Below are 70,432 nucleotides of genomic sequence, written 5' to 3' on the forward strand. Positions count from 1 at the left end.
CTGTTTTAAGGCAAGAGAACATATCTTGTGACCAGTCCAGGCCCTCTGTCACACATCATATTTGAGAATCCTCATACCTTTTTGCATCTAATTTAAGATTAAGAGGTTTTTTTGTTACTGGCTGTTTATTAGAAAGATTTTTTAAATACTATATAGACTTTTGAGAATGAACTAAAAGAGGGAAAAAGAGTATGTAACAGTGGTCCCCAAAAGTCCCCACAGCCCATGGTTTTGGGGATGGGAGAAGGAGATAACACAGCTTTTAAGGTACTTTGCCTATCTATGACAGGCGGGTAGCTAGTGCAGGTAAAAGGGCAGATGATACTGTTTCAAATAATTTGTATATCAATGACAAAGGGATAGCCAAGCCTTTCCTGAGGGAAAGAGCCATAGGGAAAGGAGACAGGCAGAAGGAAAGGAGTGACCCAGAATGAAAGGAGCTGGCCTTAAGGAAGGGAGCATGCTGTTTGAAAGGATGAAGGACCCTGCCATCCACCATGAAGGCTGATGTGATAAAAGGACCATGTTGTTTGAAAGGATATAGAAGGGTGCCATCCACAATGAGAAGAAGCATGATGGAAAGAGCATGTTAGAGAAGCATGATGGAGCAGCAGGTTGTAGCAGCCACGTGAGAAGAAATAGCTATGCAGTTTCGTGTTAGGATCCAGCCATGTGACCTGGGCTAGTAAGAAAGCAGGTATGCTGTTGCTTTGATCATGCCTGCTCCAGCTGACTCCAAAGCCACCAAGGACTCTGTCTTGCAGACCCAGACTATCTGGACTCTTGGAACTCAGGACATAAGGAGAGGACACTCTCTTAGGACTTATTATTTTCCTGAATCTCTCCATGATCCAGTGTAACATGGCACATGCTTTTCTGGACTATTATATGGAGGCTGATGACAACGTACCTCAGATCCTGAAGAAGAGAGCTGACAGATAAGGAATGGGGAACTATTGGGCTTGGTTTTGGCCTACAGCCTTTCAGGGAGCAATGGAAATGCTGCATGTTGTGGGAAAACAGGGCTCTGAGCAGGAGTGCTCATAGTACCCCCAAGGTTGGAATATTATAAATAAAGACCTGTTTTTCTCAACACTAACTGTTGGGTCATACACCAAGGTGCCACATGAATGAACCCCTCTTTGTTCAGTAACAGGTATAACTTAGAAATACATTTTATGTAGATTTGAGCTCTTCACACCTTGCTGTATTCACATCCTTGCCAGGGCCTCATCAGTCATGAATTCACTTCCCCAGCCCTTGACTTTATGCTGTGTCATGTGATTTTCCTTGGCCAACTGGAAAGGACAGAAGTGAGAGTGTGTCATTTCTAAATCTAGGCTTCCAGAAGCCTTGCATATTTTTCTGTTACTTCTTGGATCAGGAGAAGAACCTGCCCTAACTGGGTTTCTGGTCCAAGAAGGATGGAGACATATGGAACAGAACCAGCACAGAAATGCAGTGAGAAGCAGACCTGTCCCAGCCACCTCAGTCTGGATCAGCCAACTCCCAGCCCACCCAACCCACAGATCTTTGAGAATAAATGGTTGTTCATTAGAGCCACTGAGTTTTGTAGTAGTTTATTGTGCTGAATTATTGTAGCAATAATTGCTTGATACACCTTAAAATTCAGTTTTAAAATATATGTTGGATAAATGATGACAGAAATGTGTTGGTCACATTATCTTTCACTGTTAATTAGCTGTAAAGTGTCATCTGCACTGATTTAGTCCTTATAATACCTTTACCAATTATAGTTAGAACACTGAACAGAATTATACTTCTCTACACAGATTTGCTTCCCAAAGTTTTTCCCAAGAATTAGCTTTATTTCAATTATATTAAATAACCAGAAAGATTAATTTGGACTTGAGTAACAAAAGATTTGATAAGAAAATTGTAAACTGACATAGTGATAGATAAAGGCCAGGTATATTATTCCACTCAGAGAAGGAAAACTCTGACTCCAAAAAACCTCCGCTGCCTTGCGGCATACCTCTTCAGGGGAAAGGCTAAGGGAGTAAACCCCGACAGAAAATCCGGAGCCGGAGTCCCTAAGGCGGTTTGACGTTGTAGTCAACACCGGCAACTCCTGCGGCGCACCTGAAGCCAAGCTGTATTGACTCTGTCTTTCCCTTGGATCCTTCAGCTGCGAAGAGAGGGGGGGGGTCTGCTGCATGGGCAACAGTAGACCCTCCATATCACCCTGCCCAGGCTCTGTAGCTTCAGCTTCACTGGAGAGGACACTCCAGCGTCATCGCAAGATGTCGATTCAACACGGGAGGAGACAGATACCGTGTCACTCCCGAGTCGGACTGCACAGCCATTCTCGGCGGTGCAGATAGACTCTTAAGAAGCTACACCATCGTCTCTCGAGACGGACGGCTGCCGACGACGATATTATTCCACTATTAATATTTTGAGTTAATTTAGAAGGATAAAAGCTTTAATGCAAGGCTATTGATGAAATATAAATTTTGGCAGAAGTTCTAAAATTATATATTTTGAATTTGAGTAGGAAAGTTTGTTATAATTCAGGTATACCAGATAACTCTTAAGAGATGTTACTGGCAAAATCTTGGCAGGACTGGGTTGAAGGGAAAGAAGAAAGCTGGTGAATGATGATACTTCTGAAACGTTTGCTAACATTTTTTTCTGGATGTCCCTGGAGGCCTCCCCTGCTGCACCTATCCCCAAGCCTAGGGGAGGATTGTTACAGCAGAAAAGTAGAAATAAGGCTTTTCTTTATTCCAAACAAAGCAAAACAAAACATGGTTCTGAGGGAATTCAGGGCATAAAAAAATTGTTGGGTGATGTATGAGCAAGGTTTCCTGCCTAGGGGAGAAGAGATTGGCAAAATAAAGTAATTTTTGAGATACCTGTGTCCTTATCACGGGCCAAGATAAGTTAGGGAGATCTAAGAACAGAGGTATGTGTGCCTCCTGCTCTAGGACTTTCTCTGTACCAGGGCATGGCATTTGTTCTGCTTTCTACATCATGCTCATGTGGAAGGCTCCATGATGCTGTGTTCTGCCTCAGATTCCTCAGACTTGCAGAGCTCTAAGAGAAGGACAGAAGTAGAAAAAGTATCTCTAGCCTTAAGAGTCATGTGAAATAAGCATGGAGGACATTGTAGCAATGTCTTGAATGGGCCAATGACCGAGGACAGACAGAATGATGTACCTATCAGCACTACCAAAAAACAGCCTCTCTTCCACAGACCCACCTTGAGATTTCTTGGTAATTCAGAAGCCTCTGGAATGTAGATGCAATCTCAACAAAATGGAAGAAACTAGGAATTGACTGGGATGAAAGTTCTGCCACTTAAAGGAATGGGAGGTTGTAAAAGAAATTAAGTTCAGTTACAGAAAAAGAGGAAGTTACATCTTACAAGGGATTTCAATAGTATCTATAATGTTTGCCACTTAAAAAAATCTGAAGCAAATAAAGTAAATTATTATTTGATCAGGCTTGATGGTGGGTATTCATTATACTATGTGCTATATCTTAGATGGTGATCTACTTTATAATAAAAATACTTTAAAGTAAAATACATTTGTTCTAATTTTGAATCTGTGGACTGAAATTTGTACCCTTAAGCCTTACCTGTTATGAGCTAGGCAGTATCTTCAGTGCTTTAAATGTATCACCTCATTAAATGTTCACAGCAGCCCTATTGGGTAGATGTAAATTATGTTTTTCATTTTACAAATTTAAAAAGCAGAGATAATTTAAAGAAACAGCATGAAAAGAATACTTTCTTAGCTACCTTAGTCAGAAAAAAGCTTTTTAAATATAGAAATAATTGTTTATTTGTTAAGAAAATAATTTTTTTAATCATTCAAAATGTCAAAATGGGAAGGCTCCAACCAAGGAAGATTCCAGTGGGGCCTTCAAGCCAGAACAGAAATAAGAAGGGATCAGGTGATAAACAAGTCTTATTCTATAAGACAGTATCTTTTCATGTATAAAATGGAAATTGTGGAAGAAGTATGGTAGGTATAGGAATAAGGCTGGAATGGAAGTTGGTGAATAGGGGTGACTAGGAGAAGGTGTATGAGGTGCTGATGGTCATAATTATGGTAAATATTCAGCTGAGCACACAGATTGTAAAAATAATGACATTTGTGTACTTGCATGTAAATAGTCTCTGTAGTGCACCCTACCTCCTCCCTTCTCACCCTTCCCCTAAGGGCACCCTCTCTCCCAAAAAGCCAGCAGCTAACCAGCAAGACTATAAGGCACAGCTCCAGAGCCAGGACCCAAGTCTGGAATGACTGCTGGGTGCCTCTACCATACTGGTTATTACTTTTTTTACATCACACACAGTGATAACTCTATTTATAATCCAAGCTATATTCCCTTTTATGAACTCATTAACAAAGGCACTTTTGGGCAGCCTCAGGCTTCCAAGTGTTGAGAAATGGAAAGATTCCTCCTTCTTAAAACCTTGATATCATTGTTAGTGATCAAACCTTAGATTCCTAATCCTAAAGTGGGAATTAGATGAAACCACCTGAAAGTAGGAAGAGGACCTAGGATGATGGGAACTGGAAGAGGAAGTTGTGGCATTGGGTAAGGCGGGCTTGAGAAGATGAGAGAACACAAACAGCAACTAGCATCACAATTTTGCTCTGAGTAGGCCCTTACTAGGCTAGGTAAGAATCCCATGTCCTGTAAGTTCTTAACAAATGCTAGTTATTTATCAACTTGAAAACATTCCATCACCCCCCCCCCAAAACTCCTTAAGAACAAATCATGTATTTAAACTTCAGTTTTTTCATCTCTATGATAGCTGGTTTGCAAAACCTGTGTCCTTTTTAGCTCTATATCTTTAGTTGCATATAATACATGAGCTGACCTTTAAGACTGTTTCTTTAAAAAAAAAAGTGCAAATGAGTCACCATTTACTCATATTTTAGTAAATGATTTGGAGAAAGTTATTAACTTGCCCCTAAGCCTAAAGTTATCTATGTGAGTATCAAAGAAAAATATTTTGTGTTTTTACATCATCTATTCATTTCAATTTTTGTATTATGCTAACAATATTTTTCTTCATCTTCTCTTTATTTCTCATAAAATTGGAGCTAATTCTCCAACTTGGCTATTATAACCACAATCGGATCTATTTCTCCTTTGTGCCAGCTTCTTGTTGAGGCAGGTTAGTGAAGATTTGTGGTTTTTCTTCTCATTAGGAATTCATATTGGCATTGACAATGCTTCACTGATTATTATCATTTTATGTGCTGCTGTTGATTCCACTTAGACATAAACTTTTTTAGCCAGGCAGTTTTCCTTCCTTTCAGTGCTAGTTAAGCATTCACTCACAGGCCTCCGCAGAAAGGCTGTTCCTTGCTGGAATGCAGCACATGCTCTCTCCCTGTTCCTGTTGACTTTTTTCACAGTCAAGATTACTCATCACAGCTGAAGATTGAAGAACAATAAATGGAAACTGGTTTCCACATTTTTCCATAGAACATAACCCCAAATGCTTTGCAGTCAACTTTTCTGAAGGAAGACTTAGATGAACAGTAATCTGTTAGCAATCATTAGAGGTAGACTAGGCACTACCTGACATGACCTTTTTCTAGCATATCATATTTGTTAACACACCATTTGTTCAAAGAATTTAGAAATGCAATTTGGCAGAAATAACGTTTAAAAAACAACTTTGGGAAGTTCTTCAGTATTCTAATGATGATTAGCCAGCATAATTAAAGCCATGCCAACATTTGTGACATTTTCCCTGCTATGTAGTGGCCTTTTTTGTACCCCCCCCCCATATGCCCTTTTCTAGATTGTCAGTGTTTTTGATGTAATATGTACCCTTTGGGGTACATTACCAACTTTTTTTTAATTTCAAGTCATAATTTGACTTTTGATTGCATATAGAAACTTAGAGAAAAAAATCCTTTACATTTTTGGATAGTAAATTTCCTTATTATAGCCCTAAAGTAAAAATGGTTGATTAATAAAATTATAGAAGATTTTAATATTTCATTTCTTAATTCAAATTTCTTAGGAGACATTTCAGAAGCGGTTGGGAAACATTAAATTATTCTGCATGCCTGCTTCCCCAAGTTTCCATCCATACAGACTAGATGCAAACCAGTGTCACACACGCACCCACGCAGATTCCTTCCTTGTGTTTAGATGTGAAATACAACTAAAGGTTCCGATCCATTTTTTTAAATCCTTCCTCTGTGAAACAGGGAGATAGCTGTGTTTTAGGTGGAGATGTAACGTGGGCCATGGAAAGAAATGGCTTAGAACAGGGCAGGATTCTTTCTAAAGCTCGGGCGCCCTTACTGGGCATCTATTTCTGCAGGCATGTCGGATCATTCCACTCCCCACGCCTGCTGGGATGATGCACTGAGAAAACATTCGCTTTCCTCAGGACGCCTCTCAGTGGTTCCTAGCTGAGAAAATGTTGCCCAAGCAGCCCAATGTGGGTGAAACGTTGTCTTATTGCTCTTTGCTCCCTGCAGGCACTCCCCGCCCCCTGCTGCCAGAGCTTTGGGGATGTGCCTAGACCCAGCACAGCGCACGTCCTGACCAACCCTGAACAGAACAAACCCTTGGCAGGTTGCCAGGAGGCTCCCTCCCAGCCACCGCCTCCCGCCAGCGCCTTTTTCCCCCTCCATACAATACAAGATCTTTCTTCCTCAGTTCACTTAAATCACAGCCCAGGGAAATCACACAACCTCCATCCAGCCACGGGCCAGCATGTCTGGCGGCAAATACGTAGACTCCGAGGTAGGCCTGGGTGAGTGCGAGCCGCCTCCGGGGTGTGCAGGGAATGCAGCTTCGCTATCTCCCTCTCCAAACGTTCCTACTGCCCTTCCTTACCCCAGCCCTCTTTCAGCTTTGGAGTACTCCTCCCGGCTGGCACTGCTGAGGAATGGGCCTGGGTGGGGAGGTGAAGAAGATACAAAAGTATTTTTTTTTTTTAAATTTTATTTGTTTTCCTATTGGGAAGGGACCCGGGAGGCCTTAAACTAGAGCGACACAGAAAAGCTGGTAGGGGTTATGAAGTTAGGTCTCCCTGACCGAGGACGCGGTTCCAGATGGGTTCACCAGGTGCTGCATTATTGCAGGACCTCCACAGTCCGGCCCTCGCCAGCTGGGAGGCGGGGAGCTGGATTGCTGGGTGGAAGGTCCTTCACCCGCTGTCCTAAGGACAGTCCCAGCGACCCCCCAAGCGGCGCCTGAAGCGGCTGGAGCGGGAGGCAGCGTGCGCAGTGTTTGCACTTTCCAAACCTCTTAGGCCACCTCAAGAACTCTTCCTGCATCTTGGCGCCTGGCAGGGGTGGTTGTAGAGGCACAGACCTCTCTTCACCTCCAGCTACTACCACCCCTTCCAACCACCCTCCCGCTCGAGTGTGGAAACCTCGTTTTCCCCAACGCAGGCGCCGTTCTGCCGGCCACAGGCCCGCAGCCTGGGAGTGACCTGAGGCTGGGTCGGGTAGTTCTGCAGGTGGGATATCATTCTAGGGAGTTAAGGGGATCTGACACTGGCTCTGCCCAGAGATGGGGGGCATGCCGGATTGTAACCACCAAGGGGTTGGGGGAACTGTGCAGGAACAAAAATGACAGACAGTGGAGGACGCGGGCAGGTGCCAGGGAGACACAGACCGGAGGCAACGAAATGGGGACATTACTTGTGTCGGAGGGCTCGAGTTGAATTTTGAGGATGAACCAGGAAGGATTATGGAGAGAGCTGGAATAGGGGCCGCGGATGAGAAGATAGAGCAGGCAGCACTCGGGGTGAGATTGGGGCTGGAGGAAAGTCAGAAGTCGGGTCCCATAGCTGCCGGGGTCTCGGCAGAGTACCGAGATCGAGGACGGCGCAGGGCGGGGACGGGGTTGGACTACACCAAGGAGTTTGCCCCGACCCCTGGCGGCGGGCTCTGGAGGCAGGACGTCCCTGCCTGGTAAGGAGGGGTGTGGTGTCTTCTCCCCGATCCTCTTAAAAAGCTTAAGGCGCCAAGGAGTTTACTGCGCGAGGAACCACTGCTGCTGAAGCAGTTAGTTCGATTTTGAGCCTGGAGGTTTGTTCCGCCTCCAGACTGACTTCTAATCACTTGTTTTTATTTTTGAAAATTTCTTCTGACCGCCGGTGCCACTCACCCTCTCCTGGCTGCCCGCCCTCTGCAGGGACACCTCTATACTGTTCCCATCCGGGAACAGGGCAACATCTACAAGCCCAACAACAAAGCTATGGCTGACGAGATGAACGAGAAGCAAGTGTACGATGAGCATACCAAGGAGATCGACCTGGTCAACCGCGACCCCAAGCATCTCAACGACGACATAGTCAAGGTAAGGTAAGGCGGCCATAGAGTAAGGGATGTCCCCAGAAGGGATGCTGTCAGGGCTGGGACAGCTCTCCTCTGGCGAACAGCCTGTGCATCTTTCTCTACCTTTCACGCGCACACACGCACACACACACACACAAACACACACACGCACACGCACACACATTTTCTGGGCTTGATGTGTGGGAGCTCCTGCCGTTGTCAGAAATGTCTCAAATCCCCTCCCCCCTGAGACTGGTTAGTACAGCTGGAATTTAGCTAACTTGAGTTATGTAGGCATTCATATATTTGCACTCTTCTGACAAATGAACCTCCTGATCGCAGCAACAGACAGACCCTCCCTCGGAAGGGTGAAATGGTTATGCTACAGGTCACCCTCTCTCCATTCCCAGGTTGAAAGTCTAGAGAAGGGTGGTGCCCACTGCCCAAAGAATTAAAGCAACAGTAAGGTCATTTCATAAGGTCTTGTGCCAAAGGTGAAAGCTGAAATACAGAGTGAGCATGTCCCCTTAGCTAAAATTAATTTGAAGTGATTTTCTTAAAAATAATAAAGTGAGTAGAAATGCTTTCAACTGAAGATTAAGATTATACAAATATATATACATATATAACCATGTATGTCCATATATATGAAGGGTATTTTAACTGGAAAAACATGGCACTTGTGCACAGTTAAGCAAAATTACAAAATCAAAACTAATGTGCACCTCTTGATTTCTCCTACAGATATCTCTAGCTAGATGTGGGAAGTTGTTTCTTTAGTTACTACCTGGGTCAGCTTTCCCTGAGCTAATGGGACATTCTTGTTGGAATTCCTTTTAATACTTTCAGGATATACTTGGTGAGATTAAAAACAGATTAATTGAACAGGTTTGGGGTCAAACTTAGATCTGACTTGATGGCCAGTTTTTAAAAAATTTTATTATGTTATTCAACTTTGATCCTTTTAACAAATCAAGTCAGAGGAATTAATTGTATAAACTCACCTAGATTGTGAAGTCATGGGCGGGTGTGAGCCATTTCTTTGAGGGGCCAGGAGAGCCAAGGCAAGTTCTGGTCTGGAAGATAGAGTGTGAAGGCCCAGTTCTGACAACCTCAGAGCAGTCAACAGAGTGGATGAACAATTTCCACCTACCAAGCCTCCTATCCATCGATGGAAGAAGTTATAGTTCAGAGACTGTTCACATTTATAAATAATATGTTCATAAGGAGAGCAATTTAACCTGTAACTGGAAGGAAAATGTAATTGTCAGGATTGACTCTTTTGGCTTGCTGGTGAAGGAAAAAGGAAAACTGGAACACTAGCAAGTTTTTCTACTAGCCATATTATGGAATATTTAAAAACAGCAGCGATAACAAAAGTAGTTTATAAACTGAAAATTAGAATTGCTGAAAACTATTTACTAAAAACATTACCTTAAAAGGGATAAGAACATTTTTGGTTTTTTCCCTTCTGTAGCTTTGGACAAGGAGAGATGCCAGGAAAAGAGGCAGACTTCAGAAAGGGCTGGCTCTGCTGGAGTCTCGTTGTTGTTCCACCACAGTGTGAGTGGAGTTCCTGGAGCAAGCAAACCTTCCAGATGAGTCAGAGAAGCTGGTAGTGTTGATGTGGGTCTCCACACATAGCATGACTAAGTTGAGAAAGAAAGGCCTCCTGGGAAAAGGAACTTCAACACAGATGGAAAAAAGGCATAATGGGCTTAGAGGAAATGGCAGTTTACAAAATAGCATTTCAAAGAGCAATTAAAGAAATTAAAAGGAAGAATTAACACAATCTTCTGCTGGCATAGAGAAAGCAAACCCTGCCCACTTGCACATAGAACTGTGAGGAAACCAAGACAGTCAGAGAAATCCACCTTGAGAAGAATTTGGTAGGGCCACTTATTCAGATGCCTCTCTTAGAGAGGGCTTCAGAATTCGTTGCAGAGAGACCCAGAGTTCTGTCTGCCTCTAGGCCTGATGAAGGGAGCCTATACCCTACAGAAACTCCTAGTATATAAAATATTTCTGAGTCTAAGCACAAACATAATGACAGAAACAGGGATATCCTTCCCATGTTACCATGACAGTAAATAACAAATTTTACTTTGATGGCATAAGCTTCTTAAAATAGTAAAACATCCAAAGCTTTGCAGTTAATGCATGGCAGCTTAAAACTTCATGTGATAATAAAGAAACAGTGATCAATTTAATCTACTATTAAAGGTACCAAATCAGGTAAGTTCTGTTCTAAAGGCAAGCAGCTCTGTAAAAGCAGCTCTGTCCAATCCTGTAATCACTAGTCACTTTAAATTTTAATTTAAAGTAAGTTATGAAACATAAAATTTTAAATTCATTTCCTCAGTCACATCAGCTACATTTAGAGTTCTCAACAGCTGAGGCTAGTGGGTACCATACCAGATAACACAGATACAGAGTATTTCCATCCTTATGGAAATCGCTATTGGACAATGCCAGACTAGAGTATTCCCTGCATTTTATATAGGCTCCTATACCAAGTTTAGAAAAATAACTCTAGATAAAGAAGAAATTGAACTCTGATATACAATGTGAGGAACAGCGTAGTGTTATCTGCACAGTATCCTTTCAGTTCCATAAAATAGCTATTTAGGGAGGGAAAGAACTCACAAGCTGGTGTATAATGAATCTGTATTTCAGAAAGGTGGAGTTTTATCATCCATTCCACTGATGACAATGACATAAATTAGTCTGTACCATTTAGTTCCCTGAATTTGTTTCTTATCTTACTAAAGGCGTGCTGCTTCATATTGTGAGATATCTGTATAGACATTTATCAAAAAATGGTGGGCTGTGAGTGCTTTTTAAAATTTCTTCCAATTAAAATGCTCACAACTTCAGATCTTTCATTCTCCCTCCAAAATTTCTGTCTTCTTACATTCATATTTTCATTCATATGTTTATTATGAATGTATTTGGAATGTCTACATAAATAAAATGGCTTCAGATTTATTATTCTGATATCACATTAGCTATCAATCAATTCACTTATTAAATAGTTATATACTAAACTAAAAACTGTGTTACCTACTACAAAGAGTAATTACTAAAATAAAATAAGTCCTAGAAATCACAATGATTAAAGTTATGAGACAAGAGGCATACAGATGAAAAGTTTAAAAAAAAATACACAAACACAATATTACAACAGTAAGTTACTGCCAGATGATAACTTGGTAACTAATGGAGTGTTTTCCTTTTTTTCTTTTCTTTTCTTTCTTTCTTTTTTTTTTTGCCTTGATTGCAAGGAAACATATAACTAGATTTTAAGTTTCATTAGAGTATGTTACTTATTCTCTCCCACATATGGATTTGAATTTTCACTTTATTTTTCAACTGGCACACTATTTTATGTGGTTACTATCTTAAGCTCTCTTATCATAATTTTGGAAATAGACCAAATATATACTACAATAAATCATAAGTAAGTAGTATTGAATATTGCATAATAAAAAAGTTTTTTAAAAAGTGAAAGTGTTAATTATCCTGATCTTGGTAGTCCTTCTACAATGTAGATATATATCACATTTTCACATTATATTGGTATTAAGTGTTAGGGAGACCCAACTATAGATAGGACAGTAGGGAGTAAGAAGAAGGATGCATTAGAGATAACTTAATGAAGAAAAGCAGGAAGGAGATGCAATCTTGAGTGTGTCATAAAGGACAGATGGAACATAAATAGCTGAGAAAAGCAGAGGAGAACATTCTAAATGAGCAAAGCATGGAAATGGGAATACCTCCCTCAGAACATTAGCCTGGAATGTTTAATAGCACATTTTGATTGAAATTAGAGTTCATGTGACAGATAGTAGGTCATAAAGCTGAAAAGATTCCTTGTGGCCAGATGGTAGAACCCTGAATCCAGTGTACCTGACAAGTTTAGACTTGATCAGGTCAGCAGTGAGAAGCCAAGAAGACCTCAAGCATGAGGATGGCATGCTGAAGGTGGGCATTTTGGAAAATGACTGGTTAAGGTACATGATGTAATAAAACATAGCCAGTCTGGATGAGTAGAGAACAGTTACAATGTGATTGCATAAAATGAAGACAGTATGTAGTGACATTGGGGATATAAAACCACATAAGCATCAAGTGACAGAATTTTAGAATTAGAAAGGAACATAATGATTATACCAGGCTAACTTCCAATTCTTCTTTTTTAACATTAGAAGAAATTTAAGGGCTAAAGAAGTTTAAATTTTTTATCCATGTTTTCACATAGTTACTGTTCAAAAAGATATTTTGAAATGTATCACAACAAAAGAATAGACAAGATTGTGTGATTCTCATGAACCATTGTTATGAGGGGAGAAATGAGTTGAGATGATTTTGATATCCTCTCTGAGACAAATCAAACATCTGAGGGAAGATCTTTGTTGGAAAATAAAAATATGCATTTGTAACTACCCATAAAGCTTGAAGGTAACTATTCTAAATATACACAAAATGTTTTTAGCAGTCAAGAAAAGGCATGCACATGGTAGTCAGATCTGTTCTGTTTTCAAAATAACAGCCTCTGTGATGCTTTTCAACTGGAGAGCATTCTACAGTGATTGATGGTTAATATCAATATAATGCAAATTTTTAAGTTTATTTGATATACTTATAATAAAATCATAAGATTTAAAAGATCAAATTGTCTCAAAGAACTCAGCACCATGGTAATGCTCTCTTCTGTTGGGACTTGTATCAGCTTTGCTTGTTTGTTTAGTTAGGAGTCAGTTTCACAAGATGGTGAGTGATATTCTGCCACAAAGGAGATCATGCATGGAATTTAGAATCCCCAGCTTATAAAAGAGCATTATAGTCATCTTTGGTGGCAAATTATTCTCACATCACTGAGCAAAGAACTATACTAAAGTGGGGGATATTATTCATTCTTAAGCATCTGAAACACTTTCAAGTTCAGCCAAGAGTGATATACATTTTAAATACTTATTGAAAGTCTCTTCTATGTCTTAATTGTGGTAAAAAATTGTTGAAAAATTAGCTCAATTTTGGTTCTAACTAAAAAGAATATTATATTGTTTAAGACAAGATACATCAAATATCCTTGAATTGTGAAAAAGTTCATTATGTGGGTAATTCTCCCAATTAACAGCAGTGTTGGCTACATTTTAAAGGGGCTCAAAATAAGAATAGCTGCAATAGTAACAGTATCTGGAAAGTCCAATAATTTCAAAAACCACCTGCTTATGCAGCCTGCTCACTTGGGTCTATAAACATAACAGACACTTTCATATTCCAAGTGAAACTGCCTTTTATTTATTTTATCATTAATTTTTATCCTCACCTGGGGACATTTTAAAATTTCTTTTAGAGAGAGAGAAAGGAAGAGAGAAACATTGATGCAAAAGAGAGGCATTGATTGGTTGCCACCCTGACCAGGAATCAAACCTGCAACCTTTCGGTTATAGGATGACCCTCCAACCAACTGAGCCACACCAGCCAGGGCCCAAATGAAACTGTTTTTCAGTTTGCTCTAGCTTCTCTAGGATGAAATGGTCAGTGAGAACTGGTCTTTAGGAGAATGGGGTTTTGGTCACCTGTAGGGTTCTAGACCATTTCATGATTCAACAGGTGAGGGTTGCAGTTGGGAAAAGGGCAGGGCTGCTATTACCATACAAAGATAGTTTATGCAGAAACACACTCTTTCTTCTTCCACATTCTGGACCTTGTATATATTTTATGTTGTTGCTGTACACAAATATCCCAGAGAAAAGTTTGCATACTATACTTTTTTTAAAAAGAAGTTTTTTAAAAATAAGCTCTCAGCCCCTAGAAATATCCCTAACACACAAGTACTCAAAGGCACTCTGACAGAGTGAAAAAAAGTATTGTGCCAAGATAAGAAAAGATATTTTTGTAACTTTTGCAACTTTTTTCTCTAAAATTGGAATGTGATGATTCTTAAATATGCAGGCACAAAATTCTCTTTCTTCAGCAGTCAAAAAATCCATGCATATAAGTAATCAGATCAGTTGGCTTCAGCATAAGGACCTAATGCTTTTTGTGGTCTCTTTCAACTAGAAAGCTTCTAGTAACACTAATGTGGAACTGGACACCAAAGAAGGAAGGGTGAACGATGTTAGGGCAATAGATTTGTCTTCTTCAGTAGTCCCAGAGAATTTGGCTTATAAAGAGGAAGCAAACTTGTTCAGTCAATAAAAGCTAATAAACACCAGCCCTAAAAATATTTTGGGCAAGCTACTTTGTTTCTATGTTTCAATTTCTCCAATTATAAAGAAAAGAATGAGAGTCATCCTCATATAATAGTGTTCTCCCCACACCAATGCTATTCACCTTTCAACAAATCATTATTATACATCTACTATTGTGTGTCAGGGGCTACAGTAAGGAACAAGGTATATAGGAGCACTGCCCAGTGTGTGTCTTTAGGAATATGTACTTCTTCTGCTGTGAAAAAAAAAAAAAGACCAATAAGAGACATCTTCTCAAGTTTCCATAAAGAAAACAGGATACACTTTATATCTGAAACATCAACATGTTCCCATAAGAGGCAGGAAATATCTATCTTTTGCAGGTGAAAATCTGTTCTACCAGTTAATTCCAGGGTTTATGGCTGTCTTCTTGCCTTTCTTTATGCAGTTTCCTTTGAAAACTTCGCTGAAATTCCTTCAGCAAATTCTGCTATCTGTTTAAACCTTATAATCTTCTGGGTTTAGTTCAAAGAATGCCTTATCTCTAATGCCTTGAATTGTTCCTGAGCTGGTAAACAAAGCCTGAGCAAAATAAGAAACATATTTTTAAAATAATTTGCCCCTGTTTTGGTTCTATAATAATTTAAATTAAATTATGGATGATATTTAAATTTTCTAATATTCTCTCTTCCTATATTGGTATTCAATTTCTGATATTCTTGTTGAAAATTTGAAATTTTTAGTCTCTTTACAAATCCAGGCTTGGCTGAGCATCAGAATCACCAGAGAAATTTTTTAACAGATACCTGGGCAGATTACAGATCCATTAAATTAACAGTTCTAAGGATGGACCTAAGGATCTGCATTTTTCAAAACCCCCTAGGTGATTACATTTATGAAGTCAGGTTTAGAAGTAATTGTACTCAAGGTTGGTTTAAAGATATACATCCTGGATGGTTCCACCTAAAATACCAGATGAATCATGCTCTATAGCTCCAGATGTTCTTCCTGCCAGAATACTTGAGTGTCAGCCAGTTTAAACCACGCCAGGGAGTTTTGAAACACCATAGAGGATTCCCAAACCAACAATGCTGAATGGTCCTTCATCCCTTGAAGCCATATGGGCTTACAACCAACTGCAAGGTCATATGTCCTAAGTTGTCATATAGCCTAAGTTATCCCATATAAACCATATAGGCCAGTTAATACTGGCTAGCCCTGAGTAACTATTAACATTGTCCCTTTTCATGCTCAGAAATGCTCCCATTTGTAAGAAAAAAGTTACTTAGTCACAAATAGATTGGCAATAACGTGTCACTGACTTCTATGCTGGGAATGTATTGGTAGTCCCTACATACCCTATTTTTTAGCTAAATGGACAGAATTTCCACATTCCAGACATGTTGTGCTTTTCTTTCCTCTCCATTCTTCAGTGTCACGTCTCTCTTGCCCTTCATCACAGGCATCAAGCTGCAGTAAAACTTGGAGGAGGACCTCTTAACTGCCAAACTACTCTACCCCCAGACTTTAGTTTCATTCCTTGCAACACAGGGTTAATAAAATGTACATCTTTCCATCACAACTTTTGTCAACTACTCAAAGATTAAAATGTTTAAAATAGTTTAAACTATTTTTCAATTATTTCAGGATATGAAAAAAAAAGCATGCTTTCACATGAACCATTGTTTAGGGTGGAGGAAGTGCTTTTTAATTTTGTCTTAAAGGAAATCTGCATGATCCATGTACTAGGCAGCTACCAGGGGAATTAACTGGTAGAACAGATTTACACCTGCACAAAATACATATTTCCTGCCCCTCAAAGGAACATGTTGATGTTTCAGATATAAAATACATCTTGTTTTCTTTATTGAAACTTGAGATGTCTTTTATTGGTCATTATGTCATGGCAGAGGAAGTAAATATCCCTAAAGACACAATTGAGCTTCCCCTTAGCCATTGTGCACTGTTCAGGTAATTAAGAGCCAGACATTTTTAATTTTGTGGAGGCAAAATACATTTTGATTGTGTATATATGTGCTTAATCTCATAGCAATTTAACACTAACATTTTTAAAAGGTTCATTCAATATGTAAACTTTTTCTGTCCCTAGCAAGGACATTACAATACAAATGGACATTGATAGAATCTATGTAAAAAGATAAAGGGCATCTAGAGATTGCACTAGGTCATCTCATGTATGTTGCAAGTATCAAATACAATTACATTTTCTCATTTACAATGATTAACTGGAAAAGATGCTGATCTCTGGACCCAAGTCTTAAGAAAGTAGGAGATTGGGAGGAAAAGAAGCAAAGATAAAGAAAAATCCACCTGCCACCTGATCTGTGCTGGACTGGACTTGCACATGCAGACTCCAGGATTCCACGCTCATTGCTTTGCACAGTGCTGCCATGGTTATGATGTGATCAGGCTCAGGCATTGACTGAGTATTAACTCACTACTCTTGCTCCCAAGAGGTTTAGAGTTTATCAGGGAAGCACACATGTAAACACATCTGCATGAGGTCATGTAACTAAGGGACAGGCCAGAATTGGGCACAAAAAAGAGAATTCTCAGTTGTCTCCAAAGCCAAATGCATGTTCACCAGGCACTGGGGGCAGCAAAGAGGTCCCTGTTTTGGTCCAGAAGGAAGAACAGCAGAAGCAGAAAGGCCCAGAGACCTGAGGGGTTTTGGCATGTTTTGGGCACCCATGGCAGGTCAATGAGCCAGATCAAGGGACACAAATGGGAGCCAGATCAGCAGGGCGTTTGTGCCCCACCAAGGCATTTGTCACCTTGTAGTCCACAGCAACTCACAAAGGTATTTTTAGACCAGGAGGTGACCTGATGAGACATAGCTTATACTAATTAAAAGACCTAACTTCAATGCAATGGGGCAAATTAAGTGGTGCTCAATGTACAGGTAGAAGTGAAACTAGAGAGAGGCCCCTTTCTCCAGCACTTCCTAAGGCTAGCTTGGTGCCACAGATTACTTACTCCTCCAGTGGTCCTTTGAAGAACGTACTATTGTTATTATCCACAATCATATTCATTTTTCCAATAAGGGAACTCAGGCTTAGCCATTTGTTTAGGATTACACAGGTAGGAGGTGAGAGAGGTAGAGTTCGAATCCAGACAGTGAGACATCAGGGCCCAGGTTCTTCAGCACTGTGCTACAGTGCCTCTCTAATAATTGACCATGATCTGAGCAGATAGTGGTGTCTCCATAGTGTCAAAAAAAGATGATGGTTTTCTTACAGTGGGTGGGCAACATTTGGCAAGAGGAATTCCAGAAGTGATCTGTTTTGGGAATGATAGGCCTGCAGTTCTAATCTAGATCCTGGCAAGCGGGGTGGGGAAGGGGTGAAGGACCAATATAAGATGAAGGTAAAAGCCCAGACTTCAAGAAATGCAGATGCTGGGTGAATTCACAGCAAAGCAGGAAGGGTCAAGTCCCAAAGACCAGAAGTGGGGTACAAAGTGAAATGTGGTTTCAGTGATTAGAAATGGAACATGCTGTCAGAACCAGACAAGCTGTAATGCTAGCTTGTGTTGAATTGCCTGAGTCTTGAAAGCACCCTGATTGCCTATGTCTGCCACAGCACCCGAGGTGCAGCTGATCCTGCCTGAATGTGGGCAAGTGTCAGAGAATGAAGCAGGTCCTGACAGGCACTTGGTAACAGTTTTATTTAAGGTTCTCAATTTGCCTGTTGGATTTCTACAGTCAATTGTACCATTACAGCAACATGTTATAAAAACAGGAAACAATTGAGAAAAACCTTAGTTTTATGCTAGTGGAAGAAATGCTTATTTAATCCTGAAAGTACTTTCTTTAAGGCTTCCCCTCTAGTTATTACATACTTGTTCTCAAAAGCAAATGCCAGGAGTAAGGAATAGACTTAACAGTGCTTTAACAAGACATCATTAATCTCTCAGAGCAATTAAAATGTTCTGTCAGCCATGGCTTTTCTATATCATTAGCAGTAATAATATAAAGCTGGAAATGGGCATTCCAAAATATGTCAAGGAAATGTGTCAAGGAAATGGAATTGCATTCATTAGATTTAGTCACCAATTATTTTGGTTAGGTCAACAGAGCATCAGACTTACTAGTAAGGAAAGAAATTATTCACCAAACTATTTGGGGTAAGCCTCTCTCCTACTCTAGTTATAAAGGTAGTAATGAGAGTCATCCTCAGATACCATGCCTCCCAGAAAGGCCATTCAACAAATATTTAGGAAGTACCCGGCAGCCAGCAGGGAACATGCCAGAAGTCCTACTGCACAGGACCCAGCCTGACAGAATCACAGCCACCCACCGAGGCTCACTCAGAAATCCCAGCTTCTCTCAGCCTTCCCTGACCACCCTCATTGGAATCAGTCATCTCTTCTTTTGGCTTCCACCACATATTGTTTTTGTTTTTATTTTAGCATGTATCAAAGCCTTCTAAGTATTCTGCTTCTCTTTCCCCAAGTCTCTCTCCTCACTTCTCTTCCCACTTCTTGCCTGAGTCTCTCAAAGCTGCCCACTGCCAACCCCCAGGGCCCCCCACTGAGTCTGCCATTAGGAAAATAGATGCCAAATTGAATAGGCTGACAAAATCTGAAATTCTTCCTTGAGTAACTGAAGATCTCCTCCAAGTGAAAAGACAGTGAAATTTATTATTGAGTGTCTTCCATTTTTCTATAAAAGCCACACTTAAAATCTAAGAAAAAGCATATCCAAATACATAATTAAAAAATTCAAAACATTCACTCTATTTACTAACATAAAGAAAAAACATGTTCTAATATGTATATACACTTATTGAAATTTTTGTTTTAATCTTCATTTTGAGAAGGACAGAAATACCTGTCTTCTATGGCAACTCAGGGCCTGGAGGATAAGGCTAATTTCCTAAGTATCTTGGAGCCAGGGCAGGCAAATTCCCAGAATGCCAAGAGATGCCATCTGCTGACTGGCATTGCCCTTTGGGGCCAGAAGTGTAAAAGCTACGAGTTGGTTCTCAGGCCCCATAAGAACTCCCCTGCCAAAAGAGATGTCAAATGACTCGCTGTTGGACCTCTCCCTGTGTGTTCCCAGACAATGGCAAGTATCAGAGTAATGTCGAGGTCAGGAGACATCCCTGAAAAAAATCCAAAATCTCCAGGCCTGAGGGAGACAACAGCTTTGAGAATCTTCCTGCTTTTTGACTTTACCACTTCCAGATATTAAGGACACAGAGCTCTGAGATTTTACTAGCTGGGAGGTGATGACCATTAATTCACTATTCCAACAACATAAAAGTTTCTTTGTATCTCAGAGGTGGCCTCTCATACATTTCAGATCCCTTCTACAGAAAAAAAGAAACATTCAAAATACTTAAGTGTCTCTAAAAAGTCAGATATTCACTTCATTATTGATGTCTGTCCCAAGTGTAGTAACTGCTACCTCCTTTTTCAAGCATGTTTCTTTCTCTCATCTCCTATGAGAGGAGTTGGATTTACTGTAATATGTATAAAAATAAGAATTGTCAATTTTACTCCAAATAACTTACCTATCAACAAGCTAAGTATAGGAAATCAGGATCAGGGTTCGGTTAATAGATAGGACTAAGAAATAGCTATCAGGAGAGGGTGATGATGTGCAGTGTGAATTTCAGGTGTGACTGGCATTGAAGATACAGCTGGGACCACAGTCGTTGACTCTTAATATTTTATCAAGACTGGAATGAACAAGTTAGGAGAACTCTCAACTTACAAACGACACCAATTACAATGACTTCGTTAGCATCTGTGATAAAAATAACATCAAAGTGATTTTGACAGATTGCAAATAGCCCATAAAAATAAGATAAATACCCATACTAAGTAAGGTAATATTTTATGAGCAGAAATAAAACAGCGATATTAAGTAAGAAATAAATAGGTAAATACATAAAAAATAAGAAAATATCAAGAAAGGGTTGTCAGCCCTGTGGGAGCTCATGATGTGGAAAACCAAGGTGCCTGGTGAGCACAATGGACACAGAAGCCCCTTGTAATAATTCCACAGCTTCCAAGACACTAAGATCTCCAGGATGGAAATCACTATTGTAAACTCATCCTTAATACCCCTTGAGCAATAGGGGATCCAAACTAAGTGACCATTAAACATCTCAATAATTTAATGATATTTTATACGAAGCATAATGAATGTAATCAAAAGGACAATATGATTAAAAGAAATGTCATATGCAAGATTCTCAATTTGCTATTGGTCAGACATTAAAAAATGGGTTCCTGTTTTGATCATATGAAGGAAGTAGATAGAGATGCTGGAAAGAGCCAAAGGAAGGAGATAAGGGGTGAAGAGAAAACCCCAGGCATGGCTGGAGAGGGACTGTTCTGCCTGGATGATTTGTTAGAAGAGTTGAAAGGGAACATGGAATGACAACTGCTATGGTTATTGCCAGTTATTTATGAGGCTTACAAGAAAAACACTGCTCAGACATAATCACCACTCAGACAAGGGAAAAGGAGGAAGGGCTGTACTGTTTTGTTTTGTTTTGTTTTAAGTGCTAATTTACATGGGAGAAGAAATACCAATTAATGAGTGGTTAATCCTAGAACTGTGTCACACAAGGATCTTTTTGTAATAGTTGTGTGTTAAATCCCTTACTTGTCTGTGTAACTTCTCCATTCCTTCCACTTCTACAATTACAACTTGGTATATAACAACACTGACACACAGCATAGGCATAGGCATATATATGAACACTTTCCTCTATTCCTGCAAGATACCTGGCTTGTTTGGGGGCAAAGAGGAATTTATATGGCAGCTCAACAGTGGTAGAGAATGCAAGTAGTAAACATCTGGAAGTAGAACCCTGCAAAATGCATGCATTGTATGTACCAAAATGTCAGTATGAAACATTATCTTTATGGCAAGTCTACCCATCCACTCCGGGCCCTGGCTGGTTTAGCTCAGTGGATTGAGCGTCGGCCTGCGAGCTAAGTGTCGCTGGTTCGATCTTCCAGTCAGGGCACATCAGAGAAGGAAAACTCTGACTCCAAAAAACCTCCGCTGCCTTGCGGCATACCTCTTATGGGGAAAGGCTAAGGGAGTAAACCCCGACAGAAAATCCGGAGCCGGAGTCCCTAAGGTGGTTTGATGTTGTAGTCAACACCGGCAACTCCTGCGGCGCACCTGAAGCCAAGCTGTATCGACTCCGTCTTTCCCTTGGACCCTTCAGCTGCGAAGAGAGGGGGTGTCTGCTGCATGGGCAACAGCAGACCCTCCATATCACCCTGCCCAGGCTCTGTAGCTTCAGCTCCACTGGAGAGGACACTCCAGCGTCATCGCAAGATGTCGATTCAACACGGGAGGAGACAGATACCGTGTCACTCCCGAGTCGGACTGCACAGCCATTCTCGGCGGTGCAGATAGACACTTAAGAAGCTACACCATCGTCTCTCGAGATGGACGGCTGCCGACGACCCATCCACTCCCTGCTACACATTGCATATTCACACAATTTTGCAGCTTGTATAAACCCCTATTGTGATTTAAACTCACAAGAGAGTGATTTATGCAAAGGGTGGCTGCTTTGTGCCATTACAAATATTACTTTCTGGAACTCTGATGTAGCAGCAGCATAAGACAGACTTTGTATGTGAGATAAATCTCATGTCACTATGTAATCCAGTCCTTTTGTTTCTCCCTTTCTTTTCTCATTCTTGCTGTTCCCCAACAAGAATATCACCTGGTTAGAGTGTCAAAATGTCATCAGCACCTCCCTTTTCCTACCTTGGTTCATGGTTTAGGCATACTAGGAATGGAGCTGACAACATTCCCCCGTTTTTTTGGTGCAGCAAAATTCCTGTGTTGCCAATGCATGCAAGAAGCTTCACTGGACCTAGGAACAAGCAAGTATTCTTCATTTCTCCAGTGCCTGGCACAGATAAGAGACCCCAAGTCACTGAGAAGTGCTTTACTAATGCCAGTCACTCCTCAGAACAGGTGGGGAAACTAAGCCTCAGAGGAAGCTTCCAAGACTCTAAAACTAAAGGTCACTTTGGGCCTTGGAAAAGTCACCATACCCTCTAGACAGCAGTTTCTTCATCTAGAGTAATCTAGAAGTTGAACTTTAAGATCTCTTAGTCACTTTCATTTCTGAAGTCTTTGATTCTGACTGACCAGTATTCATAAAAGAAAGGAAGTCTATAAAAGACTCTCTTCCTAGACTTTACCAATTGGCATTCTCATTCTTAATATTCAGGCTATTGGACTTAAATAATCTTGAAATACTGAGCTGTCAATGGATGGCATGCTGGCTGAAAATGCCACAAATAAACATTTGGTACTGAAGAAGATCAAGAGCTAGAGTTCTTTTCCTCTTCTCATCTGGGCTCAGAACTCTGCGGTCTTCCCTTCTATAGTCCTTACCTTCAAACTGGCGGCTTGTGTTCCAAGAGGGATCAGAAAATAAGTTCCAAAGTTGGTTACAAGCTTTCAGTAATTTGTTTTTTTGTAACCAGCCAATTCCTCTTAATTCATGTAACAGAAGTGCATAATTATTTGCAACTTTAATTAGAACAATGGTCTTAAAAAGGTCTAACTAAACAGAAAATGTTCAGGCTTTCTGAATGCTGATGGTTGTCAAATTCACCTAGTTCCTGTGCCACATTTCTGAAGGTCTTTTAATAGGCCATCTGTGAGCCATAGGGTCAGATGACTAAGAACTACAGGGCAGGATCTCTATTACTCTGAGATAGATTTTCCCATTACCCAGCTATATAGAGTTTGTTTTTCTCTGACCCATATAAAATTAAGCATCTCTTAGTACCCCAGCTGAATGATTCTGAAGATAACATAAAGTTGTTTGAATTCCGGATCACCTGAACACTTTTAGGGGACTCATAAGCTCCCTAAACAAAGGAATGTCAAAATCTATAGGTCTGAATCCAAATTTCATGATAAGCAAAAACTAAATTAATCTTTCTTCCCTATCATTAGCCACTTTTTGTCTACTCTCTCTTACCAAAATCACTGTGACTCAATTAAAATAAGTGAACTTAATCAATGCAGGCAATTACTAACCCTTCAGCTAAATAATAACATATTCAAAACTTATTTTTTCCTAAAGGAGATTGTTATCAGCTTGGTGTTGTTATAAATGGGACAGAGAAATATAATTTAGCAAAATGGTAACATTCACTAATTCATTTATTTATTCAAAAAATGTTAATTTAGTGACTACTACATTCCAGGGAGCAGTCTAATAGCAGAAACGAATCACACACACACACACACAATCACAGCATTAAATATATGTGTGGTAGGTTGGATGAAATGAAGTTCAGCGAGAAATGAGGCAGGGACCAGAAAAAGTCTTTGAAGAAAGAATATTTAGGTTAAGATATTACAAAAAACTCAGGGTTAGACAAGTGAAGAGTGATGGACGGAGGGATCCTAGTAAAATCAACGGCAAATAGAAAGCTCTGAAGCAGGAAAGGTCTTGGGCCACTGTCCTGAGAAAAGGTATTCAAGATTCCAGTCTAAATTTAAGAGGTTAGTGATTTGGTAAGGTGCAAGGAAGTGACTTCCTATATTTCCTTAAAATTGAGGGAGTGAACCATGGAAGGACATGCCCCTACGTGGTAATGATTCCTGAATGAGCTTTGGCAGCCACAGGCTGTCTCTTGCATTTGCACTGTCCCTTTTTCAGTGACACATGGCCAGCTCATCAACCCTGTCCTGGTTCTGTTTTCTCATTTCACTTATTCTGTCCTTAAAAAGTAGGTGCTTCATAAATACTAAATGAGTGAATGAATGAATGAATGAACTTACAAGGCCAAATACTTAAAAAAAATAATTTAATTAAATTCTGCAATGAACAAGTAAGCATTCTAGGCTATAAATATTTCTAAATTTCAGGTCCTGTCTCATTATATCATATTCTGATTTTCTAGTGCAGGGGTTATCAACCTGAAATAATCTTCTCTCCCTTCCCCTCTAGGGAACATTTGGCAATATCTGGAGAAAATCTAGTGGGTGCTGCTGTCTAGTAAATAGAGGACAGGACTGCTAGAGTGCACAGGACAGCACCCCTCCCCAATAACAAAATGCCAAGAGTGTCCAAAGAAGAAACCCTGTGGTACCGGTTGGGGGTTATGTCTTGAGAGCCATATAATGGGCTGTTATTATCTTTGCTTAGACCTTACAAGAACATTGGTGTAGATCCTCTTCCTCACTTGCCAACCAATTTTCATACCTACAGAGATTTATTTCATTCATTTTCTATTTGTTTAATATACAGACTCAAAGCACTGAAGGGAAAAATAATCTAACAGTGAGGTAAGGCGAAAACTACTGGCAACACTATGTTGACTTACCTGAATGGTAGGAAACAACCTCTGCCATCCAGAAGTGAACTGCAGAAACTGTAAAGAAGTTAATAGTGTTTTAAAAGCTCTGCTTTAACCAAATGTTTATGATGACCAATTGGCAGCCTGAAAATGGTAAAGATATTTCCGTTTTTTGTGTTTTGGTAGGATGGGAAGAGCATTTATTTTCTTTAGTGCGCTAATCATTCATACTTGTCCCATGACACACCCAGAAGTTTAAAGAATAACAAACTCCCAAGTGTAAACACAGAATTTTGTGAGCAAGTGAGGCCTCCAGATGAATCCTTATAATTACATGTTTAAATTAAATAAGATTTTCATGCATTAAACATTACAGGACTTTTCTATTTGGGAAGAGAACTTTCAACACTTTGACGTACTATAGTTATTTCTCCTCAAGGATGGCAATGTAAGTGCTCCCAAAGCATTGCTCCTCCCTGTTCAAGTTCAATGCTCCTATCACTAGCCCTTGTGTGACCTATTTTTGCACTGTTCACAGTTCCATGTCAATTGTTTGGTGACACTCAACATCAACAAGCGCCACCAAATTGATATCAGAAACTTGAAGATTAAAAAAGGGATTTAAAGTTCTACAGCCTGTTTTGTACTCAACCATCCACTTTTTGTGATAATGAAACTTAGAGGCTTTCTGTAATAATAAAAATGTGAGGCCATGTGGACAGGAGAGATGGTTCCAGGTTCCTGAAGAAAGCTCATAGCCAGTGGGTCTCAAGTGCACCAAGTGTGGCTTTATGTTCCTGCCTAGGATCTCCATAAGAAAAGGTGGACAGCCTACTAAAGGAATAGGAACCTTGATACCATTGTGTCATTGAGGATAGTTTTTAGCAATTTCAAAGGGATGTGTATGTATTAATTTCCTAGTACTGCCTTTAAAAGACACAAACTGAGTGGCTTAAAGTAACAGAAATGTATAGACTCACAGCTCTGGATGTTAAAAGTCCAAAATTAATGTGGGAGCAGCACAGTGCTCCCTCTGTAACATGTAGGGGAATCCTTCTTTTTTTCCTTCGTAGTCTGTAAAATGGAGGAAATAACACCTGCCTTCCAGGTCTTCATGTACAGGATATGATGTGAACTCATAGAGGCATATAGTGTCTATAATATAAATTGTTGCTATTCTAAGGATTCTGTAAAAGTCTGCCTCATAATCTATCTGCCCAATGATGCCTGAAATCCATTAATGACACATAAAGGACAATTGACAACAGTGATGTGCCTTGCTCTGCACATCCATGTACACTTCTGCCAAGAAAGGAAACACAGTCACCCAGATTCATGCTGAAGTACAAATTACTTCAGACCTCCTTTTCTGAAATGGGGACACAACAGACACACACAAAGGAAAACATGAGACAACTGGAACCAAAGAATGAATTTATTATCCTTACCATATCCTCTCCCCATTGGGGTGCTCTGTCAATCCCCTGCAAGGATGAGCCCAGCTGCTCCTCTCCTTCCACCCCAGCTTCCTCTTTGAGGCCTCACTTCATCATACTCCAGTGTGCCCCCTACTTTGGGTCCAGGACTACACAACTGTAGTTATTCAGATCATTGGAGCAAAACCCAACCAAGCAAAAACATGCTTTAATCAATATTTTCTAAATAATTTTTTAATGAAGAGTAAAGACTTCTGATTTGACCTTCCCCCTATTTTATGGGCTTTCCATGTTGCCTAAGTCACCTCAGTGATAGCCAACTCTTTACTTCATTTTGGTCAGGATGATCATAGTATTATATATCTATGGTGAATAAGAAAATCATTCTGGATTAAATGGGATACCAAAAAGTTAATTAAAGTATACCTGTGATACCAGGCAAAGAATTCATCAGAGATAATATGTTGATTAAGTATAATGTTATGTATGTCTACATCTTTTCAGTGGTCACTTACAGCTCCTTTAAAATATTACACGTGTTGAGGAATTATTTATTTGCTAATTAACATGCACATAATACTACTAGGTATTGTGGAGGATACCAAGATGGGTGCAACAAGCACAGACATGCCCTAAATTCTGGTTTGGTCCAATTGTGTACTAGTTAAGTGAATATTTCCTAAGTGAGGAAATAAAAGACTATTTTCTACTCTTATTATGAAGATAGACTAGAACTTAATAAGTTTGTGAAGAGAAGCAGATGAGTGGGCACTAACTATAAATGTAAAATATCATTATTCTAAGGCTTCTGTAATGTCTGGAAAGCAGCAAGAGGGAGGTTAGTCCAGAGGGAAAGACTCAAAGGTTTCAGCTGGAGGCCCAGGCTGGGGACTGCAGATCCCTCTGCACCCTGCCTCATGCAGCTAAGCCTCTTGTCTTACTCACAGAGTTAAATAAAAACCAACCTTTTACCATCTCCAGCTTGAAACCTGGGTTAGTAATGCAACCCTCTCCCTCCCTCGTCAAGAGACAATCCTGTGCTCTTGTGCAAAGCAAGTTGCCTAGTATCTGCCACCCCAAGGCAGCCCAGAACATGACAGTGTTCCTTCCCAGGTTTACATGTTTTCTAAGACTGCTTGTGGATCCTCTGGGAATCCAAGTAATTGCAGGCATTAACAACACAATCCAGGCCGTCTGTTTTCAGTCAGAGCTGTAAGAACACTGCAGCCTTTTCCCCAGTAAACACGTGGGTTTTTGCCCTTGCCCCTGACAAAACACATGGGCATTAGAGCAAAGTTCCTGTGTTCTGGTAACACTTAATTGTGCTAATCCTCAGTCTTCTCTACACCCACACACTCTCACACACATTTATTCCATTGACTTCAAAGGCTGCTCAGCATGTTGGAAATGTGTGTGAGAACAGTGAAGGGAGTTTGAAATATCCAACTCCTCTTTCTGAATGCCTGGGTTTGGTACACACACTAGGATTATAGAAGTGCATATTTGATTTTTTAAATTATATTTTATTTGTTAGATTGTTACAATAATTCCAATTCTTTCCCCTTTGCTCCCCTCCACCCAGCACCCCCTCTCCCCCAGCAATCCCCCACCAAATCCATGCCCATGGTTTGTACATACAAGCTCTCCCACTTCACCCTTTCACATATCTTTCTTCCCCTTTTTTAAATAAATAAATGATTAATTAATTATTTTAACAATAAAAAATAACAATCCCTCCCACTCAGATATTACGACCCTTTATAATCTTTTAAAGAACAATGGGCGAAGGTCTCAAGCTCCTCTAACTGCTTCAAGCTGGACATGGTCATCGTCCTACCTACCCTTGGGTCCAGAAATCCCTAATAAGAGTGATTTTTTAAAACATGCATTTGTTTATGCTGGGTATAGAATCATGAGAATAAACCAGGATTTCTATTGCCAGTTTGTGTGTTTTTCATAATAAATAATAGTCATTTGTCCTTCTTCAATAATACATATTTATAGGCTTGAATTGGGAAAAGCTTTTCAAAAAAATTTCCACTCCTTTCCCACCATTTCCAGATGCCATCCCGCATATGAAGAGCTCCCAGAGAGAAGCAGGAAGCCAACCAGGGGGGAAGAGCATCATAGACAAAAGGAGCTGCCCTTAAATTGAAAGGAGCATGGCATACTCCCTACTTTTGCATTAAAAAAATGAGAAATTTTGTTAAAAATAAAGATTCCCCAGGCACTACTCCAGATCTGAGTCAAAAATGAGGCCTAAGCATCTTCATTTTTAATAAGCTCCCCACACTTGCCCCTGCAGTTGATTCTTTGCCATACTGCTCCTGCTAAGAACCCTGGGAACTGAGGACCCCTGTGCTAGTGCATTATAACCAGGAATCCAGATTCAGTGATGGATTTTTCAGGTGGAGCTGGCTTTTAGTCTTGGTGCATATCTCAGTATAAAACCAAGCCACTTCAGGTGTGTGAACTGGTTCCACTGTCAATAACCTAAAATTTTTCTAATATTCTGTTTGATGTGAATTGTAGAAAGCTGAAAATGCTATATTTCTTCCTCATGTATTTATGTACTTTGTCCCAGGACCTAATTCCTGAGTATTTATATACATTCATTATAAACATTTTTCTATAAGCATGAAAAATGAATTAACTCAGAAAAAAATAAAATAGAAAATAAGGAATGATAATCAAAATAAAGGTGGTTTGTAATTGCATTAGTTTTCTATAGTTGCATAACAAATTACTCTAAAATTTAATAGCTTAACACAACAAACATTTATCATCTTACACTATGTCAGGAATCCAAGTGTGACTTAACTGAGTGGTTCTGGCTCAGAGCCTCTCACAGGCTGCAATACAAGTGTCAGGGCTGGAGACATCTCAAGGGCCAACTGGTAGACGACCCACTTACATTGGACTGAGGGTTGTTGGCCAGAGTCCTTTCTCAGTTCCTTCCACGTAGACCTGAGAGTCACAACTCACAACGTGGCAGCTGGCTTCCAGCAGAGTAAGCAAGAGAGAGAGCAGGGAAGGAAGCAGTATGGACGTATAATCTTCTATAACCTGATCAAGGAAGTGACCTCTCATCATTTTTGCCATATTTTATTATTTAAAAGCAAATCACTAAGTCCAGCCCACACTCAAAGGGAGGGCCTTACACAGGTCAGGAATACCAGGAAGTGGGGCAGGGGGAAATCATCTTAGATGTTATTATACAATACATTCATTTGCTTCTTTTATAGTCAGTTTGTGATCCTGTTTATTTTTTGCTGAAACTAAATTTTAATGTAAGACAAACATTTTCTGATACAGGTTAGGCATCATATTCTGGAAAAAAAGTCTAGTACAGTAGTTTTCAACCAGTATGCTGCAAGAGGCACCCTGATGTGCTGAAAGAATTTTTAAAACATGTAATACTTGACTATTTAGTTAGGGGCACTGACCTCTTTTCCCTTAGATTGTGAAATAAAAAATGACAACAGCCAACACAACTATAGCCATTCAGTGTGAATGCATCAAAATTATACCCATTTTTGTCAGATCAGCAAAATATATGTATTTTTGGTGTGTCACAGAATTTTAGTAATTAGCTTATGTGTGCTATGATATTTAAAAAGAAGGTTGAAAATCGCTGGTCTAGTAGTGTTGAAAAGATACTTTCAGGTCAGACATTGAACCCAAGTGTTAAAATGAGGAGATGTACAGTTTCTATGCCAACCACTAGGATAGTTTTAGTTACTACATCACTTAGTAATACTTTCTTCTATGGGTAACTAAAACTCTGAATAGCTGTGGCTTAAAAATAAGTATATATATGTCACATCAGGAAAAGTCTAGAGATGAACAACTACTGGCATTGTTTTTACAGCTTGATAATGGTAAAAGTAGCATCTTCTATTCTTTTGACCTTTTACTCATGCATGTTACCTTGTGGTCACAAGATGACTTCTTTACATTAAGGCTACATATCATATTCTAAGCAGAATGAAAGAGGCCAAGAGCCACACTATATGCTTCTGTCTCTTTTCAGAAGGAAGATAAAGCTTTCTTTAGATTTTATTGGCCAGAATTGGGTCACATGCCTACCATAAACCAATCACTCACCAAGGAGATTCACATTACTGTGGCAATCTAAACCAACTGTGACTTATCTTTGAGATCAGAGAGTTATTGCTATTACCTAGACAATGAAGATTCTGTTGGCAGAGAAGTAGAACTGTGGATGTTGGACAGGCAACACACAAGTCTTCTGTGAACATCTTGTGTGTTGTTATTTATGTGCTCTATATATCCAACACAATCGCAATTTCCACTAAGAGTTTAAAAAGATAATTTTCCATAGAAACATCATATGCAAGCATTATTGCTCATGAAATCTTAGATATACTTAAAGTTTCTTTCTGAAAATTCCTTATTCAGAAATAAAGTATCCAGATTTTGAGACAAAAATGACCCATTTTCTAATCTTGTGTAGATATAAAATACTTTTCAAATACTGCCATCAGATATATTTAACAAATGAAATCTTCTGAGGCTTACCATATTAGCCCCATATTGTCAAAACACAGCAAGACAGATAGTTTTTCCTGACATCTGCTGCTTAGATTGTTAAATTGTTTCTGAAATTATAGCATCATAGGTCATTGCTACACAAAGGTATTTAATACCATTTATAAAAATCTAGTAATATAAACTGTTAAGTTCTAGTAAAGCATCTGTTAAGACACAGACATACTACTGAAGCACATTTATGCCTTTGATCTTGAAATCTACATAATGATTCTTGCCAGAAGTACAACTTGTTCCATAGGCTACAGAATGGAAAATCAGTTCTTGGAACAGTAGCTCAACCTCATCTGAGGGATCCTATTCTAAGAAACTAAATGACACATGTACTTCTTGTGTTTTTGTTTGTCTTTTTTTTTTTTTAAGCAAATCTCTAATTCTTGTTCTGCTCCAAATATAAGTGAGTAGGTAAAGTTCGGCTCCAGAAAAGATCTACCGTCCTGCAAGGTATAAGAGGAGTGAGTCCTCGAGTAAATAAACTCCAAAGTGATAGCTTTAATGAGGAATAAATAAAACCAGTGATACATGGGAACCATGAGCACATTGGGGATTGTCAGAGAGAGACACCACCATTCATTCAACAATAGAACTGCAGGACCTCTTGAAAGCAAGTGATGTTCAAGTTCAGATGTAAGCAAGCCCAGCTGCCTTTTGTATTGGCTATGCAATGTAGCAGCCAGACTGATTGAAGATGTGTAGTGGTAGCTGAAGTAGTAGTGGAAGAGCCCAGGACAGTTTCTAAGCCTGAATCCCAATCCTGTGTCTGCCATTAAATGGGAAGATATCCTTGATGCAGTCATCTGACATCTCTGACCATCAATTTTTCTATCTCAAATGAGACTTAATTTCCTTAAGGACCTCTGTAGCTTTAAATATCTATGACTCTGCTGGAGCAACTGTACTTAAATTTATGTGGAATTTTGAACTTCCTTTAAATGGAATGACTGATTACTAGTGGAACTTTGTAAGGTTCAGTGCATTATCAGTATATGTCAAAAGGTACAATGAGGATATTTTAGTTTAAATTTCCCTCCAGTTTCTTCACCCTGGATAGATGTACAGAAATGTCTGTGTTTGTGTTGTGAAAAGAACATTCACTTAACCTCACACAAAGATACCTTACAAGCCAATGTCTCTTAGAAGGCAATTAGAGACTTACAGGAAACCTAGAGATATGAATGAGGTAGGCAGAGAAGGAGTATGAGGAGAGAGGTGTAAGTTCCTAGGGAAATTGTGTGAAGCACAGGGCTGGACCGAGGCCTGGGGATCAGGAAGTTAGAGTTCTAATTTCAGCTTTTCCACTGATTTGAGGATGAATCATGCTCACTGGCAGTTTCTGGAAAGCACTGAAAAAAGGAGCCACCCTGAAATTTTCTAAGCAACTTAAAGCTTAAGAATTTCCATTGTGTTTATTGATAAAAAGCATTTATATGTATGCTTAGAAAAATACAGTTATTATCAAGAAATCTTACATACAGGCATACGTTCGGAGATCTGCACTAATAATCAATTGTATGTATGATGTACATGACTTTGTTGTAAGGCTGTCCTCAAACACCATGGGAATTCTTAGTTACCAGAGGGATTAAAATCAGTATTTTTTAATTGTGAAATACTATAATTGCCTTAAAGAAACTTTTAAAATATTTTTAAAATATTTTTTTAAAGCAATGTTGTATTGAAGAAAGAATCAATATCTTTGAGGCCAGGTTCAAAATTAAAAGCCACCTCTTATTTACCTGGAAAATTTAACATTTTGAGTCTCACATTTTTCTGTAAAATGGAAATACTACCAAGTTGCTGTGAGTTAAATGAGAATAGTGTCTAATCATAACAGCTAGTTGACAAATGTTAGTAACTCTCTTCCCTTGGAAAAGAATCTCAAAGCAGATGTGCTTCAGGAATCTTCTGTTTCAGTAAAGTCCTTCCCAAACTCCACTGGTAGTGGACTCTTTATTTTCAAATAAAAGTAATGTACTTTTGTACATTGTACACTCAAAACATATATATACCTATTTCAGGGCATTAATGGACCACCATTGCCCATCCTTTGACCCAAAGTATGAATGCCTGCTCTAGTGTATTAATTTTGATATCACCAAATCCCCTTACAAAACAAGATCATGTTAAAAAAAATAAAATTATTTGGGTATCTTGTAGCTGAATGAAGAAAACTGTAGGTTTTTATTTTTAATGGTTTTGAGAAAATGCAGTGTTAGAACAAAACCCCATAGTAGATAATTAAGTCAATTGCACAGAAACTTAAAGGATTGATCTGACTTGCCACATATTTTGTATAACCTTTTAAAAAACACAAGTTAATGTTTACTTCTGAGTCTAGACTTAAATGAGCAGAGAAAAATTACAATGACACTAAGTATATAATTCATTTACCTAACTGGGGACATATCATTTTTACATATTACATTATTAGGACATTGAACAATAGACTAAGAAACAGGATATTATAGAAAATATTTTTTAACTATTGGTAAGCATCATGCACTTTTTCCAAAAGATGTTTTATTGCATTGACTCCAAGGAAGCTCCTTGGCACTGAGAGGCTCCATGGAATCACCCAAGTTTTTATTCCCTAATCCTAAACGTAGCTGTAATGTTGCTAGCAGTCATCAACTCATTTGGGGATCTACATTTCATCTCCATATATCTGTCAACAACAAGCAGTTGAGCTGGCTCTGTGTCACTCTTTTAGGAGTAATTTTTTTTAATCCTATGCATCAGTTTTTATCTATATAAACCCTTCTAGAGGGATAAAATCTCTTGAGAATTAACTGTTTAGATGAACACGTACTGTGAGAGAGAGTGCTATTAAGAAAGGGGCCAAGTTTACTTTCCGGCCCTACCTTTATAAAATGACTATCTATATTCCCAGATTGTTTGAAATCCCAGATCTCATGAAAACAGTGCATGCAGCAGCACTTGGTAATTACTAAGTGCTATGTACTGCAAACTTACCTGATTACTACCTAATGGTCACCCAAAAGGACTACTACAGCATTCATTTGGTACAGACAACTGATTTTTGCATCTGTCCTTATTTGAAACGTTACCATTTGTTTAATTCAAAAATGAAGCTCTCTCTTAACATTTTTATACTGCCCTTCTTTCTAACTTTCTTCTTGATGTTAATGTCACCTCTGTTCTCCCTAGAAAGCAAATTGAAAACTCAAAGCTAATTTTAGGCTCTTCTCTATAACAACCTTGAGGTAACAAAGCTCTGTGGATTCTTCCTTTAACATCCCTAAAATTCATTCTTTTCTTTTCTTTTTTCCATGACCACTATTCCAGTTTTGTCCCTACCATTTCAAATTTGGGATATAGCAACAATCTCTCTGTCTTGAATCCCTTTTCCCCAACTTCCACACAGCTGTCAAATTCATCTTGATAAATGACTGCACTAATTGTGACTGTAGGCTGCATTCTCCCACTTCAATATCTTTAACAGACTCCCCACACCCCGACACCCACACTGTAAGTGAGAACTGTTGAGTCTGGCCCCAACCTGCATTAACCTCCCTTGTTCCTAGAGCCTTGCTCACACTGTTTCCAAGGCCATTTCTTCCTTCTTCTCCAAATCATACCCCATTTTCCAAGCCCTGCTCAAGACCCACCACCCCACAGCTTACAAATGATCTAATTTACTGAAGACATCCTAACAGTGGAGTGTTCAAAGAGTGTTCAGTAATCAATTAACTAACTACCCCTTAACATTGTATGTGCAGTTGTCTAAGAGTGCAATTAACTTAGGTAATGTCATTTACTGAGTGCCTTGCATACTTATCCATGTTGCTAGGTTTTACTTAAAGGCAGGAATTTTATCATATCCATTTGGTTCTCAACCATTCACATGATCAAGAAACAACTGGAAAACATGTTGAAAGTTCTCCTAGTTTCCACCCCATAGATGCAGTAAGATCTGAGTGGGACCCAAATATCTGTTTTTCCAAGAAGTTCAAAGTGATGCTGATGCTACTGGGTGCCTTCAAGCATCTCACACTGTACATAAAACTCATATATTTATAAATACTCAGTATTGGGATTTTTCTCTTTCTACTATTTTAAATTGTATTCTGTTACTTCTTCTGTTTAGATTGATTTTGAAGATGTGATTGCAGAACCAGAAGGAGCACACAGTTTTGACGGCATCTGGAAGGCCAGCTTCACTACCTTCACTGTGACGAAATACTGGTTTTACCGTTTGCTGTCTGCCCTCTTTGGAATCCCAATGGCACTTATCTGGGGCATTTACTTTGCCATTGTTTCTTTCCTGCACATCTGGGTAGTTGTACCATACATTAAGAGTTTCCTGATTGAGATTCAGTGCATCAGCCGTGTCTATTCCATCTGCGTCCACACTTTCTGTGACCCACTCTTTGAGGCTGTTGGCAAAATATTCAGCCATATTCACATCAACATGCAGAAAGAAATATAAATGACAGTTTAAGGATAGAAGTATACCTGATTCTTCTTCTCCTTTCAATTTTCTAGGTGCCAATTTTAAGTTTTAAGTTGCTAGTATAGCAACAATATATGAATGAATTTTCTTGGTTCATAATAAAGAAATCACTTTCAGTTTTCATAATTATTATTTGTCTCTTCTGAACTATTTCATCTATTATATTTTGGTGGTCAGAATTTTTAAAACCCATTTAAAACACTTTCCTTATACTTTTATTTGCATTTGGGTCATTGTTTTATTGGCTGAGATAAGAACCTATTGTTGAAAGATAATACGAGAGAAATATGAAGAGCCAACAACCTCAACTGCCTATTCTAAAATGTTGATCATTTTATGGTAAGGGAAGAATTCCAGGTTATACCACTGATTGTACAGGTATGTGACTGGTTTTAAACAAATTCTTCCCTCATCATCTGAAGTGTTAGTGACTTGCTGCCATTCATTTTAATGATCCAGTGGGATCTAGTGACCTTTATCAAATTAGAAAACATACTCTGAATTCACACAGTCTGACTATTGCTTTATCCGTCATTAAATTTTAACCTGTGATATGTTCTGTGTTTGAATATTTGTTATTATACATTGATAATAAGACCTAAGCGCCTTTCTGTTCTTCATATTTTCCTTCTCAAATAGGGTTCAACTAGTCAACTTCCATTAGGTAAGCAACTTCCGTGGGGAACAAAATTAGAAAATCCATTACATAGTTCTCCACATTTGTTCTGACTCTGAGAAGTCGGATGAAGTTCATGTCTGCACCTGATCACACACCACCTTTATCCATATTGAGTATGGTCCACATCAGCCCCATAAAATGAATTAAGGTGGACAAATGAGACTGAGTCCTCTCTGGGCTGGCAGGTGTAGAAGCCAACTTACCCTGTCTCTCATCAGCTGAATGAGATCAGCATGTCTATTCAGCTTCGTTTGTTTTCAAAACTAACCACACTTTCCTGACTCCAAACGAATCCATCACTGGGGTGTTTTAGTGGCTGAACATTGCGTTCTCTTTTCAGCTGATCACCGGGTCTCCCAAGAAGGGCTCATAAAATGGAGGTCAATGTGTGAGACTGTCAGAGTTGTTGCAAGGGTGACCCCTTCAAAGTAAAGCACTTACAGCCATCTATTATGCTGTGATACATGGCCCCTCTTCCTGCCAGGAGCTTTGGACCTAATCCAAGCATCACTTTGCTCAGAGAGAGGATAGGGGAGGAGGTAGTAATTAAAAACTGAGGTAGTTTTGCTGGAATAAATTCAAATTCTTCTAAACTCAAACTGAGGAATGTTATCTGTAACCTGAGTCATAGAGAAAGCTGCCTGGTGCACCCAAAACTTTTTATTCCTCCTGCTCATATTAAGATTCTGCTCTTGGGGAATTTACTTTCAACTTTCAGTTATGCTTTTACTTTTTTTTTGTTTTTTGTTTTTTGTTTTGCCTCTCAGAGTTTTCCTAACACTTTACTTACCTACCTGTTATTTACTTTGAACTTCTGCATTTAAAACAGACACTGGCATGAACATAGTTTTATTGTTAATCTGTGTACACTACATGTATTATACTGCATACTTCTTAAGCATAAAGATATTTTTATCTTTATATGAGGAAAACCACTTGGGAAATTGCTTTATGATTCAATCTGTAAACTGTGTATCCCAACACATGTCTGTTCTGCCTATAGGTTCAGTCCCTTGTGCAAATTAAGTGCTGGTTCAAAAGGTTGCTGAAATTTTATACACTTACTGATATATTTTACACTTTTTTAACCTGCATGTCCTGTAAAGGTTATAAGTCTACACAATAAAAATGTTTAACAATTCTAGAGTCAGCTTTATTTATTTACTCTTTTTATTTCTTTTTTATTAATTTTTTGTATATTTTATTGATTATATTGTCACAATAGTTCCATTTTTTCCCCTTTGCTCCCCCACACCCAGCACCCCCTTCCCCCAGCAATCCCGCCCCTCCACAGTCTATGTCCATGGGTCACGCATACAAACTCTCTGGTCTTTCCCTTTCCTATATTATTTTTTTAATTACTTACTTAATTAATTTCTTATAACAATAAAGAAATAACAATCGCCCCCCTCAGACTTGAGACCCTTTATAATCTTATAGCGGACAATGGGAGACGGTCTTATGCTCCTCTAGCTGCTTCAAGCTGGGCGTGGTCATCATCCTACCTAACCTTAAGTCCAGAATTCCCTAGTAAGAGTGGGGATGTGGAGGGGAGGGTGGCCTTCCCACATGGGGAAGGATCTTGCAGACTCCACGTCAGTTGGCTGTCCCTTGGTTTAACAGGCTGGAATCCTTGTTGTATTCTGGGGGCAACAGATTTAGCAACAGGGTTAAAAGGCATCATTCAATCCATAACCACTAGAGGACAAAAGGAAGGTATTAATTTTTCAATGTCCACATTATGGAGAAAAGACGGGCTTCTTTGGAAGAAGTTGTGCCAGGCATGTCATACCTGACCAAAACCCTTTTGACCATTATACTTAGCCTGGGTTGAAGGAAATATTTTAGGTTTTCCCCTTCTCATACCTCTGGGTCCTTTCTGTCCAAGCTAAAGGATAGAAAAGAGAAACCCATTTTAAGTTGAAGCCCACATCACCCCATTCTTTACCAACCCAGCCACTTAGTTCAGTCAAACCGTTCAGTCTCAGGAGGCAGTGATGCAGACAGGATTAAGTGAGGCCTATATTTACAGACATTCACTCAGGTAATGAGATGCTAGGCTTATGCCTTCTGGTTCTATTTTGCTCATTTGTTTGTGTTGTTCATTAGTTTCCTGTAATAGGTGATAGCAAAAGGTATTTTTCTTTTGTTGCCTGGCTTATTTCGCTAAGCATAATTCTCTCTAGGTCCATCCATGTTGTTGCAAACAGTAGAAGTTCCTTCTTCCTTTCTGCTACATAGTACTCCATTGTGTAAATGTACCACAGTTTTTTGATCCACTCATCTACAGATGGGCATTTAGGTTGATTCCAGCACTTGGCTATTGTAAATAGAGCTGCTATGAACATAGGGGTGCATAGGATCTTTTGAATTTGTTTTTCAGGATTCTTCGGACATAGTCCTAGCAATTGAATTTTTGGTTCAAAAGGCAGTTCCAGTTTTAGTTTTTTGAGGAAATTCCAAACTGTTTTCCATAATGGCTGCACCAGTCTGCATACCCACCAGCAGTGCACCAGGGTACCCTTTTCTCCACATCCTCGCCAGCACAAGTTGTTTGTTGATTTATTGATGCTGGCCATTCTGACAGGTATGATGTGGTATTGCATTGTGGTTTTTATTTGCATCTCTCTGATGGCTAGTGATGTAGAGCATTCTTTCATATGTCTGTGGATCCTCTGTATGTCCTCTTTGGAGAAGTGTCTGTTCAAGTCCTTTGCCCATTTTTGAATTGGGTTGTCTGTCTTCTTGGTGTTGAGTCATATAAGTCTTTGTATATTTTGGAGATCAATCCATTGTCTGAGGTGTCATTGGCAAATATATTTTCCCATGTGGTTGGTTTCCTTTTCATCTTGCTAATGGTTTCTTTTGCTGAGCAGAAAGTCTTTAGTTTGATGTAGTCCCATTTGTTTATTCTTTCCTTTATTTCCCTTGCTTTAGGAGATATATCAATGAAAATGTTGCTGCGCGGGATATCTGAAATTTTCCTGCCTATGTTTACCTCTAGGACTTTTACGGTGCCACAGCTTACATTTAGGTCTTTGATCCATCTTGAGTTTATTATGGTGTATGGTGTAAGTTGGTGGTCTAGTTTCATTTTTTTGCATGTCCCTATCCAGGTATCCCAGCACCATTTGTTGAAGAGGCTCTTATCACTCCATTTTATGTTCCTTCCCCCTTTGTCAAATATTAGTTGACTGTATAGACCTGGGTTTATTTCTGGGCTCTCTATTCTGTTCCATTGATCTGTGTGCCTGTTCTTATGCCAGTACCAGACTATTTTGATTACCGTGGCCTTGTAGTATAGTTTGATATCAGGTATTGTGATTCCTCCTACTGTGTTCTTCTTCCTCAAGATTGCTGTGGCTCTTCAGACTCTTTTTTGGTTCCATATAAATTTTTGAAGTATTTGTTCTGGGTCTGTGAAATATGTCATTGGTATTTTAATAGGGATTGCATTAAATCTATAAATTGCTTTGGGTAGTATGAATATTTTAATGATGTTGATTCTTTCCATCCATGAACATGGTATATGCTTCCATTCATTTGTATCTTCTTTAATTTCTTTCTTCAGTGTTATGTAGTTTTCTGAGTACAGGTCTTTTACTTCCTTGGTTAAGTTTATTCCTAAGTACTTTATTTTTCTTGTTGCTATGGTAAATGGAATTTTTCTTTTCGTTTCTATCTCTGAGATTTTATTTTTGGTGTACAGAAATGCCTTTAATTTCTGAATATTGACTTTATACCCTGCAATTTTGCCAAATTCGCTTATTAGGTCGAGCATTTTTTTTGTAGAGTCTATAGTGTGTTATATGTACAGTATCATGTCATCTGCAAATAATGACAGTTTTACTTCCTCTTTTCCAATTTGGACGCCTTTTATTTCTCTTTCTTCTCTGATTGCTGTGGGTAGAACTTCCAAGACTATGTTAAATAGGAGTGGAGAGAGTAGACATCCTTGTCTTGTTCCTGATCTCAGGGGGAATGTTTTCAGTTTCTGCCCATTGAGTATGATGTTGGCTTCAGGTTTCTCATATATGGCCTTTATTATGTTGAGGTATGCTCCCTTTATTCCCATTTTGCTGGGTGTTTTAATCATAAATGGGTGTTGTACTTTATCAAATGCCTTTTCTGCATCTATTGATATCATGTGGTTTTTTTCTTTCATTTTGTTTATGTGGTGTATTACGTTTACTGACTTGCGAATATTAAACCATCCTTGCATCCCTGGGATGAATCCCACTTGATCTTGGTGTATAATCTTTGTAATGTGTTGTTGGATCCAGTTTATCAATATTTTATTGAGGATTTTAGCATTTTGTTCATCAGTGATATTGGTCAGTAGTTTTCTTTCTTTGTTGTGTCTTGACCTGGTTTTGGAAATAGGGTAATATTGGCTTCATAGAATGAATTTGGAAGTTTTCCGTCTTCTTGGATTTTTTTGGAATAGTCTGAGAAGGATGGGAGTTAGTTCTTTCCTAAATATTTTGTAAAATTTACCTCTGAAGCCATGCGGTCCATGGCTTTTGTGTTCTGGGAGTCTTTTTATTACTGCTCCAATTTCACTGATTGTTATTGGTCTATTCAGGCTTTCTGCTTCTTCTTCATTCAGTTTTGGAAGATTATATACTTCCATAAATTTGTCCATTTCATCTAGGTTGTCACATTTCTTGTAATAGAGTTGTTCATAATAATTTCTTACAATCCTTTGTATTTCTGTGGTATTGGTTGTGATTTCTCCTTTTTCATTTCTGATTTTATTTATTTGGGTCCTCTCTCTTTTTTTTTCTTGATGAGCCTGGTTAAAGGCTTGTCGATTTTGCTTATCTTTTCAAAGAACCAGCTACTACTTTTGTTGATCTTTTGAATTGTTTATTTGGTCTGTATGTCATTTAATTCTGCTCTGATCTTGATGATTTCCTTCCTTCTTCTTGCTCTGGGTTTTGCTTGTTGTTCTTCCTCTAGTTCTTGTAGCTGTAGAGTTAGATTTTTTATTAGAAATTCTTCTATCCTTTTTAGGTAGGCCTGTACTGTTATGAACTTTCAGGCCTGCTCTCGCTGTATCCCATAAGTTTTGGGTTATTGTATGTTCATTAGCATTTGTATCCAGGAACTTTTTGATTTCTTCTTTGAGGTCATTATTAACCCATTACTTGTTTAATAACACGTTATTCATTTTCCATGAGTTTGAATGTTTTTGAGTTTTTTCCTTGAAGTTGATTTCCAATTTTAAGCCACTGTGATCTGAGAAGATGCTTGATAGAATTTCAGTCTTCTTGAATTTGTTGAGGCTTGTTTTGTGTCCTACCATGTGGTCTATCTTTGAAAAATTTCCATGCGCACTTGAAAAGAATGTATATTTTGATTCTTTGGGGTAAAATGTTCTATTTATATATCGACTAAGTCCATTCGATCTAGAGTGTTGTTCAGTGCCTCAATATCTTTGGTGTTTCTTTGCTTTGAAGATCTGTCCATTGTTGACAGTGGGGTCTTAAAGTCCCATACCATGAGTGTGTTATCTATATCCTTCCTGAATTCTTTAAAAGTTTTCCTTACATATTTGGGTATACCTATGTTGGGTGCATATATGTTTACAAGGGTTATATCTTCTTGATGGATTGTTCCCTTAAGTATTATAATGTCTTTCTTTGTCTCTTTTTATGGCGTTTGCTGTGAAATCTGTTTTGCCAGATATAAGTATTGCTACCCCAGCTTTTTTTTTTATGTCTATTTGCTTGATATATTTTTTCCATCCCTTCACTTTCATTCTGTGTAAATCTTTTGTTTTGAGGTGTGTCTCTTGTAGACAGCATATATGTCGGTCATGTTTTCATATCCTTCTGCTACCCTATGTCTTTTGATTGGAGCATTTAATCCATTTACATTTAAGGTTATTATTGACAGGTATTTATTCATTTCCCTTTGTACTTTTGTTCCTCTTCTGTTTTTTTCTTATTTTTCTTAAAGCATTCCCTTTAGCATCTCTTGCAATGCTGGTTTGGTGGAGCTGTATTCTTTTAGCCTTCCTTTGTCTGAGAAACTCCTTATTTCACCTTCCGTTTTGAATGAGAGCCTTGCTGGGTAGAATATTCTTGGTTGTAGGCCTTTGTTTTTCATTGCTTGAAATATTTTTTGCCATTCCCTTCTGGCTTGTAGTGTTTCTGTTGAGAAGTCAGTTGATAGCCTTATCAGAGCTCCCTTGTATGTTATTTGCTGTTTTTCTCTTGCTGCTTTTAGGATTCTCTCTTTGTCTTTGAATGTTGCCATTTTAATTATGATGTGCCTTGGAGTTGGCCTTTTTGGGTTTATCTTCATTGGTACCCTCTGTTCTTCCTGGATTTGCATGACTTTTTCTCTCACCAGGTTAGGAAAATTTTCTGTCATTACTTTTTCAATCAGGTTTTCTATCCATTTTTCCTTCTCTTCTCCTTCTTTTATCCCTATGATTCTGATGTTGTTTAGTCTCATGTTGTCCTGCAGTTCTCTTAAACTGTCTTCATTCTTTTTAAATCTTTTTTCATTTTGTTGTATTGTCTGGAAATTTTTTTCTGCATTGTCCTCTAACTCACTGATCTGATCCTCTGCTTCGTTTAGCCTGCTTTTGATTGATTCTACTGTATTCTTCAGTTCAGAGATTGTATTCTTCATTTCTTCTTGGTTCTTATTAACAGTTTCTATGTCTTTTTTTATGCTGGTGTAGCTCTCCACAAGTTCCTTTTAGCTTCCCCATAATTCTTTGCAGTTTTCTTGGAGTTGTTGGTAATTTCCCTGGAGTTTGTCAGTTTTCTTTGAGGTTGTCAAGGTCATTGAGCTTAATAATAAGCATTTTTTTGAATTCCATATCTGATAGTTGGCTTATGTCTATTCCATCTATATGTCTTTCTGGGGATTCCTCTTTTCATTTCATTGGGAGATTGTTTCTGTCTCCCCATGTTGAATTCTTCTTGTTTGTTTTTGTTTATTAGTCTTGCCTGCTTTGATTTTCCACTTTTGTGATATGAGATTCTTTATAGGAGACCTGGGGGATTCAGTGGTGTAGTCTCTTTGGTCTTCTGAGCCTAATGCTCTTGTGTTGCCATTATGCCATTTGCTTAAGCTGTCTGGTTACTCTTTGGTGGGTCCTTTCCTCTGGCTGATTGATTGAGAGTCACTTTGCCCACCTTGTCTTGAGTTCTTTTGTGGAGGTGTCATTACTCTCCCTGTTTGCACCTGAAGTCCATCCATGATGCGAGTGAGCAGATAACACAGTACCTACTCCGCCGCCATCTTCCCTCCTAGAGTCAGTTTCATTATTTTTCCCCAAAACAGATGCATATATGTCAGTGCCTATCTATGTGTGTGTCATGTTCCTATATATCATGTGTGTGCATATCTGTAGGGTAATGGTGCGAGGTATTAGTTTTCTACTTTTCAAATATTACAGTCATGTAAGTGGGATCTTTCTTCTAAGGCCATCACCATCCATGAGTTACTTTAGATAAAAGTTATAATTCATAAGCAAGATTTATTTAACAGTTTGTCTAATGTTTTATTGTATGTCATCTAATTTGAGCCCCTAAAAACTTTGTGTGATGGATATTAATAGTCTCCTTTAGTAAATGACACAATCAGAGAGTGATGCCCTAAATTTTGCCATGTCTTAAATGGAAATTTTTTAAAATTGTTTTTCTATTACAGTTGTCCCACTTTTTCCCCAATTGCTCTCCACCCCATCCAGCCAGCCTCTTCTCCCACAGTCAATCCCCACCCCGTTGTCCATGTCAAAGGGTCATTTATACTAGTTCATTGACTAGACCCTTCCCCTACTTACCCTCCTTCTCCCACTCATCCCCCTCCCTTCTGGTCACTGTTAGTCAGTTCCTTGTTTACATGTCTCTGGTTCAAGTTTGCTCTTTTGTTCATGTTGTCCATTAGTTTCCTGTATTAGGTGGTATCATATGGTATTTGTCTTTCATTGCCTGGCTTGTTTCGCTAAGCATAATTCTCTCTAGTTCCATCCATGTTGTCATAAATGGCAGGAGTTCCTTCTTTCTTTCTGATGCATAGTATTTCATTGTGTAAATGTACCACAGTTTTTTGATCCACTCATCTACAGATGGGCACTTAGACTGTTGCCAGCACTTGGCTATTGTAAACAGTGCTGCTATGAACATAGAGGGGCATAGGGTCTTTTGAATTGGTGTTTCAGGATTCTTTGGGTATAATCCAAGCTGGATCAATAGGCAGTTCACTTTTTAGTTTTTTGAGATAATTCCATACTGTTTTTCATAGTGGCTGCACCAGTCTTCATTCCCACCAACAGTGCACTAAGGTTCCCTTTTCTCCACATTCTCACCAGCACTTGCTGTTTGTTGGTTTACTGATGATGGCAATTCTGAATGGTGTGAGGTAGTATCTCTTTGTGACTTTAATTTGCATCTCTCTGATGGCTAGTGATGTTGAGGATTCCTTCATATGCTTTTGGACCCTCTGTATGTCCTCTTTGGAGAGGTGTTTGTTCAGGGCCTTTGCCCATTTTTTTAATTGGGTTGTCTGTCTGCCTGGTGTTGTCTTATAAGTTCTTTGTATATTTTGGATATCAATCCCTTGTCTGAGGTATCACTGGCAAATATGTTTTCCCACACTGTTGGAGCCCTTTTCATCTTTCTGATATTTTCTTTTGTGAGAAGAAACTCTTTAGTTTGATGTAGTCTCATTTGTTTATAGTTTCCTTTATTTCCTTTGCTCTACGATTATATCGGTGAAAATATTGTACATGGGATATCTAAAATTTCCTGCCTATGTTTTCCTCTAGGACTTCCATGGTGTCACGGCTTACATTTAACTCTTTGATCCATCTTGAGTTTATTCTGGTATACAGTGTAAGTTGGTGGTCTTTTTTATTTTTTTTCCCATGTTTCTTTCTAGTTCTCCCAGCATCATTTGTTGAATAAGCTATTTCACTCTGTTTTATGTTCCTTCCCTCTTTGTCAAGTATTAGTTGACCATATAGACCTGGGTTTTTTTCTGGGCTCTCTCTTCTGTTCCATTGATCTACATGTCTGTTCTTATGCCAGTACCAGAGTATTTTGATTACAGTGGTTTTGTAGTATAGTTTGACATCATGTATTGTGATTCCTCTTTCTGTGCTCTCCTTCTAGATTGCTGTGGCTATTTGAAGTCTGAGAAGATCCTTGACATAGTTTCAATTCTCTTGAATTTCTCGAATTTCATATAAGTCTATTTGATATAGAAAGTTGTTCAATTCCTCAATATTTTTGGTGTTTCTTTACTTTTAAGATTTGTCCATTGTTGATAATGGGGTGTTAAAGTCCCCTACTATGAGTGTGTTGCTGTTGAAATCTTTCTTTTAGTCTTCCAAGATTCTCTTTATATATTTGGGTGCTCCTATGTTTGGTGCATATATGTTTACTGGGGTTATATCTTCTTGATGAATTGTTCCCTTAAGTATTATGAACTGTCCTTTTTTGTCTCTTTTTGTGGCCTTTGCTATAAAATCTGTTTTGTCTGTTGTAAGTATTGCTACCCTAGCTTTTTTGTCTTGTCCATTTGCTTGGAATACTTTTTTCCATCCTTTCACTTTCATTCTGTGTTGATCTTTTGTTTTGAGGTGAACCTCTTGTAGACAGCATATATTTGGGTCATGTTTTCATATCCATTTCACTACCTTATGTCTTTTCATTCAAGCATTTAATCCATTTACATTTAAGATTATTATTGACAGATATTTATTCATTTCCCTTAGTACCTGTGTTCCTCACCTTCTTTCTTTTTCTTCTTTTTATTACAGCATTCCCTTTAGCATCTCTTGCATTGCTGGTTTGGTGGAGATGTATTCTTTTAGTTTATCTTTGTCTGGGAAACTCCTTTTTTTCACCTTCCATTTTCAAAGAGAGCCTTGCTGGGTAGAGTAGTCTTGGTTGTAGGCATTTGTTTTTCATTTCTTGAAGTATATTTTGCCATTCTCTTATGGCTTGTAGTGGTTCTGTTGAGAAATCAGGTGATAGCTTTATCAGAGTTCCCTTGTATGTTATCTGCTGTTTTTCTCTTGCTGCCTTTAGGATTCTCTCTTTGTCTTTGAATGTTGCCATTTTAATTGTGATGTGTCTTGGAGTGGTCCTCCTCGGGTTCATCTTCATTGGGACCCTCTGTGCTTCCTGTACTTGTGAGACTTTTTCTATCGTTTGGGAAGTTTTTTGTCATTACTTTTTCAATCAGGTTTTCTATCCATTGCTCCTCTTTTTCTCCTTCTGGTGTCCTTATGATATGGATATTATTATGTTTCATGTTGTTCTGCAGCTCTCTTAAACCTTCTTCATTTTTTTTCAGTCTTTTTTCACTTTGTTGCAGTGTTTGGGAATTTTTTCTTTTTTCTACATTGTTCTCTAACTCATTGATACAATCCTCTGCTTCATTTAGCCTGCTTTGATTCCTTCTACTGTGTTTTTCAGTTCAGAAATTGTATTCTTCATTTCTTCCTGGCTCTTATTGTTAGTTTATATGTCCTTTTTCATGCTAGTGTAGTTCTCAGTGAGTTCCTTGTAGCCCTCTTAGAGTTCTTTGCAGTTCTCCTGGAGCTCATTGTAGTTTTCCCTGAGTTTGTTTAGTTCATTGAGATTCCTCCTTACCATTGTTTTGAATTCCATGTCTGATAGTTTGCTTGCCTCTTTTTCATCTATCCCTCTTTTTGGGAATTCCTCTTTTCCTTCTGATGTGATTTTGTTTGTTCATCTCCCCATTTTAGGTGGCCCTTCTTGTTTGTTTCTGCTTTTAGATTGATCTTCTTTTATGTCCTGCCTTTGTGGTGTGGCCTTCTTATAGACAGTGTTGAGCTGCTGCCTCCAGCTGATGCCACTTAGAAGGGAGTAGTCTGCTTAAGAAATTTTTCGCAAAGCACTGAGGATGAGTCTACACTGGGCTCCAGTCTGCTGCTCCTCCAGCTCCTTTCTAGAACCAGCACCCAAAACTTTTCCAAAGCACATCTAGTTCATTTCAACCTCCTTTGGCCACAGCCTGGGGTGAGTGCACTCCCTCACACTGACACGGGTGGGCCTGAGTCACTCCAGTGTGCTGGTCCGAGGTGGGCTGAGGGTGCACCAGAGCCAGTGGACATGGGCACACTGGCACACCTGGCTGGGAGTGGGTGTGGGGAGGGGGTGAGTATGCTTCTGTGCCTGTGCTCCTCAAGAATCTTTTCTCACCCTGCCCCTAGCCTTTCCTCCCCAATCTGCAAAAAACAATCAAAACACACACACACACACACACACACACACACACACACACAAATACGCTGCTCCTTGCCTCTCATAGCCAGACACCACCTGACGAACTCTTGATTCTGTCAGTGGGCACGGCCTTGATCTCCACCCCCAACTCCTCTCAGGGGAAACCTAGGGGCATTAGAAATTTTTTGTGTACTGCCAGCCACATGCCACGGAGCCAAGCCATCCAGAACTCATGTCTCACCCATTTCTCCTACACAATCCTCACCAGACAGGCTGCTCCTAGGCTGTCCCCTCTGCCACTAGCAGTGCCAAGGCTCAAATCCTGTCAGTATCTAGATGTTAACTGAGATGTTCTGTCCACTTAAGCCAAAACTACAGACCGGTCTCAGGAGCAAGCAAGTGCAGTCTCCCCTCATTCCTCCTCCACCTTCCCCCTCTCTGGAAATTTTTTAAATGTCACATTTTAGAAAAAAAATATATTTTGGCCTTGGTTAAGTTTAAAATCAGATTTTATATTAGTCAAGTTTCTCTAGAGAAATAGAACCAATAAAAATATATATGTGAAATTTATATGAATACAGAAGGAATAATATGTAGTTAAAGATGTTTATTATAAGAAATTGGTTTGCCCAATTTATAGAGACTAACGTGTCTCAAGATCTGCAGGGTAAGTTAACAAGCTAGAAACTCAGAAGAGCCAATGGTGTGTAGTTCCAGTCTAAAACCTGGCATGCTCCAGACCCAGAAAAAGCTGAAGAGTCAGTATGAATTCAAAGGCAGAAAAAAAATGTTTTAGGCAGAAGAAATTTCTCTTACTGAGGAAAAGATCAGCCTTTTATTTTCTATTCACTCTTTCAACAGATTGGATGAGGCCCATCCATGATGAGGAGAGCAATCTGTTTTACTAGTGTAGTGATTTAAATGTTAAATCATCCCAAAACACCCTCATATAAACACCTAGAATAATGTTCAACCAGATATTTGTGCATTCCAGTCAAGCTGACATGCAAAATTAATGATTGCAGTTTCCAAACCAAATTTTGCAGAGATGATCTTTTAATTTCTCTCACTCTGACATTCTTTTCACGTACTTTACAGAGTCCCTCACTTTGCTGGACCCTCAAGCAAACACGAAGGCTGCTTATATAGTAATCCAGTCTGGTATTTATGTTGATGCAATAAATCCATTTCTAGTATCTGATGTAGAGATGTGCTTCTGACCACAGCAGCATGTGTGAGATTCTAGTCAAAGTTCATGCCCCCAATTCAAGTTGAATTAGTGAAGTGACTTGAAAGAAGGATTATCTTTCTATTGGTTTTATTATTTGACTTTCTAAATAAATGCATATTAACTAAATCAAGATTTCATTTATTTACATATTGGTTCAGCCACACACATGAAATAGTTCCATTCTGGTTGCACAAATAACTACATGGCTATTTACTCCATATTGGAAATAGACAGCTTTATACTTCACACATTTTATAAATGTTAGACATAATAATACACACCAACCTAGTAGAATGGGATTCAATCTGAACAGCTAACTCATAGTCTGTCTGATACATGTGCTAATATTTAAATGTCTGGTTCATAAATTATAATACATTTATAAAATTGAGAAGGAAGGAGAGAGGTAGAGAAAGACACCCTTAACAACATAAAAGAGAGAACAGTAAGCACATGAAAAAAGTTATCAGTATTGAGGTATTGAAAATCAAAGTAATGAGATATCACTTTTGCCTAAGTTTGCAGTGAAAAAAAAAATCTAAATTGGTGAGGATGCAGGGAAGCAAGCACATTCATTGGTGCTTCAGTGACTATAATTGGTATATATAATTGATCTAACAATTTCACTTACTAAATAAAAATATTAGAGGTACACCAAGATTCATGATCATTAATGTTCATTATTTGATTGTCAATAGTAGAAAATATTGGTAACAACTTATTCAGAAATATGGAATCAGTTAACTAAATTATAGTATATACATTTAATAGGCCTCTAAATAGGCTTTTAAATATTTTTGTGTAACATAATACTTAATGACATAGAAATACATTCATGATATGTTAACTTTAAAAGTAAAGTTAAAAATTGTATGTAAAACATGCTACCTTTTTTGTTTAAAAAAATGAAGAGATTCCCTGGCTGGGTGGCTCAGCTAGTTGGTGAGTCATCCCGTACACCAAAAAGTTGCCAGTTTGATTCCTGGTCAGGGTGGATATGGGAGGCAACTAATCAATGTTTCTCTCTCACATCGATATTACTCTCTCTATTTCTAAAATAAATAAACATTTCTTTGGGTGAGGAGTAAAAGTAATAGAGGGAGGTGATTCAAATAATTGCATCATTTCCAAGTGCCCATCATGCATTTTACATAATGTTGTCTTTTACACAACATTTCAAAATAGTATTGATGTCCTCATTTACAAATGATATATGAATTTAGTGAGTCACCAATTACATACAATAAGGATTGGAGTTATCATTTAATACAGATGAGTCTGACACTTCTCCTGTTGTGTGTGATTTCTTAGTCCTAAGCCTCCTCTTTCTCATAAGGCTTCCTTTTCCTACTGGCTTACAGTCATTTTGTGCACCCTTAAACACATAATAAGCAAGTAATGTGAGTAGAATTGGAGTAAACTTTAGCAATAGTTACATAACAGTAGGTAAAACTTATAATAATCTCTGCTTGCTAAGCATTTTGTATATACTTTAATATATTTGTTCATTTAATCCTCCCAATAACCCTATGTGGTATGTACTATCACTGTCATCTCAACTGTGCCAATTAGGAAATTTAGGCACAGAGAAGTGAAATAACTTGCCCAAGGTCACAGAGCCAGAAATTGACATGGAGTCTAGCTCAGAGTCTGGGATCTGAACCATGGCAGCAAACCGCAGAGTTACTGATAATGCCAACAACCAAAAAAGCAAGTTGTGTCCCTACTAAAAACAAGTAATGCAAATTAAAACATTTTACATCTAAAATCTAAAATTAGATTGTTTTCACAGTTACCCAAATTTTTTATTTGAAAATTTAAATATAACTTTTTACAACATAAAAAGGGTTTTGTTACAGTATATACGCAATCACATTATAGTTTAATGACTTTCAAGACAACATAATTGCCAAGTGACAAGTTGATGTATAGACTCCAGGACAGAAATTTCAATGATGGAAACAAACTTTTTGAATTAATAAGATGGCAGGGTGATGGTAGAGTCAGTAGATGTTACACTTACCTCCACCCAGGACAAAACTAGAATTACATCTGAAATATAGACCAAGCAGTCTGAGTAACAAACTGAAAAGAAGTCTTAAAAACAAGGATTTACAGAAGAAGTCACATCAAGACTGATAGGGAGGGTAGAGATGTGAAAAGAACTGGTCCTGCTCTCACAGGGGCAGCTGAGATTCCAGAGGAATGTCTTAGCTGCAGGAAGGTACTCCCTGAGAAGCATGGGTTTTCAACCCTTAAGCCAGGATCCCCAGTCCAGAGCATCAAGAAGAAGTGCCCACATAACATCTGGCTATGAAAATCAGTGGGGATTCTGCCCACGAGGGACATACAGGAGTCAGCAGAAGACACAGGCACTTTCTTAAAGGGTCAATGCACAAAATCTCCCTGGGCCCCAACAGAAGAGGGGCAGAACAGACTAGAGTCACGCGAGGAGAGTCTGGGGTTTGTGGCTCTGGAAGGAGAGCTAAAGGAAGAGTTGCCAGGATCCCTGTGCTGAGTCACTCCCTCACACTGCAGGTGCCACCTTTCTTTTATAGAGCACTCCCCTTCATAAGGCATCAGCTTAGGGAGGAGAAATTGCCCCTTCCTCTGGACTTCTCCCCCCCCCCCAGGAGCTTATTCCCTGCTGAGAATTCAGTTGCCTGGACCAGAGGTCTGGGCCATATCAGGCTATGTCAGTGACTAACTTGTGTGGCCTTAGGGTGGGAGCCATTTCCTCAATTTCCCATGAACCTGACAGGTGCCTTCCCCTAACAGGAGATCTGCTGGTTCTACTGTCCAGGTTTCTGGTGGTTCTGTCCTGTAGCATCCAGGATAGACTGAGTTATGTGGCTCTGGGGCTGGGGGTGGGGGGTCAGTCCACCCACATTCCCTCCACTCTAACCAGAAAGTCCCCTCATGGGACATCCACTAGCCCCATTTTCCTGACTCCTGGTGGCCCCACCCTGCTGATTTTAGGCTTCTGGCATAATATGTAACAGATGAAATTGTGTGTCTCTAGGACGAGGGCCATTTCCCCTTGCACATCCAACCACTGCAGAGTCCTCCCTTCACGCAGTCATATCTTGGCCTGTTTGGACCTGATGAACTTTGCTGGCTTCACCCTGATGACTCCCTGAGACCTCACCCGACCACAAAGTTGTGAGAACACCCAGCAGGTGGCATTTAGATGTGGTATACCTGGGGAAATTTGCTAAGTGGCCTCAAACCCAGCACTGGCACCAAGTTTGAACATGTATCAAGCTGGTGAACACCACTCACCCCAACCTAGTGACTCACTAAGAAGCTACCTCATGCAACTTGAGTACCACCAGAGGCTCTTTCAGTGCTTGAGCCTAATAGGCATCCAGCAGGCTTAGGCAGGCTGAGGCATATCTAGGGGTGACTTAGGTCATTTGCTGACCTGCCCTTAAGCCCAGAGCTAGTAAAAGCCTCTCCTGGTGCACAGCTTGGCTCCCCAGCAGAGGAAACCACAAACTGTGGATCACTTTGTAGCTCCTAACAGGTTGCCCATGACCATTCACAGGCAATATCTGGCATTGGCTGGTACCAGAGTCCCTCCCAAATGGTCCCAGAACCAACACACCCAGTAACCAGCTTCAAGCAACATAAGATCAGTATCCAATAAACTTTGCAAGCTGTATATCCAAGAGGATATCTCAGAAAGCACCAGACCACAATGAGGAAGATTCCACTTAATGTGGTTGGTATCTTCAAAGCAGCTCATACACCATGGTTGGGGTTGATCCTCACAGTCAGCCAACCTGAGGGTGGCCCACACACATGAATGGGCCAATAGCAATCAGGACTCAATTACAAAGGGAAGACCCACATAACCACACAAGAAACATTCCTGGTGTACCCAGTTCAGGTGATTAAGGAGACTGTGTCACTGGACACCTCAGGATGCTTACTAAATAAGGCCACACTACAAAGACTGGGAGTCATAGCAGATATAACTAAAACATAGAAACAGCACAAAGAGGAAGCCAAAATTACTAAATGAAGAAATGCATTTCAAATAAAAGAACAAAAGAAATCTCCAGAAAAAGAGCTAAATAAAATTAAGGCAAGTGTTTTATCAGATATAGGGTCCAAAAAAATGGTTGTAAGGATGCTCAAGTAACTTAGTGAGAATTACGAAGTATGAAAAAGGACATAGAAACCATAAAAAAGGGTCAGAAGTGGAAAATCTGATATCTGAAATGAAGAATAAACTAGAAGAAATGAACAGTAGGCTGGGTTGGATGAAGTAGAGGATTAACAGTGATGTGAAAAGACAAGTCAGCACAAAACACCCAATCAGCAAAAAGGAAAAAGAATTTTAAAAAATGAAGATAATTTAAGAGATCTTTGGGAAAACATGAAGTCTAATAACACCCACATCATTGGGGTACCAACGGAGACGAGAGAGAGCAAGAGATCAAGAACCTAATAGAGCCCTGGCTAGTGTGGCTCAGTGGATTGAGCACCGGCCTGCAAATCAAAGAATCACTGGTTTGATTCTCAGTCAGAGCACATACCTGGGTTGTGAGCCAGGTCTCCAATTGGGGGTGCACAAGAGGCAACCACACATTGATGTTTCTCTCCCTTTCTTTCTCCCCCTCTTCTTCTCTCTCTAAAAATAAATAAATAAAATCTTTAAAAAAGAAACAGAATCTCACAGATGAGATTCAAGAAAATATGACTGGGTAGCTGATGGTGATTGCAACAAAGGCTTTTGCAGAGTGTTTTGAACAGTAGAAGAGACTCTGGGAAAATTGTGTGAGGTCCCTAGGTGCGTACCTTGAAGGGGACTGAGGTGTCATTGTCCTATGTACAATGTTTCTTGTATCTTGTATCTTCTTCAATACATGTATTTTCATATTACATATCTGGATATATGGAGATTTGTAGGTGAGTCAGAGATGTTAAACAAGAGAAAAAAGATTAAAACTGTGGGTAATAGAATGACTATATACCTATCAATAATTACTTTAAATGTAAATGGATTAAATGCTCCAATCAAATACGTAGAGTGGCTACATTAATTAAAAGATATGACCCAGGTTTGGCTGAACTAAGTGGTTGGGTTAGTGAAGAATGGGGTGGTCTGTGGGTTTCACTTTAAAACTGGTTTCTCTTTTCTATCCTAATGGCTTGGACAGAAAGGGCCCAGAGGTCTGAGATGGGAGAAATTCCCATCAGCCCAAACTAAATATAGTTTGGCATACCTTCCTCCAAAGAAGCCCCTTTTTTCCCTAATGTGGGACAATGAAAAATTAATACCTGCCTTTTGTCATCTAGTGGTTATGGATTGAATGATGCCTTTTAACCCTTTTGCCAAATCTGTTGCCCCCAGAATACAAGGATGCCAGCCTGTTAAACCAAGCATGCCATTGTCCAGGGACAGCCAACTGATCTGGAATCTGCAATATCCTTCCCCATGTGGGAAGGCCACCTTCCCCTCTACACCCCCACTATTATTAGAGATTTCTGCACCCAAGGGTAGGTAGGAGGACGACCATGTCCAGCTTGAAGCAGCTAGAGGAGCACGATACCTTCACCCATTGTCCTTTATAAGATTATAAAGGGTCTTAAGTCTGAGAGGAGGGTATTGTATTAAAAATTAATTAATTAATTTAAAAAAGAAGAAGAATGTAGGAAAGGGAGAAGCCAGAGAACTTGTATGCATGACCCACGGGCAAAAAATGGGGGTGTGAGAATGCTGGGGAAGGGGTGCTGGGCAGAGGGAAGAAAAGGGGAAAAAATTGGAACTATTGTAACAATATAATCAATAAAGTATACTTAAAAATGTATATGACCCATATATATGCTGTCTACAAGAGACACATAGAGACTGAAAGTAAAGGGATGGAAAAAGATACTTCACTCAAAGGAAATAAAAGAAATCTGGGTTAGCAATACTTATATTAGACAAAATAAACTCTAACAAATAGGCTATAACAAGAGACAAAAATAGGACCAAGCTATTTTGCTCCTCTATTTACCTGAAGAAACCCAAAACACAAATTGGAAAACTATATGCACCCCTATGTTTATTGCAACATTATTTACAATAGCAAGATATGGAAGCAACCTAAGTGTCCATTGATAGACAAATGGATAAGAAGGTTGTACATGTATACAATAGAATATTATTCAGCCATAAAAAAGAATAAAATATTGCCATTTACAACAGCATGAATGTCCCTAGAGGGTATTATGCTAAGTGAAAGAAGTCAGACAGAGAAAGACAAATACCATATGATTTCACTTATATGTGAAATCAAAAAACAAAATAAATGAACAAACAAAACAGAAACTAACTCTTAGATACAGAGAATATTTTGAAGGTTGCCAAATGAGATAGGGGTTTAAAAGGGCAAGGGATTAAGAAGTACAAATTGCCATTTATAAAAACAGTTACCTGGATGTAAAGTACAGCATAAGGAATATAATCAATAATACTGTAATGACTATGTATGTTATCACATGGTATATTAATTTATATAAATGTCTAATCACTATGTTGTACACTTGAAACTAATATAATATTTCATATCAACTGTAATCAAAAAATAAAATTATTTTTGAAAAATAAAGAATTTTCCCAACACCATTTATTGAGTAAACTATTTTTATCCCATTGAATGTGCATGCTTCCTTTGTCAAACGTTCATTAACTATAATGGTGTGGGTTTATTTATGGGTTATCTATTCTGTTCAATTGATCTATGTGTCTGTTATTATGCCAGTACAATGCTGTTTTGATTACTATGACCTGATAGTATAGTTTGATATTAGGTAGCATGATTCCTCCAGCTTTATTCTTTCTCAAGAAAGCTGTTGTTATGTGGGGCCATTTGTGGTTGTATATAAATTTTTGAGATATTTGTTCTAGTTCTAGAATCTTGATAGGCATTACATTGAGTCTATATTTCTTTGGGTAGCATGGACATTTTAATGATATGAATTCTTCCTATCCATGAACATGGTATGTACTTCCACTTATTTGTATCTTCTTTAGTTTCTTTCTTCAGTGTTTTATAATTTTTTGAGTATAAGTCTTTTCCATCCTTGGTTAGGTTTATTCCAAAGTATTTTATTCCTTTTGAAGCAATTGTGAATGGGATTGTTTTCTTAATTTCCCTTGCCGATAGTTCATTACTGACATGTAAAAATGCAACTGGTTTTGGGACACTAATATTTTATCCTATTTCTTTATTGAATTTATGTATCAGTTCTAATAGTTTCTTGGTGGAATTTTTGGGATTGTCTATGTAGAGTATCATGTCATCTGCAAATAAAGGCAATTTTACCTCTTTCTTTACAATTTGGATGCCTTTTATTTCTTACTCATGTCTGATTGTTATGGCTAGGACTGCCAGTACTATGTTGAATAGGAGAGGTGTTAGTGGGCATCTCTGTCTTATTCCCAATCTTAAGGGGAACACTTGTAGTTTTTGCCCATTTAGTGAGATGCTAGCAGTAGATTTGTCATAAATAGCCTTTATTATGTTTTGGTATGTTCTATCTACTTCCACTTTGGTGAGAGTTTTTATCATGAATGGGTGCTGAATTTTATCAAAAGCTTTTTCTTAATCTATTGGTATGATCATGTGTTTTTTTTAATCCTTTACTTTGTTTATGCGGTGAATCACACTTATTGATTTGCAAATGTGGTACAAACCTTGCATTCCATGAATAAACCCCACTTGATCATGGTGTATGTATTGCTTTTTGATGTCCATTGCTGTATTCAGTTTGCTATTATTTTGTTGAATATTTTAGCACCTGTGTTCACCAGGATATGAAACTAGGCCACCTTATTATAAGAATAAGTTCAAAATGGATTAAAGATTTAAAGGTTAGACCTGAGACCATAGAAATCCCAGAAAAAACATAGGCAGTAAAATCTTGGACATTGCTCATACCAATATTTCATCTGATATATCTGCTCAGGCAAGGGAAACAAAAGAAAGTATAAACAAATGGAACAACATCAAACTAAAGTGTTTCTGCACAGCAAAGGAAACCATCAATAACATAAAAAGGCAACCCACTGAATGGGAGAACATTTTCGCCAATACATCTGATAAGTGGTTAATATCCAAAATTTATAAAGCACTTATAAAACTCAACCTAAAGAAAACAACAGTCCAATTAAAAAATGGGCAAAGAAACTGAATAGACATATCTCCAAAGAAGACATAAAGATGGTCAATAGACATATGAAAACATACTCAACATCACTAATCATCAGAGAAATGAAAATTAAAACCATAACAAGATATCACCTCACACCTGTCAGAACAGCTATCATCAATAAATCAAAAAACAACTGCTGGCAAGGATGTGTGGAAAGGGAAACTCTTTTGCACTGTTGGTAGAAATGCAAATTGGTGCAGCCACTGTGGAAAGCAATATGGAGATACCTCAAAAAAATCAAAGCTGGAACTGTGTTATGACCCAACAATTCCACTTCTGGGAATACTTGTATATCCGACGGAACCCAAAACACTAATTCAAATGAACAAAAGCACCCCTATGTTCATTGAAGTGTTATTTATAATCACCAAATATAGAAGCAGCACAAGTGTTTATTAGTAGATGAGTTGATAAAACAACTATGGGACATTTACACAATGGAATACTACTATAATTGGCTATAAAAAGAAAATTTTACCTTCTGTGACAGTATGGATGGACCTGGAGAACATTGTGCTAAGTGAAATCAGCCAGTCTTAAAAAGACAAATGCCATGATTTCACTCATGTGTAATCTTATGAACAAACTGAACTAACAAGGAAAATGGGGATAGGCTCATAGATAGAGAGCCGGCCTACAGCTTTGGGGGATTGAGCAAAAATGAAAAAGAACTCATGGACATTCACAACAGTGTGGTGATTGTGGGGGGTAGGGGACATAAAAAGAAAATGGTAATAGAAAAAATAAAATAAAAATAAATTTAAAAAGGAAAAATAGGAAGTCTGATGGCTGTGGGGACTCTTGCTGGCTGACAGTGGGTTGCTATGTGGAGTGAGTAAGCCCAGGGCTTCAGGAGCTACCAGCAGAGTTGGAGAGGTATTTTAGAAAGAGGCAATGATTGTTTTTAGTTAAAAATGCTATAAACATGCATATACTGAGAAAACCCTCAAAATATTTGTTTTTACTACTTTTAGAATCTCTGTCATTAATCAAAAATTAACTCAGCTAGAGAAGACTTTGAGAAACAACTTTACGAACCTCCCTATTTTTCTGGCAGCTTTTAGAAAAGCAAAATTTGAAGGGTAAAAATGTACACCTAATTTTTCTTTTAAGGTAGTCATTTTAATTTACTTTTCATAAAATAAATGTGAAGTTCTAAAAAAAATTGTTGGATGGTTAGATGGATGGATAAATGAAATGATGGTCACACCATCCAAGAAACTATGAAGGTACGAAGTGCCAAATTTCTGCTTTACCACTAATAGTGTCATGAAAAAAGTCACCTAACCCATTCTGCAATAAATCATAGCATTATCAACAACATACTTATCATTTTTCTCACTTCACTTTATTTTTTCATGGCTTCCCCCCACTAAAACTTTCTGTATTGTACCCATTTGAACGTTTTGATATGTCAAAACATGAGTTTTCCAATGAAAACTTTAGCAAGAACTCCCATGGATTTTTGAAACACATATTTTTCTTACTTGAATAGCAACAACCACATGTTGATACAGTTATTAAGAGGAAAAATTATTTTCCAGCAGCTGCTGATTTCATCAATTTCACTATATGATGAGTCATTCAAACTTCCACAAAGTTAGAATGTTCCAAGTAAGGAAGAAAGGGTTTTTTATTTTAATGAGAGAGGACTGGGAAGAGTTAGACCTGGCAAAGTGAATAAAGTCAACTGGAATGAGGAATTGATGCTATAGAAATTTATATGTCAAGCAAACAAACAAAAACTGTACAGCTACCTAGTACTTTAACAGAACAAGTGACAAAACATGTGAAGAGTGGTATAAAGGATGGGTCATTTGCAACAGTCATTAAAAAAAAAAGAGTAACAGCTATCAGTCTGAGCTAGTCTATGAATGAGCAACACAGGAACCTACTCCTCTCCTTCATTTTTATTAATGTGATGCCAAGTATTAATAACATAATAACTATCTTAGGCATTAGTCAAAGCCCTTTTTGAAAGGCTATTTCTTAAATTCTTCATTACATTGAACAACCTCTTAGAAAAGGTGAGATTTAGTTACCTGCCAACTCTAAAACAAAAAGTTCTGTCAACTGCCTAACACAAGTCAGTGTTCTATGAAATGCATAGCACAATGTTCACATTTGATATAATTTGGCTTGACACTGATTTGCATTTTCCTCGTGATTTTATTCTATGCTTTGTTGCCTTTCACATTGCTCTCAAAATAAAAACAGCTTTCATTTATTGAGCACATACCATATGCCAAGCAGTGTGTTAAGCATCTTACAAATAATACACCCAACAATAGCCCTCTGTCTTATGTGTAATTATCAAAATCGAGTGAACACCGTTGTTCTGTTTTTGAGATCATAAAATAGAAGCTTAGGGGAATTAAGTAGCTTATTTAAGCTTACCTAGTAAGTTTAGCACCCATGATTATTAGCTCTAAAGCCCTTGATTATGAAGAAACTTACTATGTTCTTGAGAGAAATTGTAAATGTGGAACACCGTTTGGTAGCACTATATTTCAATATTATATTAGAATTATAGTATTTGTTAGTGCCATGAAGGAGAAAAGAAGAACAGCAAATGATAAAAAGCCATGTAGATAATGCATTTCCTAGTCTAAGGTTGTGTTCACAGAGTTGTTCACTTTATTCCTTCAACAGGATTTTATGGAACAACTGTTTGGTGTAGTAGGGAATAGAAAGATAAGACAAAGATGGTTAAGAAGAAGGCCTTTGTCTTTAAGAAGCTCAGTGAAGCATCAATGAAGGCAACTTCAACATGGAGTTAATACTTTGCCATTTTTCTGCCGAGAAAATAGCTTTTTGTAAAATAAAAACTATAAAGAATATAGTTTTATGGTTTAATACATTAGCTTTCAAACTATGCTCTATTGTAACAAAAAATATTAACTAGCTCCCCTTAAAAAAACAGAGGTGGGCTAGGCATAGAGATGAAAGAAATAGCATCTACCACTTTCCTTCAAACAGATAAACTTCTCTTAAATTTCTTTTCATACTAATTTTCAACCTCTGGCTGGTTTGGCTCAGTGTATTGAGCGTCGGCCTGCGAGCTAAGTGTCGCTGGTTCAATCTTCCAGTCAGGGCACATCAGAGAAGGAAAACTCTGACTCCAAAAAACCTCCGCTGCCTTGCGGCATACCTCTTCAGGGGAAAGGCTAAGGGAGTAAACCCCGACAGAAAATCCGGAGCCGGAGTCCCTAAGGCGGTTCGACATTGTAGTCAACACCGGCAACTCCTGCGGCGCACCTGAAGCCAAGCTGTATCGACTCCGTCTTTCCCTTGGACCCTTCAGCTGCGAAGAGAGGGGGGGTCTGCTGCATGGGCAACAGCAGACCCTCCATATCACCCTGCCCAGGCTCTGTAGCTTTAGCTTCACTGGAGAGGACACTCCAGCGTCATCACAAGATGTCGATTCAACACGGGAGGAGACAGATACCGTGTCACTCCCGAGTTGGACTGCACAGCCATTCTCGGCGGTGCAGATAGACTCTTAAGAAGCTACACCATCGGACTTCCGGCCAAGATGGAGGCTTAGACGGACACGCTAGGTCTCCCTCTACAACTAGAGAGGAATACAACTACTTGAAAACAAAGGATAACTAGAAATTCCAGAAAATAGAACTACACGGAAGCCCAACGTATGAAGTTATAAACCAGCGGTGCCATTTGGGCAGGTAAGAGTTAAAGAGGGCAGTGCTGTTTGCGGTCGCACCTGGAGCGGCGGGGCGGTGAGGAATCCCGGCTGCGGTCAAGCCCCTGGCGGTGCGCGACCCCGGCGCTGGGGAGAGCGGCCACCGCATCGCCTTGAACAGTGAGGCCCAGGGGGGCGGGAGGACGGATCCTGGTCTCCCAGCTGAATAACTGTGTGAATCCATCTTGGACCCTCGCCCCCAAAGAAAGCACCACAGGGCTGCGAAATAGGTCGCAGACAGGCACCAGTCGCTGAATTGTGACGCGTACACAGGCACTGCCCCCGACAGCCGGCCCAAGAAAACAAAACGCATCTGTCAAAATGAGGCAGACAACTATAGAAATCCCGGTAGCACAACTCACCAGGCAACAGATAGAGAACCTGACAGATGAACAGATAAGAAATCTGTCAGAGGCTCAGTTCTGGGCCATAGTTATCAGGTGGTTTACAGAATTCACAAAAGAGCAGGAAAAAGATAAGAAAGAAGCGAAAAACATTCATAACGAAAGGAACAAAACCACATACGAGACAGATGGTGAGGAAAAAAAATCCAGAGTTCATTTCAACAAACTGGAATATGGAGAAGGAACAAGCAGTCAACCAATGCAGCGAGAGGAAATGGGAAGCAACAATGAGAGGATCAGAAACCTCTGGGACAGCTATAAAAGGTCCAACATAAGAATCATTGGTTTGCCAGAGAGCGAGGAAGATGAACTAGAACTTGAAAAATTGAGTGAAAATATAATAAAGGAGAACTTCCCAGACTTGGGGAAGGGAATAGACTTGCAGGTCCAGGAAGCAAGGAGAGTTCCCAAGAGACTGGACCCAGGGAGAACCACTCCAAGACACATTATAATCAAAATGTCAAAAATTAAAGATAAAGAGAGAATCTTAAAAGCAGCAAGAGAGAAGAAAAGAATTATGTACAAAGGGGTCCCAATTAGACTATCAGCTGACTTCTCAAGGGAGACCCTACAGGCAAGAAGGGACTGGCAAGAAATATTCAAAGTAATGAAAATCCAAAAACTACAACCACGAATACTCTATCCAGCGAAATTGTCATTCAGAATAGAAGGACAGAGAAAGTGTTTCCAGGACAAAATAAAACTGAAAGAGTTCATTAGATCCAAACCACTGTTATATGAGATGTTAAAGGGACTGGTTTAAAAAACAGAAGCTAGGGAGATGAAACAAAGGCAAACTAAACAGGCAACGAGAGTGGAAAAGGAACTGTGGGTATGGGAAGCATATTGGGGGGAGGTCAACAGGGAGGGGGAGTGGGGAGAGGGAGGGAGATGATATAGGAATTGGGGATCATGGTAGGAGGGAATGGAATAGACGGAGAGAGGTTGGGAGGAACTGTATGCACAACTAATGGACATAATCTAAAAGGGGGGGACAACTGGAGGGAGGGGGGCCACCGGGTAGAGGGGAGCAGAGGGAAGGGAAATTGGCACAAATGTAATATTTTAATCAATAAAACACATTAAATCTGAAAAAAAAAAAACAGAAAACAAAAAAAACCAAAATTATCCTAAATAAATTAAGGATATAGCCAAATATTTAGATATAGAATGTACAGCACAAAATTCTTTATAGTAGATAAACATAAAGAATCTCTAAATGACCAATAAGAGGATTTGTGGTTAAATAAATTAGGGTGTATACATTCAATGTCCTACTTATAACCATTGAATAATATTGTAGGTAAATATACCTGAACACAGAAAATGTTCATTATCCCATCTAATTGAAGGAAACATGATACAACATGGTATGTACATTTTGGTTCACTTTTTATTATCTTCACACCTATATCCAGACTTTAATACTAAAATTTATATATTTTTAATATGGCCTAATTTAGAAATATACACATGTTTTTAATAGTGATTATTTCAACAATGGAATTATAGGTCTTTTCAATGTTATAAAAAAAACTATATTCCCATTTTCCTAAATAAATAAGTTTTCTTTTTATGCCACAATATTATTTTACATTTTAGTAAATGTTGTTGTCCAGTAATTAAGTGTAAAAATAAAATTACAGTATATATCAAGTTCAAAAAAAAAAAAAAAAAAAAGAAGCTACACCATCGTCTCTCGAGACGGACGGCTGCCAACGACAACGACTAATTTTCAGCATAATATTTTGTTTGACTAAGTAGTTCCATCACTAAGAAAATTTTAAAAAACACTGATTGAATTGGTGAAATCAATACATATTTTATACCAACTTAGATCTTAAATGAAATTTCTGTGCTTGCTTTAGTGATTGTCACTCAAATATATTCCAGTAATGTTTTTGAACGTGCAAGCTCAACTGAGGAGATTATTGAACTCAGAAAATATCTATCAAAACTATAAATAAATACCAATTAAAATATACAATAGTTTTTCAAATTCACACTCTAGTTCTAATAGAAATGAGTAATTTAAGTTGGATGAGTAGGAAAAATTTAGTAGTGTCATTTTTATTTGTGAGGAGGAAATAATTTAACAGTGGGGTTTTGTACATTAGGAAAAATATCTGGGATGATGTCACATATTGCTCAGGCAATTTACAAATAGAATATAAGTCTTAAGTAGCTACACTGGGCTAGAACAATTTCTTTAGATCTTTCATCCTCAGTCTTAAATAACAACAAAATGCAAAAACTAAGTTATCCCGTAGCAAAAAAAACCCTTCAAATTTAGAAGCCAGTACCAGTAATGAAATCCTCGGCCAAATTCAGAACAATCTGTGTGACCTTGGTTAAGTCTCATAACTGTTAGGCATAAGACCTGGGTTCCAGGAATTCTGGTGTAATTTTAGCAAGCCCCATTAAGTCTGCTGCCCCCCTGTAACTGCTGACACCAGTGAAGGCCTGTGTCCTTTAAAGATATATTGGTCTGCTGGCAAGGATTTAGTAACTTTTCTGTTTTAGTAAGCCTCTGTTCTCGGAACCAACTCCCCCAAAGCCATCTACAGAGAATCCCTTCAACTCTCTCCCTCTGTATGCCCTTTAAAAAACCCTGCCTTTCTTTCGTTCACTTCTGACACCTTCCTGCCTTCCTGGTCTCAGTCCACTTGTGCAGCTGGCCAAATGAATCTTTTTGAACTTGTGGCCTGTTCTCCTGTCATTTCTCACTGGACCTAACAGTAACTAACTATGTTCTCTTAAACTGACAGCCATAATGCCTCCTGCCTCATTAGATTGTGGTTCATATGAAAATACCTAAAACAGAGCCAGACCTTATAGGTATTAAAAAGTTACAGACAACCCTACACTCCATCTCCTTATCTTATTCTTCTTACTGCCTCTGAGTCACTTACCTACTTTTCGTAACACATTCAAGCCATGCTTTTATCTGTCTTCATAGACCATATTTCTATTTGTGCTCATCAGTATGGACTGAGTCAAAATGCCAAAAACATACCTGACCTTTTGCGTCAATGATCCATCACTGTCTGAATTCCATTTCTGTGTTTCTACAATATGTCCATAAACTCATGGGGGACACCTGATTGGCTCCTCCTACATTTGCACTCTCTCCTGGTCCAATCAGTGGCAACTATGATAGCAGAGTACCCATTTGAAAGTTTGCCCATTCAAGGGAAGAAAGAAGAAGCTAATTAGAAGTAGGGATGTAACATGTCTAGCATTACAATCTAAGTATCTATAAAACTTTAACTTTCCAAACTCTTCCACATCTGTGACCTGAGAAAAGAAGAGAAGTGTCCTCATAACCCTATTTTACAGCTGGAAAGAATAAAACACCAAGGACAAATGACTTACTTAAGGTCACTTAATGAGTGACTAGTGGAGCAAAAAATAAATCCAGATTTTCTGAGAACTTAGGCTGCCTTGTTTCTCTTTAACAATTAAAATTGCAAAGATTTAAAAACCTACAGCAAGTGTAAGTGCAATAAACACTGCCTCAATATCAAGAGTAGAGGCAGAAAAACAAGGACAGATAAAAGAAGGAAATATCCAGGATTGTTAAATGAGGCAATAAACCAGATTGAAATACTTGTAAACTTCTCAATAACATAGTGCTTTTCATCCTGGGCAACGTCCTTTCTGTAGAGTAACATTAATGTTAGTGAGGAAAGAACATGAGGGTTAAATACCTGTCAACAGCCATACATGGCAATGGAGAACTCTCCCCATTCCCAATAATTGGGCCATGAATAGATGTCATTTTTATACAAGTCTCAGAAAACAATTAATATTCTGCTACTACCCACAAATTAAATGAGAGGTTGCCTTACTGTAAAAAACAAAATTATTTTATTATTTGTGCAACTTAATAAAACATAATAAAAGAAGCTACAAAACAGCTGCTACCAGAAATTTCAGTAAAAGATCACTGCTAGACATTCTTAGAACTATGGGGCCATTATTATTATACATAAATTCATCCTGCATCTGATGCACAGAGCAAAGGAGAGACTTGAAGGGAGATTATCTCAGCTTGAAGAAGCAGAGTGCCAAGGGAAGTGTTTTGGTATGAAGTCCAATTGCCTGCTTTATGAATAATGTTGCCAAATGAATATGGGATTATTACAGTTCCCAACCTATGGTCCAGGCTCATTTGTAAAACAGAGCAAAGTGAGCCAGTGTTTTGAGAATGTCAATGCAAAATTTTAATTATTGCTTATTATGTAATACAATTACGAAAATATTTTCTGTGTTGTTCAAGAAACAAGGTATGTGCATGGATAAAGAAAATAGAAGAAATGGGCTTAATCATTTTTCTCTTGTCAATTTTGCAGGAAGAGAAATTTGCTCTGGTCCTCAAGGGCTTGCATTTTATTCCTGCCTCCACTGATGAAAGCTACTGAGGTGCAGAGACCAATTTTTAGCCATCTGTATGTCCACAGAGTTTAACATAAAGCCTGGCACAATAAATATCTGCTACACTGAACTGATACTTTGTTATAGAATTCACCATGATATACTTTAAGTTCTGCTATAGGCATACAATAATTATAAGTTCTTAAAATGGAGGGACCAGATCTGGTACCTTTAGATCTTTATAACTATGGAGCAGTGCTGCCCAATAGAACTTTCTGTGATTATAGAAATGCTCTATTTCCATTATAATAAATGGAAAGCTTTTAAAGAAATGTTCTTCAAGAATCTATGTCTGCTCTGTTCAACAGTAGCTACTAGCCATATGTGGCTCTTGAACATTTGAAATGTGGGACTATGAAATGAATCTTTAAACTGTGTTTAATTTCATTTAATTAAAATTCAAATCACCACTTGTAGTTCATGGCTACCTTGTTGGACAGAGCAGTACTGGAGTCTAGGATGATACTTGAACCATATTCATTGCTATTTGAATGTTTCTGAATGAATGTGCCTTTCATAAACCTAGCATCACTCCAAATAGCTCTCAGCTGCAGAGTGCCAGAAACTTTCAATACATATTCTCTTGGCTCAGGTGGAGTTAAATATGTGGCTAAAATGAAGACAAAATTTGGTCAATCTCTGAATATTGTGAGGAAAGTCTTTTGTAGCTAATTTGAAAGATATACTTGAAAGTAACTAATTTGTATAAGATTAAGAATATCATCTATAAACTGTATTTTCCCTCTTAGTTTTATAGCTTGGGCAGAGTGGTCAAGTGGAAAAACAATCCACCTGGGTTCTTGTCCCATTCAACTCTCTACTGGCTGATAGACTTTGGAGTTCCATTAACATGAGAAACACTTGACTTTTCTTAGCTGGATATGATCAATAGCAAATAAGATCACATGCATGAAAATATATAATGCTAAGCAAATGTAGATTGTTATTAAAATATTAGTCATTTTGAATTAAAGAAAATTTAAGAATAATGATTATCATAGTAATAATGCTTATGTTATTAGCAAAATAACTGAGTATTTCCTTGCACAGAAAAGACACATGTGTCCCCCCGAAAGATCAAATTACTTTCTTCTACTTTAAGTTGATTTCCATTTTTTTCTCTGCCATTTCATATCTCATGAGGTCATATTTTACTTGCTGGATAGCTCCAAGTGATAATTCTGCAGCTATTCCTCTTACTTGTCTATCAACATCGTTGAATATGACTGTCAGCACTACAAGGTTAAATTGTAGAATTTGTGTTTGTAGGAAAAAAAAACCCTAGTATCGGCATATTATTTTCCCAGCCACTCCTCCAAGGAGATTTCATATTGTGTTTCTAAAAACCCCTCAAGCAGTGATTACTATATGGAGCCCTCTCAGAAATGAAAGAAATGGAAAAGGCAAGATCAAAAGGCAATTTGGGGAATATCCTCCAAGAATAAGGAGACAGCAGAGGTATTTGGGCTCCATAAGAACTAGGAGCCTCTGCCCTGATGCCTTGCAGTGCCCCCAAACGGGACAGGACCACAGAAGGAGACAGCCACCTAGACTTCCTAAGGAGTCTAGGCCCTGAGCACTGGGCACTTGGCTGTGCCAATAACCCCAGGTCACTAGGAGAGACTCCATCCTTTAGGAATAGTACAGTTCTGAACACTGACTACATCAGCTCTATTTTTTAGGGACCAAATAGCACAAGACACCCCCAGTGCATTCACAGGGCACCAATAAGAACTCTGTCATGGCAGAGTTTGACCTTTCTACCAGTTAGGCTGAATCTGAATTTGGGGCATATTAAATTTAGAGAAAGGAAAGAAATGTAATACAGTATTCCCTCACTTATCGTGGGTATTACATTCTAGACACCCACCCCCCACGACAGGTGAAAATCTGCAAAGTAGGAACCTTAAATTTATTTTAGTATTTATATATATTTTAAGGCTTTATAAACCCGTCCCACACACTTAGAAACCATTCCCAGTCCCTTATTAACCTTTCCCACTCCCTTATTAATCTTTTCTACTTTTATAAACATTACTTATGTTCTTAAACATATTCTACACTCTTAAACCTACGTAACTTTAAAAACAGAAAAATACCATATGATATCACCTAATACAGGAAACTAAAGAACAACACAAACAAAGGAACTAAATAGAACAAAGAGCAGAATAGCAGTCAATAGGGGGGAGGGGAGAGGGAGAGAAGGGGGATAAGTAAGGGAAGGGTTTAGTCAAAGAACCTGCATAAAAGACTCATGGACATGGACAACGGGGAGGGATATGATTGCGGGAGAGGGGGTGGGGTGGGTGGGGGAGAGAAATTAGGGGAAAAGGGGACAACTGTAATTGAAAAAACAAAAAACAAAAACAAAAACAAAAAACATACGTATACAGTACCACAAAATCCTGTGATACAGTGAAAAATCTGTGATAACTAATTAAATATAATATTTTTTAAAATCCCGCGATAGAGTGAGGCCATGATAAGTGAACTGTGTTATAGAGAGGGACTACTGTATTACTCACATCCTGTGTTTTGAAGAAAAATTATATGGTTACCCACTTTATGACTGTGCTTAAAAGCAGGGCTGCCTTCCACTCCACATTTTTTACAGAGGTCATAGCGAGGTGGCTATTTGACTCACCCTTTGTCACAGCCCCCATCTCGATAGAACTGTGAGGGCTGAGCTGGAGACAAGTCCAGCTGCACTCTCTAGGCTGTATTCAAAAGCAGTGTTTCTCTCTAACCCACAAACAATTTCCTGTAATTAAGTGAGTGTACCTAGAAAACTGACTTAAATTTAGAATTTGGTTGCTCATGAGTTTTAGGCTATTCTGGCAGATATTGGTCACTTCCAGTTGCCATGAGCAGGTGATAATTATAACACTCCTCTCCTACAATCTCATTACTAAATGATATATTATACTGAAAGCACATTTCAGACCCAAGAAGCCATGAGTTCAAATACTCATTTCAAGCAGAAGGCCCAGAAAAAACTTGATCACCTGAGATAATAAGTGCAATGAAGTCCCAGACAATGATATACTCGTTTATTTTACTAAGTATAATACTTTAAAAAAATCTCTTAAGCCATTTCTATAATATATGGAGAAACAAATTTTCTTTAGGTCTCAAATAAAATAAAAGAAAGTTGTAATGTGAACTTGTCATGTGTCTATAGATATTAGCTAGGCGGGAAGATTGGGGGTGAATTCCATCATGATCCCAAAATATCTGCCTGGGAAAACATTATTTTTAAAGTGTCAGATGATCCCTCATGCTGTCCAGGTTATTTTCTGGAAAACTAGAATCTTAGTTTGCATTCTCCCAGGAACGGAGGTTGAGACAAGGATTCACATGAAAATCATTTATTTGAGAAGAGCAAGGAACATCAGTTGAGAACTAAGAAAGTGATACAGGGAAGGGAAGGCAGCTGTAAGAGTGGTACTGGAGTAAGCTACGCATGGTCAGCTTCAATGTATGGGAAAACTCAGGGAAATGGTGCAAAACACATGCTGCAGAACTATCCCAGCCAAGGAGCAAGACAGCAAGCAGGCAGGCATTTATATCCCAGTCCCAAGTTCTTTGAAACCTGCTGCTGCGGCAGGGCGTGGAGGTGGTAGATCATAATTCCTGGCACTTCTGGCTTGCCCTGGTCCTGGGCAGAGTGAGGCAGAGCAGTTTCCACTCCTCTCACCACTGAGGGGGAAGAAAAGGTCCTCAAACCCCAAGATGCAGATACTATAAGGTCCAAGGCTTATGGGTGGAACACTACTGACAACATCTGCTTAGGTAGCCTGATCCTGCAGAGACTCAACTGAAAGCCCATGGCATCTTCTCCATTCCTGTCTACTCATACTCACCTTGGAGACAGTACTAGTCCAAAGCTGAGCACCTGGTGCAACTGAGAGTGGAAAACAGTATGAGTAATGTCAAGTATGTTTTGCTAGTGTTTGGAAGCATGTGAATGGTTTGTGAAACCTTTAGGATTGCCCTAAAATTTCCACTATTTTGTGATAAGGGGAACAAAGCCTGCATAGACCTAAGAGGAAAGCCATAATTTTGGCAAATTTTAAACCACTTAAGCTATTTTTGCTCTGGCTCTGAACTGTCAGCCACATACTGCAGCTTTGCCTGCTGTTAATCTATCCCTGCAAGGTTTAGTACACAGTCTGGAACTGGGCCATGAGCTCCTGTGTGGTTTCTGAAGTAGCCCACTGTTCTCGCCTCAGTGTCCTTGGCCAGCTGCAGTCTTCAGCCTCTTAGACCATCTCACATACTTATACCCCATGACTGGTGCCTGAGTTGTATCAGTCCTGCTCCCTGGGACCCTGCCACCATGAAGGGAAGAGGAATTTGCTAAAGTTTCATGGTCAGATGTACACATCCAAGGCATCTCCATATCCTGTGTGGGAAGTGCTCAATCTCAGGGAGGTGTTCCTCATAGGTGTAAAGTGATTACAGAGGGGTACAAGAAGACTGGTAATTCCACACTTTCTCATCAATCATACAACTGCAGAGTCACATGGGTGACTCTAGCTCTGCCAAGTTGCTTAGCCAGATTAAATTAATGGATTTACCATGATATGTTTAGATCTGTAGTGACATAGATTTTGGAGATTCAACCACAATATCTACTACATTCAAGAGAAGAAAGAAATGGGCATATATAACTATGCATTCCTCAGTCCCAGCCAATTGAAGAAACTTGAGACCTTTACTCGGCTCCAAGGTTCATTCCACTGAGTCTGGCAGAACACTAGAGACCCCTCTCCACTGGTGATATGGTCTAGAATTAGACTTTCCACATCATGTCTGGAACATCTGTCCTAGACCCTGAGTACCTACACAGAGCCCAGGATACAACTTCTCCTAATTTGTTGTATTGGCCTAAAAATCATGACTTAGTTTCCACCTTGGATTCCCTGAGATCACTTTGGTTTCTCCAGAGACTTAAACCTGTTTGGGATGGTTTTTCTAAGTCATCTCTTCCCATCCACAGGGGACTGAACACTATTCTCCACTGGCCTCTTCAAACTAAACACAAGCTCTTAGAAGCAGATACAATTCATTATCTTACTTTAAGGCTCCTCATTGCTTGAAGACTAGCACCTGTGCTGAACCCACCAGCTATCTGGCATTAACTCCAACCACACTGGAAAGGGGACTTTGGACACTGTGTGCAAAACTTTTATCTTTTCTCCTGGATGCACAATTAGACTACATTCTCA

General features: G+C 38.7%; 1 protein-coding gene across 4 annotated transcripts; it reads left to right on the forward strand.

Moving 5' to 3' along the window:
• Positions 1 to 6,642: 6,642 nt before the first annotated feature.
• CAV1 (caveolin 1) lies at positions 6,643 to 37,134 on the forward strand. Of its 4 annotated transcripts, none has more exons than XM_090287396.1 (3): positions 6,643 to 6,756; positions 8,158 to 8,322; positions 34,946 to 37,134. In XM_090287396.1, exons 1-3 carry the CDS (start codon positions 6,727 to 6,729, stop codon positions 35,285 to 35,287), a joined length of 537 nt encoding a protein of 178 aa, XP_090143522.1. In that variant the 5' UTR covers positions 6,643 to 6,726; the 3' UTR covers positions 35,288 to 37,134. The 4 variants fall into 4 exon arrangements, with proteins under 4 accessions (XP_090143522.1, XP_090143523.1, XP_090143521.1 ...); XM_090287397.1 differs by lacking the exon at positions 6,643 to 6,756 and adding an exon at positions 7,332 to 7,477; XM_090287395.1 differs by lacking the exon at positions 6,643 to 6,756 and adding an exon at positions 7,598 to 7,767.
• The last annotated feature ends 33,298 nt before the right edge of the window (positions 37,135 to 70,432 follow it).

The sequence above is a fragment of the Furipterus horrens genome, unplaced genomic scaffold (assembly GCF_987537825.1).
Source record: "Furipterus horrens unplaced genomic scaffold, mFurHor1.1.pri manual_scaffold_9, whole genome shotgun sequence".
NCBI classification, from domain to species: Eukaryota; Metazoa; Chordata; class Mammalia; order Chiroptera; family Furipteridae; genus Furipterus; species Furipterus horrens.

What these genes read in the sequence shown, in the direction of transcription:
- CAV1 (XM_090287395.1), top strand. Translation starts at nt 7,711, where the DNA reads ATGGAGAGAGCTGGAATAGGGGCCGCGGATGAGAAGATAGAGCAGGCA. An exon ending in TAGAGCAGGCAGCACTCGGG is followed by an intron (nt 7,768 to 8,157) that starts GTGAGATTGGGG and finishes CGCCCTCTGCAG; the next exon opens with GGACACCTCTATACTGTTCC. An exon ending in TCAACGACGACATAGTCAAG is followed by an intron (nt 8,323 to 34,945) that starts GTAAGGTAAGGC and finishes TCTTCTGTTTAG; the next exon opens with ATTGATTTTGAAGATGTGAT.